Source organism: Protomyctophum parallelum, assembly GCF_964188405.1.
Source record: "Protomyctophum parallelum genome assembly, chromosome: 14".
NCBI classification, from domain to species: Eukaryota; Metazoa; Chordata; class Actinopteri; order Myctophiformes; family Myctophidae; genus Protomyctophum; species Protomyctophum parallelum.
The window spans coordinates 15,778,633-15,838,262 of NC_139709.1; the positions used below are offsets into that span (position 1 = coordinate 15,778,633).

The following is a 59,630-nucleotide window of genomic DNA, read 5'->3' on the forward strand; positions in this document are numbered from 1 at the left end:
TGGCTGACTGCAAGGGCTGATATGCTCTGGCTTGGCAGCCTGACTTTCTACACTGGCTGACTGGCGGAGCTGACTGGCTGCGTTGGCTGACTGGGCAGGCTTGCTGGCTAGCTGGCTTGCTGTGCTCCCTGAGGGAAGCTTTGGGATGGATCTCTAGGGGCATCGGCTAGTGTTGAGCCTTCCTATGGCGTCTACCTTGATCTCCGTCCTAAGAAAGAAAGACAGAAAAAGAAAGACACACAAACCCAACTATGCAGCTTCCACCTGAGGAACCGAGACGCGAGAAAAGAACTGAGCGTCACTTGGGATGGTCACAAACTCTCCAACCATACCCACCCCATGTATCTTGGAGTTACACTGGACAGGACACTCTTCTTCAAAAAAACACCTGGAGAACACAAAAGCCACGGTCAACACCCACAATAACATCCTGTGAAAACTAGTGAACTCCCAAGTGGGGCGCAGACCCACAAACAATCCGTGCAACTGCCATGGCCCTGTCTTTCTCTACAGCAGAGTATGCCTGCTCAAGCTGGAGCCGATCACGTCACACCAAATTGGTCGACACAGCCCTAAATGACACCTGTCGCATCATCACGGGATGGGTCAAGACAACACCTGTCCCGTCCGTGCCTTTATGCGCTAGCCGGCACCTCCCCCCGCACATCAGACGACTGTGTAACGCTCAAGATGAATGGAAAACACAGGAGATAGACAGTGAAGTCTGGAATGAAATAATAGAGAACATCTCACACACACAGTTTCCTTTCGTGGCCGTTTACATTCGAGGGTCGCCGGTCCTCTCGAACGGAACAGTTTAACGTCATGCCCAGGACGAAAAGATATAGAGAACACCATAATGACAAATAACAGCAGGAAGGCATGGGCCACAATCCACCGTCTTGGCAAAGACCACACCACCCATAATTCACAACGGTCACAGCAAACTCTGTTGCATCACAACTGGTGTAGGTATTGGATGGAGCCCGCACACCACAGGTATAAGAAAGACGTGATGCAGAGGAGGGAAATGGGTCGGTAGCTCTTCGGGGATAATGGGTCTTTGCCAGGTTTAGGGATTGCAACTACTCCAGCCTTTTTCCAAACAGAAGGGATGGTTTTCTGTGCTATGCATGTGTTCAGCATCCCCACAAGCCAGGTCCTTGCGATAGGTCCCAGGTGCTGTATCATTTCTGCCAGTATGCCATCAATCCCTGCTGCTTTTCCGGGTTTCAACTTTCCCATTGCAGTTTCACGTTCTTCTAAGTCGAAGGGTTTGGTTTGAGGGCTGGCTGATTGTGGTTGGTCTGATACCACTGTGCGATGGTATTCTATGTGGGTCGGTGGCGGTGTTGGTTACAACTGTTGGCCACCAGTTGTGACCAAGACCGCCACCGACCCACAGGAGAATACCATCGCACAGTGGTATCAGACCAACCACAATCAGCCAGCCCTCAAACCAAACCCTTCGACCTAGAAGAACTTGAAACTGCAATGGGAAAGTTGAAACCCGGAAAAGCAGCAGGGATTGATGACCTACTGGCAGAAATGTTACAGCACCTGGGACCCAACGCAAAGACCTGGCTTGTGGGGATGCTGAACACATGCATAGCACAGAAAACCATCCCTTCTGTCTGGGAAAAGGCCAAAGTGGTTGCAATCCCTAAACCTGGCAAAGACCCATTATCCACAAAGAGCTACCGACCCATTTCCCTCTGCATCACCTACAAGGCTATATGAGAAGCTGCTACTCCAACGCCTTGTTGCCACTCATAGATACCAAGCTGACTAAAGACCAAGCTGGTTTCCGTCCCAGCCGCTCCTGTGCTGGACAGAGCTCAACCTCACCCAACACATTGAGGATGGGTTTGAGGGGAAACAAATAACTGGAGCAGCATTCAGAGATCTCTCTGCTGCCTACGACACTGTCCAACACCGCACAATGGTCAGGAAAAGCCTCCTCAACAACAGGCGCTTCTATGTCCAGTTAAATGACCAGAGGAGTAAATGGAAAGCCCAAAAGAACGGCCTCCAACAAGGTAGCGTGCTCGCCCCCCTCCTTTTCAATATCTACACAAACGACCAGCCACTACCCAATGCCTAATGCCAGCGTTTCATCTACGCCGACAACCTCTGCATTACGACCCAACAAGCAGACTTCCAGAAGATTGAGTCTGTCCTTGAAAGTGCCCTCCAAGAAATGTCAAGCTACTACAATACAACCACCTGAAACCCAACCTATAGAGAACACCTCACACACACATAATTTCCTTTCGTGGCCGTTTACATTCGAGGGTCGCTGGTCCTCTCGAACGGAACAGTTTAACGTCATGCCCAGGACGAAAAGATATAGAGAACACCAACATGTCAAATAACAGCAGGAAGGCATGGGCCACAATCCACCGTCTTGGCAAAAACCACACCACCCATAATTCACAACGGTCACAGCAAACTCTGTTGCATCACAACTGGTGTAGGTATTGGATGGAGCCCGCACACCACAGGTATAAGAAAGACGTTCTTTGTTGAAATACTGACAGCGTTTCGATCCATTTGATCTTCATCAGGTCATGTGTACACAAAACATACACTTTTATACTAAGGGAGTGCCCCCATTAAACAATCAAAATACCACATTTTGGTGCCCCTCCCATCACTGCAGGTGTGACACGTCAACCCTGAGTGAGTAGGTGGGGACCCAGACATATTGATGTAAATATAGTCTGTTCAGAAATTGTAGTGCCTCTCATAGAGCTTGTAGGTGATGCAGAGGAGGGAAATGGGTCGGTAGCTCTTCGGGGATAATGGGTCTTTGCCAGGTTTAGGGATTGCAACTACTCCAGCCTTTTTCCAAACAGAAGGGATGGTTTTCTGTGCTATGCATGTGTTCAGCATCCCCACAAGCCAGGTCCTTGCGATAGGTCCCAGGTGCTGTATCATTTCTGCCAGTATGCCATCAATCCCTGCTGCTTTTCCGGGTTTCAACTTTCCCATTGCAGTTTCACGTTCTTCTAAGTCGAAGGGTTTGGTTTGAGGGCTGGCTGATTGTGGTTGGTCTGATACCACTGTGCGATGGTATTCTATGTGGGTCGGTGGCGGTGTTGGTTACAACTGTTGGCCACCAGTTGTGACCAAGACCGCCACCGACCCACAGGAGAATACCATCGCACAGTGGTATCAGACCAACCACAATCAGCCAGCCCTCAAACCAAACCCTTCGACCTAGAAGAACTTGAAACTGCAATGGGAAAGTTGAAACCCGGAAAAGCAGCAGGGATTGATGACCTACTGGCAGAAATGTTACAGCACCTGGGACCCAACGCAAAGACCTGGCTTGTGGGGATGCTGAACACATGCATAGCACAGAAAACCATCCCTTCTGTCTGGGAAAAGGCCAACGTGGTTGCAATCCCTAAACCTGGCATAGACCCATTATCCACAAAGAGCTACCGACCCATTTCCCTCTGCATCACCTACAAGGCTATATGAGAAGCTGCTACTCCAACGCCTTGTTGCCACTCATAGATACCAAGCTGACTAAAGACCAAGCTGGTTTCCGTCCCAGCCGCTCCTGTGCTGGACAGAGCTCAACCTCACCCAACACATTGAGGATGGGTTTGAGGGGAAACAAATAACTGGAGCAGCATTCAGAGATCTCTCTGCTGCCTACGACACTGTCCAACACCGCACAATGGTCAGGAAAAGCCTCCTCAACAACAGGCGCTTCTATGTTCAGTTAAATGACCAGAGGAGTAAATGGAAAGCCGAAAAGAACGGCCTCCCACAAGGTAGCGCGCTCGCCCCCCTCCTTTTCAATATCTAAACAAACGACCAGCCACTTGAAACCCAACCCATCAAAAACCCAACTATGCAGCTTCCACCTGAGGAACCGAGACGCAAAAAAAGAACTGAGCATCACAAACTCTCAAACCATACCCACCCCATGTAACTTGGAGTTACACTGGACAGTTTAACGTCATGCCCAGGACGAAAAGTTATAGAGAACACCAACATGACAAACCCTACACTTAAACCCTCTATATTTAATAAAAAACAATTCTGGACAGGAATCCTGTATTGCAGGGGTGCCCAAAAGGTACATCGTGATCTACCAGTAATCACAAAGGCTGTGCAGGTAGACCATATGGCATGCCCCTGTATATAATCTATCACTTGAATTAAGGTGACTTGACACCAGCTCAAATGTTGCACACAAACATCAGTAGCAAAAGTACAAAGTTATTGTGACAGTAATAATTGCTATAGTGTGTGTTCAGTAACAGGAATATTCCTGTCTCTCCAGCTCTTTAATAAATAGAAAAGGGTTTAACCAGGAGTTGTAGTAGCCACAGGATAATCTAAGCGGTGGATATTGCTCTTGTCTTCATGTCTTTATGTATGTAAATTGTCTTGTTGTTTGTGTCAAATGCGTGTATATGTGTTCTGCATATACTTGGCTGCTGTGTTGCAAGATAATGGGAGTTACTGATACTATGGGAGTGAATGGGAGTGAAAGGGAGGTACTGTTACTATGGGACTGATACTATGGGAGTGCATGGGAGTGGATGGGAGTGAATGGGAGGTATTGTTACTATGGGACTGATACTATTTGAGTGAATGGGAGTGAATGGGAGGTACTGTTACTATGGGACTGATACGATGAGAGTGAATGGGACTGAATGGGGTGTACTGTTACTATGTGACTGAATGGGAGTGAATAAAAGTGAATGGGAGTGAATGGGACTGAATGAGAGGTACCGTTACTATGGGACTGTCACTCTCATTCAGAGTGAAAGGGAGTGAATGGGAGGTACTGTTACTATGGGACTGTGTTTAACAAAAAACTGGAGAGACCGGGAGACCTCTGTTACTGAACAAACACTATAGCAATGATTTTGTCACAATATAGAGCTATTTAACACTGTTACTGAACACACACTATAGCAATGATTACTGTCACACTATAGAGCTATTTAACACTGTTACTGAACACACACTATAGCAATGATTACTGTCACACTATAGAGCTATTTAACACTGTTACTGAACACACACTATAGCAATGATTACTGTCAAACTATAGAGCTATTTAACACTGTTACTGAACACACACTATAGCAATGATTACTGTCACACTATAGAGCTATTTAACACTGTTACTGAACACACACTATAGCAATGATTACTGTCACACTATAGAGCTATTTAACACTGTTACTGAACACACACTCTATAGCAATGATTACTGTCACAATACAGAGCAATTTAATTTAGGTAACCAAATTGACCCCAATAGTAGATCTTTACACTCTCAATAGTTCAATTGTTGTTAAGCATCTGCTTAATTTCCAAAAAACTACACAATTAGAGAATGTAGAAGATTGCTACTTTTGATCCTTGGATTTTATAATGCTGATTGTAGCATAGCGATAGTGGTTAGTGACTGAGCTTTGTTAACATGAGTGCCCGGGATCGTTTCCCACCAATTTCAAAGAATGTTTGTTGCTTCGTGCCAATTTTCACAGAATGTTTGTCCTTTTACCTACCAGACAATACTCTTCTCACCTCTAGTCGATTATTTATTCAGCGTTTGAGCCACGGACCAACATTTGAGGCCATCTAGTCTCTCAGACCCATTTGAGCCACTGACCACCATTGTGAGAGTCTATTAATGTGAAATGGTGGTCCGTGGCTCAAACATGTTATCACTTTTGAAGTTACTTGTTGTGTTTAGATATGTAAATACTACTCTTTAAAGCCGTGTTTCGGTAGTCGAGTGGGTACTGTCGACGGTTAGTAAACATTGAGGCCGGGCATAGTTGTTTATAAACCTTCGACACTAACCATTCGGCTACTGAAACACTGTTTTACAGTTTCGTACAAACATCATATATAAACATCATAACAAGTAACTTCAAGTGATAGACGTTTGAACACATAAACAACAACAGCGTTAAGTATTAAATAACATTTATCACTTACTTGCTCCGAAGACCGATGGTGACGTGGCACTTCCAAACAAACACTGACCAAACCTACCTCCACGCGTCTCTTCCGTATTTGAGGGCGGCGGCACTTCCTTCCGGTGTGAGGCCACGCCCGCGAGATTTAACCGCGAATCTATTGTAGTCAAATTGTAGTCATATTGCCCCTACGTTACATCCGGGTCCCTTGGTCCCATCCGCTTCTAATGCAAAATAGCTACATATGAACGCGTGAATCTTTTTTTTTTTTTTTACAATAACGTTATTTGTTAGAAAGGAAGCCATTGAGGGTTAAAATGGGTCTTAATGCTTCCAACTCATATAACTGTCACCAACAACACTTTTAATGATATTACATGAAGCAGACAGCCCTGTGATGAAACCTTTAGCATTACACTGTGGTTAATACGTTTTTATTCACAATGGAATGTTATTGTACTCTTAATATATCATGGTGTAGCACAGCACAGTAGATTCATATTTCAATCGATCTGGGATGTTAAAATTGTGCAAAACTCTGTTCAATGAATGGCCTCTTCTGCTACATTAAAATTACTAAACATTAAACGTTACTTATAGGCCTACCTGTTATTGAGACTCCTATAGAGCATGTTGACATGGATAGCTTGGTTAGTAGTATCTCTGTTAGTTAATGCAGTTTGATTGATTCAATTAATAGCCTATTTTATTAGACAAAAATGTAGAACAGTAGTGTCAGAGTGGAAAATGCCATTTGGTTTAATGTCACAGAATGCAGTGCCACGTAGAGCAGCATGATAAATGGTTAACTTTATAGTGTGTTCAAAAATGGCAGATCTGCAAGTTCAGTGTCTTGAATGAGATGTGCTGTGAGTTTGCATATCTGCTATTGTCCAGCATAGGACCGTTGCACAGTGAAGTATAGACAAGGCTTTAGGATTTATAAGTCGTTTTTAGAATATAATAGAATATTCACTCCAGTGAATAGCATTTATCCATTTAGATAACTTTTTGATGTTATTTAATTACTTATTTTTACACAGAAACATAATGTGTGTCTTTACAATAACTGTAATGTAATAATAATACTAATAATGTAATGTAATAATTATTAATTAAATAACCTTATTTTATTCTGAAGGCAACCGGATGTCTTAAATTAGCTAGCTCTCAGACAGGAAGTTCTAAATTAGCTCAAAAGACGGAGCCCTGTTCCGAGCACACTTTGTTTACTTCCGGGTTCGTTCAAAAACTTTCAAAATAAAGCAACTTCCTTCTTGTGAAAATAAAGTCTAAACTAATACTAATAATAATGATCATTATTTTATTTAAACAACAAAAGGGGCGTTTGTTTGGAACATTAGTTTTTGGCTGCAAAGAAAGAAATATACTAAATATAGAAATGTAGAAAAATCACATTCTGTACAAGTGGTCCTCTATCACCCTCTGGTGGCGAGCATAAACCAGTTAATTTACAGTCAATGGCACATCAGAAAAAGGCCTGGCTTCAATATAAATCCTTTTATTGCGTTGCCTTTTTATTGCTCTTCTTTTTCTTCTCTTGAGGTTTACTTTCATCCTCCATGACGACTTCTTCAGCGGCAATCCTGACCCTTTTTGTCTTTGGAAGCTGCTGCAAAAGTTCTGTGAACGGATATAGATAATGATCGAGTGTGTTAGTGTTACACAAAATATCAGCTCTTGAGATTCCAGATGTATGTCTATTTAGGATAAACAGTTAATGTGCATCTCAACGTCTTTCACAATCTATGAATAAACATAATCTTTACATATACGCTGAGTTTACACAGATCAGAACCAACCATGAGGTACACACTTGAAACCACCGAATCCCAATATACTTTGTTGTACGGTGTATAGTGAAAGTGGGCCATCTAAATGGTTCCATTTGTACACTCGTTGAGTTAAGGGGGTCCTAAAACATTTGAGAACCACTAGTACTAGTTGGACTCATAATATGCCATAATGTCATAGTAAATCAGTGTCATACATAGTCTGAAGAAAACCTGGAGACTTGACATTCAGTAATTGGGTCTTATGATCAAAAGCAAAAAAACAGGAGGCCAAGTCTTTGCCACGGACACATTTCTTGTCCGTGCATGGACAGACACAATGATGACCCCTGCCCCAAAGACATGAACTGCCGCTATATTTTGGTACCTTGAGAAGTCGTTGCCTCTGCTGTTATCTCCGGTGTCGTCTGCGGTGCTGAGGGCTTCCTGACAGCCAGGCAGGTCAGTCTGGCGGTTGTGTTCAACTCCCCGAGCAGAGTGGGTGGCTCCAGCTCCTGAATATCAACACAGAACATGCATTAAACTTTAGCTGTTCAAAAAAAGCAGATATACAAGCTCTTTTAGATCTGCTATTTTTGAAAAATCTTGAAAACGTGTGCAGGGCAGAATCGTAGAAGCAGTAGAAGGCTATGGACCAGAGCTAGTTTTACCCTAGGATCGCAGGCTGCCAAAACGTTTCTTTTTTTATGCTTTATTTCTTAGGACAGGGGTTTTCAACAGTAGAGACCACTGGTGGCCCGTGAAGGTATTGCATGTGGTCCCTAACGTCGCATTTAGTAATGTAGGATTTGTTGTTTTCTTTTTCTCTATTTTTTTCCACTAGTTGAGAAACCGTATAGTGAATGACCTGGTGATCTATGATGACCATCCATGTAGTCATTTAATGAAAAGTTGGAGGGAAAGAAATTCAACAGAAAAAGGGAGTTAGAATCTCAAGAGAGGGAAGTGCACCAGATTGTCATTTATTATTATTAGAAAATTATGGTAATTGGACCATTGATTGAGAAACAGTGGGATGGGATGGGATGCATAGCAAGTGTTACAAAAGCACTAATCTTAGCCCAAATCCCCCACCCAATACAACAGTGGTCCCCAGGTTGATTCTAAGTCAGGGTGGTGGTCCCTCGTTCACAATCAGTTGAAAACAGAAACATGCTATAAACTAGACTGGGAGTTGGAACTTGGGTCCTTGCCGCTCACAAGCCAATGGTCTGTGAGCTAACTGAGCCACCAGTTAACCCAGGAATAATGTGTAGCATTTGTATTCATTTGTTTGCAGTTTACAACTTTAAAAGCACTGAGCAAGTTAATTTCATTAACCTTGATGTGCTACAACTTACAAGCAACTACAATATTGGGGGAAGAAAATGACGTAGAACCTACTAGGACAGTGCAAAACAGCACTCAATTGAAAGAATCACATACATGTGTACACATGTGTAACAAAAGCACGAGAAGGAGACATGCCTCTTTTAGATGGAGCTTCCACATCTTGATAAATCCATCGTTTGATGCCGTGACTAGAACACAATAGTCCTCCACAGTAACAGTCTCAAGCGCTTTCACTCTGGAATGAACACAGATGCAATTCACACATGGGCAAATATGGCTTGATTTCTGTTGTTTGCCGGTGTCGCGTGCCGAAAATAGCAGATTTACAAGCACACAACGCATCGCAGCATGACACATTGTGAGCTTGTAGATCAACTATTTTTGTTGTGCAACATCAGCGTGTATAAATGAAGTATAAATGAGGCGTAAGCATTATCATGCAATGGGTAATGGCAGAATAAATGCACCTGGTTTCATGAGCCTTGAAATCACCCAGCCATTTCATCGTGTCAATATCGCACAAACGAACCATTTCATCGTCTCCTGCAACGGCCAACTTGGAGTTCTGAAAGGTAAACATACGTTTTCTGTAAAACTTGTTTAGTTTAGTTTATTAGTTTTCTTTTCTTAATTCATCACAATACTTCAGTCTGGAAAAAAGGTATAGACTGAAGCCTGTAAAAGAATATGTACATGTAACCTTTTTCATGTTTTCAGTTCATGTATCTTCTCATTTCTACTCAACAATGAAATATTCAAATAAAAAGTTTTAATAAAAGTGCTTGAATGATTTTTCTTTCTTTCTTTTCTAAAAAACAATGTGCTAATAATAGCAACAGTAATAACATTTAAACATTTCAACTGTAGGGTGAAATGCGCTGCCTTGTTTTAAAAAAAATAAAAAAGGAAAGGTGCATCTTTGAAATACTCCAAGGCACTCAATCTCCAAAATGTAAAATTTTAAAAGCCTTCGTTATTTTGGCTGCACCATATTGGCAATTTATTTTGCCAATAAGGTACAGACAAAATAATACAGGCTTTTTAAAATTGGGAATTGAGATTGTTTTGTGGTATTTTCTCACTCTCTTAGGAAACAATTATTCTTTGCGATTGACCTGTTCAATAAAAGTTGATGAAATATATTAATCTGACTGGATTTAGGCCACCACAAGTCTTTGATAATAGAATAAACAAATATGGAGAGCTATCTGTGGGCTGACAGGACTGTTCAAATGCCTAGTTAACCTAGTACTTACAAATAACGGTTACAAATAATAGTTAAAACAATTCAAACTAGACATCCTATGTGAAACATCCCACCCATCTGGAATCTGTATTACTAGACTTGTGGTTTTCAACCTTTTTTCTAAATAATATTTTGTTGTTGTTGGATAATACATGCTGTATTGATGTGGTACCATAGGAGAGATAACAGGCAAACGTTGATAAAAATAACAATTCTTCTACATTTCTTTAATTGTGTAGACTTCTTGTAAATTAAGTGATGCAAATGTTTAACAATAATGTAACTCTTGAGAGAGTAAAATTAAACCAAATGAACCCATAAGGGTCCATTTAGACTCTAAATAGTTAAAATATCTAATAAGGGTCCATTTGGTAACCATTACCAACCCTCCATCATTTAGCTGGGGACCGCTGGTTGAAAGACAAAACAAACGGCAACACATATTTCCGACAGTACTTGACACAGGTGTGACTGCAGAGCACAGAACTCACTCACTGTTAAGAACTTAATAGATGAGATCCTCTTGGGGTTTGTGACAGTTCCTGTCACCGAGGCCGTTTCCATGCTGTAGATGTCCATTTTGTCATTGATTACCACCACATATTTATCTCCATCTGGGGACCATCGCACAATGTGTGCATCTGATAGAAGTGAAGGAAAAGTTTAACCTCTTAGAAAAGCAGTAAAAATAGATTACATGCTGTGTGCATGTAGATATGGTATTTGTTTTATATTATTTTTGTATTTACAGTAGCCAATTCTTTTTCACGCCCTTTTTTATGTCTCTCCACACATATTTCATCCCTACATTTGCAACTTACTCTGTTTGATGTTTTTGATGAATGCTGATCTTCCGTCAATGAGGTTCCAAGTCCTGGAGCAACAGAAAGTGCACAGGTCAATTTTGACTTGACATTTATGTACCAAAACACCTCTCTCTCATTAAACTAATTCATACCTCAGTGTCTTGTCTGTCCCGACTGACAGTGCGAGTTTCCCAGAGGGATGGACAGACAGTGATGTCACATGACCTCTGCGGACACAAGATTAAGCATAATTAGTTTGGCATTTCATATCATTCCATTCCATTTTCAACCACTGACCCAAAGTCGGGTCATGGAGGCAGCAGTTCCGCCCTTTCCCTGGTCACATTAACCAGGCTCTGACTCTAGGATCCTGAGGTCAGTGTTCCAAGTCCGCCATGGACCCCTCCACTTGTTGCTCAGCCTGCCCCATGACCTCCTCTCGGCTGGATGTCCCTAGAAAACCTCCCTGGGGAAGCGAACTAAAGGCATCCTGGGGGGCACGTTTTAGTCCGGTTAAGACTCACCCGTGGCTTCCGCGTGCGGATATGGTTAGGGTCTGGGGGGGCTCTATGATCGGAATATTGGTTAGTTGGATTTATGGGTGTCAGATTATTGGACTTCGGACTAGCGCTACACACCCTTACTATATGCTGCCCGAACCACCTTGACTGGCTCCTTCCTATGCAAAGGAGCAGCGGCTCTTGTCCATGTTTCGGGTCACCCTGACCTTCCCAATGGGAAAACCCATTTTCCCTGCTTGTTATCTGTAATGAGGCAGCTGTACTTGGCTTGTGTGCCTTTATTGGGTGAGTCAGTGCCTGCCTAAAATCAGACCAGTCTGAAGGAGTGGTGCAACAGCACCCCCTATTGGTAGGCTACTCTAAACATCGGGACATCGGTTAGGTCAAGGGACATTGCTGTTCCTTGGAGTGGTTGCACCACTAAAAAAGAAAAGCCCAGTTGGATGGATTAAAGTAGTATGTATGAGTGGGTACTAGGTCAACGTAGTTATCGAGAGGGCATTTTCCATCAGAGGTGTTTCGTCCACCCATCAGTAGCGTCAACACAACACAGTGATATCATGCGTTACTGTGTCGAAGATTTTATGGGTTTAAGTTCTGCTTACTGGTGAGCTTTGATGGTCTTCAGGCACTCCCACTTCTTGGTTCTCCACACGCATATGAGACCGTCCTCTCCTCCACTCAGTAGGTGAGCGTTGCCATAGAACTCCAGACATGTGATGGTGCCTGTGTGTGGATACAAGGGCGTCAGCAACAGTTGTACAGGACAAGCCTGTGGCATGCATTATTCGCCATTTATAAACCTTCTAAATAGTATTTTAAGCTTATTACATGGCTTGGTTGATTGCTTGATTCTTCAAGGTTCTTTACTGCTGTTTCAAACATGACAGCCATGTATGTAACACACACAATGTCAGTCAGTAACAGCTAAACATTGCTCTCAAAATTGTTTTTGAAAACATTTGAGTGCTGCAGCTGGGCAGATGCCGACACTTATGGAATACTTTCATTAACGCAAGCAAGGAAATATCTTGTTTTGTTGTGGGTCAATTTATTAATGTATGTATTAAGTAGTGTAATAAGTGGGATAATATCTGCCTAGGTGGTCATTGACAGGATATGATTCACCTTCAGCGTGATTACCCCGTTTGTGAATTATCTCCCAACAATGACCACCTAGGCAGATATTATCCCTTACACCCGTTGTGACCTCCCAGTCCCAGGGTGGACACGGACTTTACGAAAAAAAAGGGGAAAGAAAAGTTAAAATATGGACTATGGCGATAAGTCCATATTAAGGACTTGAAAAGCAGGTTGTTACCGTCATGATGCAGCAACGCCCCGTGTTCAACCCTCTTCCTCATGTCATAGACCTGGACGGTCTCGTCTTTGCTTCCAGTGACTATGAACCTGTCGCTGCACGCCACCACCGATATGGACGCTGTATGAGCATGGTGGGTGAAGTCCGCCTTCGCTGTCCACTCCTCCTGCCAATCAACATCATCAATCACCAAATTATTCTGCTATTCATGATCAGCCTGCCCTGCTGTCTATGATCAATCACTTCAGATTAAAAGGTAGTGTAAATGATTTTATTTTTTTGTTTAATATTCTCAAAGTAATCATTCTTAACATAGGATTTGTCCAGTGAAAGCTAGGGGTCTCCATCTCTCCTGCTCTTTAATAAACATACGAGTGGTTTGGCAATTTCAGCCAGTTAGAAAAGAGTACCCCTTATAATTTTATAACTTCACTGCTTTGCGTCATCATCACTTCCAATCACTTGTTATCCTGTAGTATCCAGAGTTCTCTCTCCTGATTGGATAAAAATTGGTGTCCCGAGACCGACCTGAAAATGCATTTTCTATTTTAAAGGGCTGGAGTCTGGTCAGTGTTACTGAACATGAACAAGCACTGTGAATGAGCGTAGGGACAGAAGGAACATATTGGGGCTGTAGCAATCACCTACTAATAATAAAGCTATCCTATCAAAACAGTAACACTTTTACTGCATCTTTAAAGAGTGTGTAAGTCTTGTCAATGAGTTTACTAACCTTTTCATCAGCGGACACTTTGTAACCAAATACAATCTGCTCATAGCTCCCAGCGACCAGTTCCAATAATGGTATGGGTCCCATGTTTGGTTTCAGTACAGGGCCAACCTACTGTAGTTAGGCTACTTTGCTTCAGTATGCTTGCTATTCCCGTATTCCCTTTTGAATAACGGATGTTACGGCTCACGCACGTACTAATGCAACCCGTGACAGAATCAATTTAAACGGTAAACAACTATATAACTAAACAATCGGACACAATGTTGCAACTATAATAGAATATCAAAGGAGAACGGACACGTTCTACAGCAAGAACACACGCACTAACACAACGTGAGAAGTTTGCGCATGCGCCTTTCGCCAAACACGCTCTTTCCTCCTCCGCTTCCTCCTAGCTAGGACATTTTTGGACTTCAAAATAAAAGGGTACCTCAGCGATGCGCCTCACATTCAAAGATGGGTACACTGTAGGCTACAGACCATATAGGCTACTATGGTACAGACAGACTGGGTATATTACTCTAGACTAGAGTCTCTATGTGACAGACAGGCGAGAGCAGACAGCTCCTATTCTAGCCAGTTGTTTAGTTTAGTGCGTGATTTGGCTTAGAATTTTAATGTAAAAAAATAAAAATATGAAATGAAAATAAATTATCAAGCAAGCATCAACTTCAAGGGGCGGATCGGGTATCTTCACATATATAATTCACAATCAAAACTTGTTATAATTATAAATGTATAATTATTCATTGGTTAGTATTATTATCATCGTTTTTATTGAGTCTATAGGCTATAGGTTTCAAGTGATCAATCATCTTACATGTGGAACTAGCTCTGATCCATAGCTTTAAATAAATGCGTTGCGCATTAGAGCTATGGACCAGAGCTAATGGACCAGAGCTAATTCCTAACGGAAAGATAAGGAGGGACTTGGAAGCAAAAGGAATGCCCATAGCAGATGTACCCATATAGGGATGGATGCAGTGGAATTAGGAGTCCTGGCGGAGACCAATATTGGAAAATGGTCACAGGAAAAATGGAGAGACTGAATGAAGGACTATAGTTGCACTGGAAAGTGTATTTGGATGGCTGGTGCAAGGAGAAGTCACCACGCTAAATATCATAACTGAAGTTGTGGACATTGAAGTGATGCACATCAGTGTCGGAGAGGAACAACAGGCACTGTCAGATCAGTTACGCAACTTTTGGGAAATCGAATCCCTTGGAATCCACATGAAAGAAATGCATTCTGAGAAGGAAGGCATGGCAGTGTAGGCTATCCCAGCCGTGCATATCAGCCTCATGGTGGCGCAACAGGCCTCTCACTCACTCACACACACACACACACACACACACACACACACACACACACACACACACACACACACACACACACACACACACACACACACACACACACACACACACACACACACACACAACATGTTTAAATTACTCCTAAACATTTTGCCAAACATCACACTCTCCTATCCTCCTGCAGAGATCTGTTCCCAGAAGGGCACTTTTTTTAGTTAATTTCTGCATCTCTTAGGGGCGGGCCCATTTAACCATAGGCCTATAATGCATTTGGATGGCAAAAATGACAGATCTGCAAGTTCAGTGTCTTGAATGAGATGTGCTGTGAGTTTGCATATCTGCTATTTTCCAGCATATAGGACCGTTGCACAGTGAAGTATAAACAAGGCTTTAGGATTTATAAGTTGTTTTTAGAATCCTCCTCCTCAGGAGCATATCCACGGACATCCCAAGCCGTGCATATCCATGGCTTACCAAACGTGCATATCCACGGCTTCCCAAGCCGTGCATGCAGAGTGCGTTCAGTGTGCCTTATTTACGAACGACCACAGCTGTGACGCATTCACACGAATCACACCAGACAACGGGCGCGTTCGGAAATGCGCCCTGAACGCACTGGTGGGCACTGGTGGGCACCAGTGCGTTCAGGGCGCATTTCCGAACGCACAGAGAACAGCTGATATACAAGCTCACGTTGCATCGCGGATGCGACTGTTTGTTGTGAGCGTAGAGGTCTGCGTGCGCGACACCATCGCGGCACGAAGCATCAATTATACTTGATGGGCTGCAGGTGCGCGTGCAGCCATGGACAACCGGCTCTGCTGCCGTGATCATGAGCTCACCTCCCGTTCTTATGACAGCGACTGGAGGTGTGGTCGCTGTTTTGAATTGCTATTATTGTTCACACACAACAGAAACCAATGGATTATATATTTCAAGGGCGAGAGATCACAATAAAAATCCTAATCATTCTTCCTCCACACCGGGATAAAAACAGCATCTGAAAGTTGATGGGGCATTTTTTACACGTGAGTGCAGTTAAAACTTTTCCATTGCATCTTATGAGAGGTGGTGTTCTTCTGCTGCCGTTATGTGCGCGCATGCTGTTGCTTATCAGTGTGACGTCGTCTGTTTAGTGGGTAGGTCCTGGCAGGGAGGTAGGTCTCTCTCTGTGTCTTGTCATTGGCTTTGCCTTTATGACTGACGTCTAACATAACTGTTCTACTCACAAGTCACATCCACCACCACACATCGTAGAGTTTTTGACTTAACTGTTGTTTCACTGAACTTGAACGGAGACATGGCTAGAGGGTAAGAACTCAATGTTCATGTGCAGAGATTTACGATAGGACTGCAGCCTAGCTGCTTATTATTTTTATTGCCTCCAGTAGTCCATGGTATGCTGTGGACATCACTTTCCGTCATTTTAAGAAAACAAAAAGTGCTATAATACTTAGTAGGCCTAGTTGTTGTTGCTTCATCAACATTTTAAGGCATGAATCTGAATCTGAAACTGCGTGTAGTATATGGAAAATGATTGTGGTACAATGTAACAATGATACGGTATGCTTTTCCTGCTTTGTTGCTGAAGAAATTGTGCCAAGTTTTGTTTTTTGTAAACACATTTGTCCAAACAGCTGCAGCTTCTGTAGACAAGTATGGCCATGTTCCAAAAAGTATGGAATTTTCAAAAGTACGTTCTTCAAAGGGTTGAACATTGAACAGAGCTTTTTTCAGTAGAGCTGCAGCTGCATGTGTGTGGGATGTGCAGATCTGGTGCGCATTAACTGCTCTAACTACAAAATGGAACAAACAGGATGCTGCCTGCAGAAAGTCAGACATTCAGCAGCATGATATGCTCACTGGGACCCTTTGTGATATTCATACATGCACTGGCAGCTGTTTTAAGAACGTTGTGATTTTATTTCATCAGATGCCTTTTCCTGTCACTTGATGTTGCATAATAGTTTGCAGTTGCCATGATCCATCTACACTCAGCATCTGGTGATACAGACTCAAGGGTGTGGTTGGCTAGAAAGATCAGTGGTTTTCATACATCCTTTTCATATCAAGGCTCATTAGCATTATTTATTCAACATTTGAGCCACGGACCACCATTTGATGAGATTTAGACTCTCAGACCCAAAACTAAAGAATATTTTGTTATCGTTTGATAACATTTGTCCATCTTGTAAATGATGTAATGTCGATGTTTAACAATAATTATCTCTTGAGAGCATGAGCACTAGATTTTAATGTAGGATAACAGAGAACAAAACACTGTGACATTAAACAGGTGATATAAGCAAACACATATCTGTAAGTACATACTCACACAACCATTATATACAGTGACAACAGGACCTCACATAGAAACTCTCACTCAACAGCAAACAAAACAAGATACAGTATAAGTGTATACAGGGTATATTTGCACATTTCTAAAGTGGCAATTGAATTACCTTTTAAGAACTTTTAAATACCAAATTGGCCAAATTTTCAAATGTTATTTAATTAAGAAAGAGGCAAACATTGTGAAAATAGAAGCTCTACAAGCTCACAACGCCTCGCAGTGTGATGTGTTGTGAGCTTATAGTTTGGTTATTTTCAAAATATGAATCTCTGGAACCAGTCAAACTAAAGTGCTTGTCAGGGTGGGGTGTTCCGGGTTGTTCCCAGTTCAAATATGATCATTTTCAGGGGTTGTCCTGTGGCCTGAAATGTTTGGGAACCCTTCAAGTAGACAACAGAATATCTGCATCGCCATACATGGCTGTGATTTTGGTGGGAACTGCATATTTTTGGGCCACTTAGAGAGTGGCCTGAACTGAAAGCTTATATGATCATTGATTTGTCTTGGAAGTTGTAATGACCCAGGCTGGAAATTCTCCAGGTCAAAATATAACAATGGTAACTGGATTATACAGGGGGAGTTCCTCATAATGGGGTCACCAGATCTCTGTGGCATTGTGTTGTTGAACATGACACCAGGCAAAACTGTGTCCCTGAGAACCAAATAAGTGTTAACTTTCTTTGAATACACTTTGAATTGGAACCAAAGTACTTCGTTTGAAATATTTAGTTTTTATTTGTTATTGGTAGCAGCAGTTATTCTGTCCTTGGGATTACTGACTCATGCTTGACTCTTAACACACTTGCACATTAACTACTGGGATGTACACACGCTAAGGATAACTGCTGTGAGACTCAGCTGCACATACTCACTCATGCATTCACTGTTTTCTGACAGACTGTACATATTATTATCCAGATATCCACTGTTTTAGGCCCGGCTGTATCAGTCTCTTTGAGCTTACCCTACAAACCCTCCCGCGCACTCAGATCAGCCAACGCAGGGAAACTGGAAGTACCCTCACTAAAAACGCCGGGCCAACGCTCCACACGTCCCAAACTCTTCTCCCTTCTGGCTCCAAAACTGTGGAATGCACTTCCCATTGCAGTCAGAACTGCAGCATCACTCCCAATCTTCCGCCGTAGCCTGAAAACCCACCTTTTCAGACTCCATCATGGCCCATAGCACTTACCCTAACCCCTTAGATAGCATTTCTGTTGGCTTAGATAGCATTTGACACAGACTTATAGCATGTTATGTAGACAGCACTATAATTGTATTGTATATAGTTATAGCACGCCATAGTACATATGTATAGCATAGTAGTAAATATGTATAGTTTATATGTATAGTGTATGTATAGTTTCATTATATAGATATTCCACTGTTACTTTCTTAGCTTACACATGTTTCATGATATTGATAAATGCTTTTATGTGATGTATTTCCATGCTTTTGTTCTTGCTTAAATGTAAATCGCTCTGGATTAAGAGCGTCTGCTAAATGCCTAAATTGTAAATTGTAAATTGTAGCTTGTACAGTAGGTCAGCCATTTCGACATGCAAAATCTTCATGTGGCAGATCATTAATGAGCTATTATGATCTACATTTACATTTTACATCTACATTTGCTTATGTTTCTACAGTGGAGACGTAAACCAGGAACTCTCTGAGTTGCTGAACGAGCTCTGGAGGTCGGATGTCAACCGTCTCAAGCCAGGGACTGACTACACCATCAATCTCCAGGTGACTTTAAACTTAATTTAAAGTTTAGGATGCAACGACTAAATTGTTTTCATATAAATACAAATTAATTCTGACAGTTTTCTTGCTCCGTGTCAGGTATGTTGAATCATCTTTTTGCATTGTTTTTTTAGGGGAGGGCAGGCTACGTGGCCCGGGGCAGTAACTATGCCAGAGATAAGGCCAGAGAATCGCTGTTCTCCTACGTCAATGAAGACAAACTCAAAAGTATTGAGACTTATGCCCGTAAGTTCTATCCGTTCTATTACCGTGACACGTCTGACCCGATGCCAGACAGTGCACTTGCTTCTCTATCTATTCTAAATGGTTCTTATATGAATTTCCAAAGTGGGCTAATTATACGGGTAGCTGGCAGGATGCGTCTGAGCACGAAAACAGCATGGTTGTTTTTCACCACCTGTGCTCAACCTAACACACACGCACATATTAACTGTAGATATGATGATTTAGGGTACAGTGATAGTACAGTAGACTAGAGGGACCCCCACACGGTAACTCTGTCATTTCTCAACCGTTTCGGACGCGGGGCGGCTCACCGGAACCGGGCCGGCACCCTGGGTGCGTTCCTGTGGGTCTGGAACCCCCCCCTCCACACACACGAAGTTGTTGTCCTGCCTTATGACTGTTTGCATTTGACTTATTTGAAGTTGTTTCTGTTATGTGATTGTTTGTTATGTTTTATGTTGTGCACATTGCAACTTTATCCTTCTGCCCCTGCTCCCCTGAACATCAGTTCTCGCCCTGATGAAGACCTTAACTTGACTTCCTCTCTTTCACATTTTTTGAGTGTTCGAATCTCCTCTTTCTTTTTATTGCTGCTGTTATTGTTTAATGATCTCCCACAGGCAGCTACAATTTGTACTGTAGTTTGTTCTCCTCTTTCCTTATCATTACCACTTCTTTTTTGTGTACCCCAGCCCATAGCGATGATTTGATTGGCTGAGCAAAGTACAAATTGAGGATAAAAAGTGAGCACAGAAAAGTGAGGACACCCCAAGTGATTAGCCTTGAGGATAAAAGGACGGAAATTGTGATTGACCGGAATGTATGTGATTGACCGGAATGTATGATGACAAGAGCGCCCCTCATTTCACATGGGTGTGATTTTTGTGTAACTTCCCCTCTTGACACCTCAGACTTCCTGATGGCTGCAATGTAACTTTCCTCCCTCGTGCAGATTTCATCAGCTTGCTGGACAACTATGAGACATCTACAGGTGTCTCGGAGACTGTTACCTCGGAGGAAATGAGAGAGAATCATCTCTTCCTGGACGCCATCCTGGAGACTGACGTCATGAAGGTACAGTTGGTGTTGTAAATATAGCAGGATGTTAGGCTATTGCAACTTCTCCTTTCCATGGGAAACACTAGGATGGTACATGTGTTTATTTATAATATGCAACTGTATAAAGGCACGAAGGCATTCATTGTATTAACTCATTCATTCTCCTCAAGCATCCCCTGGCTCTCTATTTGTGTTATCCTTCTGTGATGCCTTTTATTTGACAATCTCCTTACTCACTCTCAAGTGTGCTCACAAGTATCTGGTCAGCAAGGGACAGTCGCCATCAGACCCCATGCAGTTCAAGAGACAGCTATATGACATCTGGTTCCGTCTCTACCACAGGGAACGAGGTGGAGGGTAAGTGATTTTACAATAAGGGTTTCTGCGCTGTAGTACTGTACACCGGAGACGTACTGTATGCTGACCAGTGGCAGTATGTAGTGTAGTATTTGTATTTGAGATATTGCCATGATTGTGTGTGTGTCAGATGTCAGTGCTCTATGTCTCCCATCCAATATCTACCTGTGAGTGGGGTGTGTTGGCTGATGAATGAATATCAACATCCTAATCCTAATACATCCTGATACAGCCTGTCAAAATATGCCCCCCCCCCCCATTGATTGTTTCGCCTCTATGTCAACGTCATTGTTGCAGTATGTACTGCTATGAATCAAAGGAGATTCACCTCTATCGGGGATTAATCTGGGAATTAGAAGGTCCATGGTTTGCCCCGCAACCCTGGTCCTGGAGCAAGACACTTACACCCTAACTACTACTAAGTTTGAGGAGCATAAACAATATGATATTAAAAACAAATTTTAAATGCATGTTATAGCTTCTAATGAAACAATATGGTACAGTATGGTAGAGTTTGTTAGAATAGTTTATGGCCTGCTTGTCTGGTGAGACACGTTTACATCCGGGTAGGACACCTACTGGTTAGCAAGAGGTATTGCCTGAAGCTCAGAGCGTAATATCTTCCCCTGCCCAAATGGGCGTTCATTTCCATCGTAGCTCTGCTCAGCAGTATAAATGTCTGCGCTTGCAACATGTCTCTCCCGGATGAGACATAGATCTTCCTGATTGCAGCTTTAACTTTCTGGCGCTCGGATGTATCATGTACTTACTTGTATTGTTCAACATAACGTGTTATTATAAGCATTGCTTCTTTTTTTATACTTCCCCTTCCTTTTGTTACAGTGAGGATTCTTGTGGTTTTGAACACGTGTTTGTCGGGGAGACCAAATATGGCAGAGAGGTCATGGGTCTTCACAACTGGGTCCAGTTCTACCTGCAGGAGAAGCATGACCACATTGACTACAAAGGATACAAAGCAAGAGCAAACAAAGACACGGTATGAAAATAATCAGTGGTTTTGGTGTTCTCTAACACAGTGGTTCACAACCTGTGGGTCGGTACCGCCCGGGGGGGGGGGGGGGGGGGGGGGTCCCTGCTGTAAAGTGTCAATTTAAGGACCTTTTAAGAACGTGTTAAATGGTAAATGGTGCATTTATATAGCGCCTTTATCCAAGGCGCTTTACATAGATTGTGCATTACTTTCACCCATTCACCCACACATTCATACACCGATTGCGGCATGCCATACAAGGTACCAACCAGCACATCGGGAGCAATTTGGGGTTCAGTGTCTTGCCCAAGGACACTTCGACATGTAGACAGGATGAGCTGGGATTCGAACCGCCGACCCATGGATCATTGGACGACCTGCTCTACCTCTTGAGCCACAGTCGCCCTGTTACTACCTAGAAATAAATAAATCGAATGAAGTAAAAAAGACCTACTGCATCAAATGTATAGAACAAATAAAAACTGGTCATATTGTGGCAAATATATTTTGAATATAACGGATCTACAAGCTCAGTTATCGCCTCACAACCCCCATGTAATGCTTCAACTCCTACAATTCCAAGTGCTTGTCAGGGTGGAGGGGGGCCTGAGTACGATTGAAAACCACTGCTCTAACATATATGATTTTCTACAGAGGAGTGGTAATATATATGGTATTGAAAACTGCAGCTTTGCAAGAACATTCTTCAAAAATACACATACCTGGTTATTTAGCTCTGGCTCCTCCAGAGCAGTCTTGAGCTCTGCAGTGTTGATCCAGGCTAGTTGAGCTAACAGCACTGCAGAGCTCATGAGCCATGCTACACAGGAGGGTGTGGAGGACAGAGATTCAGTAGGCCCTAGTTGGTGTTTGTTACTAGTCTGCAAGCCTGTATTATAAACTATGACCGAGACAAATAAAACTACGGTAACTAATTAAAAGGTCTGTACTGTTGCATCGCAGTTTCAAATAAGGTTTAATTTCTGCATCACCAGCATTATATCCTTTTAAGAGCAGCCAGTTTACTTGAATGCTCTGAACTGAATTGTTGCTGGGATCTGTTTTCACCCACCATTCACACCTCATTGAACCTTGTCAGCTAGATGGAAGCCTGATGATCCACTGACAGAATTGGATGAAAATGCATCTTCCAGTGTTGTCCCATGTTTCAACACCATCCTGCAATATCTTCAACCCCTTTCAGGCTGTAGAATTCTATTTCTTCACCTGTATGGTGCCATAAGAATTCTGATCTCATATAATGCTCGCTATAATATTCAAAAAAAAAGAAAACATGAGCAGCCTAAAAATAATAATAAAACAAAATACAATAAATAAATAATATGCATATACTGTATAAAAAAACAACACTGTTTCCACCATTGTCATTTTCCTCTCCCATTCTTGGTTCTTATCCTTTTACAAGCAAGTTTCCTGAAGTCTTCTTCCATAACGGTCTTCTTTCCCCTAAGCATCTCTTTGTTTTTACTGTACATTTTTTCATTTTCAATTTCAAGATCCTCTGGAGCACGCTGCCAGCGAGTAAGTAGTACACTGATGCTTTTTCTTCTGTTGCTGAGGTTGTTCATTGCTCACAATTCCCACCCTTACCTGTAAGGCTGGGAATTCTTCCTCTTCTCTTCTTCATATTTATTCTACATATTCTTAGACTTGCTGTTTTGTTTGTCATCATGGGTTCCAGTTCCAATCTGAATCTTGACTGCTCCAGATCAAATCCTAGCCTTCAGAAATTCAGACACCGATCTAAGTCTAAGATATACAGGTCTTCATCAAAGAGGATGATACGATCTCCCACCATGCAGCAGCACATCCAAGAATTCTGTGATGGGAATTTCCCCTTGGGCTCAACCTTCTTCCAGGAAAAGGTCTCTGGATTGAATTTCCACAGATCACTGATGCTCGTGTCCTGATGAAAGCCACCAAATATGTACAGCTCTCCATTGTAGGCAAAGGCTGAATGACCCTTGCGTCCTTCTGGAAGAAGCTGTGCAGAAGGTGTGCTCAGCCAGTGGTTGGTCTCTAAGTGAAACACACTGATGTTGTTGCTATAGTCGTCCCCGTTGTCATCCTCCTCCCTTTCTCCCCCAAATACAAACATCTTTGTTCCAATGATGGTGGCAGAGTGACCTAATGAAGCAGGTGCCGGGGTACCTCTGGCTGTAATTAAAGACCAGACCATTGTGGTGGTGTCCAACTTGTAGATGTCATTAGTGTTTCCAGTGAGCCGGACGTATCCCCCATAGATATACATGATCTGCCCCAAGACACAGGCCGAGTGGCCACCCCTTGCCTCCGGAACAGTCCCAGAAATATTGGGCATGAACCATCTGTGGGTGTTAACATTAAAAGCATAAATTATGTTGCAGTAAGGAATCCCTCCCCAGATGTAGACGTTATCATCTATGGGTGCAGCTGTATGGAAGATACGCTTGGAGGGAAGCTCAAGGGATTCTCCTCTTTCATTGGTCACTTGGGGCAACTTCTTCCAGCATAAGGACACTGTGTTTAAGAAGTGGACCTCCATCTGGCCTTTGTCTTTGTGCGACCCTCCAAAGTAATAGACCTTGTTCCCCAAAGTTGCAGCAGCACCAGTGGGAGACCCCTTGGGTGCTCCTTTCGAATGCACTATCCAGCACATCTTTTCACATAACAGCACCATTGTGGATCAGTATGGATGACTATTTTCAGGCTCTGTAGAAGAATAGAGTGCCTTTGTGGCCGTTACCACTTATAACTTGTAAGGTGGCACAAACCTTCAGCAAAGCTTGGCCAATCCGTGAAGTCCATGGGTTAGGTTCACCAATCAGTGAAGCCGATGCTTGTTTATCTCCCTATTAGCCTATATTATGGCAAATTGAACGCTTTAGCAAAATAGCAACCCCACCCTAGGCAGGCTCTGAAAATGACCCACAATGCACAGCAGACTATTTGGGGTTGAGCTGTCTGACTCTTTACGATCATACATAATCTAAAAGTCTTGCCTCCAAGGAGTCAAAGCCGATGTGCCTTTTTTACACATTGACCATCTGAATGGACTGTCTGTGGTGGGGTTTGTTAGAGTTAAATTGGCAACTCCACTTTAACTATTCTTCCTGGATCAGTGAGAAACCTCCATCAACCAAGACCACCCAAAAGTATTCAACCAAAAGTATTTCTCTCTGGTGAAACCAGAGAGGAAGAGACTCTGAAAGAATTTGACACAGGAAACCGTGTAAGCAATCAGATCTTTAGTAAAGTCTTTGGTTCAAGCGTTTGTTACAAGAAATGTCAAGGCAGTAGGAGAGAGATTCTCCGTACTGTAAGTGTTCAGAACCCCGTTACATCATTTTGCACATACATATATACTGACAATCATGTCATAGATACAGAATTCAGTTGTCACATTGCAATAGGTCGATAGGTGGTAATCAGAGTACAGTGTCATGAGCGTCCGATTGTCTGAATCTGAATCCTCTTTTTGACTTTTAATCACGTCCGTGATTAGGATTCTGTTGTTTGACTCTTTATCTCAGGGGGTGAGAGGGTGTTTATATCCTCATCTTTAGAGCAAAGTTGTTTGTCAGGTCATGCGTCACATTTTTCCATCTGGAGTGGATGACAACTGATAATAGGATTAATACCATGCAAATATGGATATAACATCACTGGGTGACAGGGCAGTCCTGTACACCAAATACAAGGTCATTTTTAACATAGTAATAAGATGTGAACAAATACCAAAGAAAATATCCAACAGGGTTGTCAGTGGGGTCATCTTACAGAAAATATGTTTTATATTTTCTCTGCTGACCACAGAGAGCAAGCAGAGGAAGTTAAAGAAAGAAGAATGTTGTGTGGAGTTCAGGAAGACGTTAAGACAGACACTGGGTGGCAGTGAGAGTTGCTGAATGGATGACTGTGTAACTACTGCAGAAGTGGTATGGGAGACAGCTAAGAAATGTTCACAAAATAGCTGAAATAGTTGATCTACAAGCTTGTCTTGTAAGCTTATAGATCTGCTATTTTTGGAACATGCAAACGATTGACGATTATGCAAAAATAATTGCCATTAGGCCATTATGTAATAATTGTGACATGCCTAGGCTGAATGAAGGAAAATAAGTTTCTTTCTATTGTTTTAAATGTTTAAAAAGATTGTGCCCATAATGACATGACCAAAATAATTATTACAGAAAGTGATTCATGGATTTCCTGCTTGTTTATCTCCCAGCCAGACGAAGATGACCATGTCCTGAACCTTCAGTTCAGTTGGAAGGGGCTGGTGAAGCCAATAGGGGGTTCCTTCATCGGCGTGAGCCCCGAGTTCGAGGTGGCCGTCTTCACCATCATCTTCCTCGTGTCCACAGAAAAGATGACATCTGTGGAGGTGAAGGTGGACGAGTATATGCTCGAGTTGGTTGTCTATCGACACGGCCGCGCCATCGGCACTTCCTTCCCGAAGCTGATTAGCAGCAACAACAGAGACCTGTAAACAATTCAAAGTTTGGCAGACGTTTTTTATCCACAGTGACTAAGTGACTAAGATGTCATGAATCCTAGTCAATAAAGGACAGGGTAGATGCTATAGTCAACAAAAGACAGCTCACATCTATATTCAACATTATTAATATTTGCAATCAAGCAAACAGTTTGTCTAAATAACATATCATGATTCATTTGAACAAGTAACCAACATACACCTTTAGTATAACCAACATACAGTAGTATGACCAAACCATCATGACAACACAAGATGAACAACACCTCTGGGTGCATACAGGCTTCTCTTCTTCTTTCAGTTCCTGGTATGAAGTAAGATTTTATAGCGGGTTGGCCATGTTTATAACCTACATGATATGACACGGACCACAGTCACATGTGTGTGGAAGACATGATGTTAGACTTCAAAGCAGTAGAACTGAGGAAAGCTAGTCCAATACTGTACATACAGCATTGGGTTTTACAGCAACAAGCCACATGATTTTGACATCATTACCAATGTTTTGTTTTGCCTATCTTGTTGTAGGCCTGCGGAACATCCACCTGGAAATACATCCTTTGTTTGTGTGCAAGCTTCCCTTAATAGCCTTGCAAACTACTGTGAAGCAATTGAGTACCTATAGCCTACTGTACATAATAACAGCACAAATGATATACTTTATTTGTATAGCACCTTTCAAAAGTTTCATACTAAACATGTAACTCAGCGGATTTTACATTTTTAGATAAAATAAAAATGGGTAATGGAAAAAGGAATCAAAGAAGAACAAAGTAGGCTACGTTGCATTAAAAGAACTATTCAGCACATGGACAATCGATTAAATGAAACAAATGAAACGATGAGATAAAATAGAGATACATTTTATTAAGGCTAGGTGAACTGCATCTCTAATCTCTTTAGGACCTAAAACATGTAGGTAAAGTGTTCCATTATTTGGAATCATAATTGAATAAAGTGTGTGCCTACAGTTCTCTTTTGGGTAAGGGTATATTATCTAGCAAGCCTGCACTAGATGATCTGGGCTCATAATAATAATAATAATAAATCTTTGTAGCTTATTTTTAACCTTAAACTTGCTGAACTGCATGGATAAAGACACGTTTGCTGTATTTCTATTGTTTGTGCATTTTACATTTCAAAATGTATGTCTTGTATGCATTGATGTTGATGAAAAATAAAGCCCTTGTTTACAATCATGACTTTCAGTCGTTGGAGAAAGTTCACCTCACTAGTAGAAGACTGCATTATATCAGTTATAGTGGCAGGGGCTTGGTTTATATTATTATTTAACGAGTGTCATCCGGACCAGATCCCGCCTACTGTGTCCTGTAATGTGCGCCCACACATACATGCAAGCACAGTGCACACATACCGTTTCCGTATCCGCTCTGGAACAAATCTGCAACCCGCAAAGCTAATTGATCCCATGCAATCTAAATATTGACAAGCTGCTGTAATTAAAGAGAGAACATACTCTCAATAGTGGATAGACTGAATGATTAACTACCCCAAAAATATAGTTTACATTTTACCACTACTATTAACTTAAAACAGAATTCTTAATATTGTAAGCATAATGATATTGTCGCATTGTGATATTTGGCCATAACTCCCTCCTCTGAGGGAGCTACCTTTGGGGAAGACAGGGGCCAGACTGGTGAGGGTCATGGGTTCATGTAGCATGTCAAAGTTTGTGCTATTGCCATTGAGAATGCATTGGGCGTTTAAGTTAAATAACTCAGAAACTACAAAACATTTCAAAGTAAAACGTTCCAGCATGTGTCTCCACAGTAAGCTGAATTTTACAAAGTGTGAATGGAGTTTCTAGGTGAAAGTGATTTTTTGAAGTGCCACTATCTGCCTATAAATGTCTCAAATTTTAAAGCACTATATTTCTAAAACTATGAAACATTTCAAAGATTCCTTTTCAGGCACCGTAGGATGAACCTAGTAGCTCACAAGCTGTCATGATGTTGTGCAGCCTATATATTTTGGTTATTTGATTTTATATAGTGCTTAAATTAGTCCTTTAATGCAGACCGATACAAATAAGGCAACATAAACCCATAATAATTGAATAAATCTGGTAAACATCATTGGTTTGTGATCAGTTTGACTGCTTAATGAACAGTAAAGACATCAGGATTAGGTTAAACCTGGCTGTTAGCCTGGTCCGGAGCAGGCTAAATCCAAAGCATGGTAACTAATGTAGCATCACTTTCATGAAACCGAATCAAGCCTCAACATATCCAGGTTAACTGGTTAAATTAATCTGGCAAGATCAACCAGCTTTCATGAAACCGGTTAATCACTGATCCAGGATATATTAAACCAGGATATGTGTTAAAACCCGGCTTCTTGGTTAGAGTGGGTGACAATATTATCACACGAAAAGATCAAATTACCTACCTAGGTTCCATCCTGGAGGCCAATCTTTCCGGTGATAAAATGGCCACCAACGTAATCAAAAAAGTCAATCAAAGAACAAGATTTCTTTACAGGATCTCCACTGGTCAGCAAAAACACCTTGAAGACCTTAACAGGAGCCCTTGTACAAGGTTTCTTTGACTATGCATCCACCTCTTGGTACCACAGCACCTCACAGGCCCTTAAAACAAGGCTCCAGACCTCCCAAAACAAACTGGTCAGGCTCCTACTTGGCCTCACCCCCCGAACCCACCTCACCCCTGCCCACTTTGACAGGCTGGGATGGCTTAGGGTCGACGACAGAGTACAGCATCTTGCAATGGATTTGGTCCACAAGATTCGATACACCACCAAGATACCCATGTACCTGTCTAAATACTTCCTTAATGTAAACAAAGTCCACACCCACAACACCAGAGGGAGTGCAACAAACCATGTACAACCCAGATTTGGCACAAACAAGGGACTAAATTATTTTTGCTCCTATGCCACCAAAATGTGGAACGCCCTACCAACAGTCATTAAGACATGTGAATCCCTTGACTCCCTTGAACCGCTCTCAAAGGGCACCTACGGATGGCTGCAATTCGAAACTGGCCTCTGTAAAATCTGAATCCCCCCCCCCCCTTTTCCCCTCACTGTATATGTATCTTTTCCCTTTTTGCTTCCTATATGATGAATTCCTGTTCTGTACTTTAGCTACATAGAAATGTCTATTTGTATGTCTCTAAATGTTTTGATGAATTGAACAATGTGGGCCCTGTTGTAAACAAGTGCAATGCTTAATTGGGTCGTCCACTCACAGTTAACAGTCTTTGTATTGAGTTTGTGCTTGAAATGTACTGTAAATTCTGCAAACTGTTAATAAATATTTCAATCAATCAATCAATCAATCAATCTCTAATCCAAGTTTCGTGGAACGGGCCCCTGGAACGCCCCCACATGCAGTAGTGTACGCATGCGCACTGAGCCGAGGCATGTAAAAAACGAAACCAATGAAGCAACACAACTGACTGTTCCTCTGCAGAGTGGACTAAAAACAACAACTATTAAACCAACTAGTGTGGTAATAAATGAGCAGGTAAACAAACGTTTAATTTGTGACGTTAAGACCAGAACCATCGATGCACACACGTCTAATTCAAGCCAGCCGATTAGTTATTTCTAAATAAACTTTTTTGTGGAAACATCATCACTAAGGTAATGTTAGCTAAGCTAACAACAGCCCATTAACGGTAGAGGAAGCTAGCAGCCTCCGAGTGTTTGTTTATCCATTTGTACACTCAGTGTGTACAAAATAAAACCAAATGGACCCTGCCGAGTCCATTTGGTTCCATTTTGTACACTCTCAGAGAGTTAAATGAACACCCATGCCATGGGGGTTTGACAGGTCGTGTTGTTGTTGTTGGATGAGGTGATAGGCATCACCTGACGACCACTGCTGCTCACATGACTATAGTTTGTTTACAATGAGAGATGAAAGCAGCTGCTTGGCCGTTCTAAGGTGTACATGCTTTTACTTCATATAGGTTAATCTGCGACCGCTGACTTTACAGTTTCGGGGCTTGCTGTCTTGAAAAGAACCAAGCCGCGAGAAAGAAGAGAACATGTTTGCTAAAAAGAAGAGGGCACCGATGCCCAAGGGTCAGGGTGCTGCTGCAGCCAAACAGGTGAGGAGGAGAATGACACCGTCTGGCACACTGGCAGTGGCACTGCTATTTTTAATGGAAAACACTGGCACTGCTAATTTTAATGGAAAACACTGGCACTGCTATTTTTAATGGAAAACACTGGTACTGTGTTGTTGTGTGAGTGTGGAAATACTGGCCATGTGCTACAGCTACTGTATTAATGGCAAACACTGACTGGTGACTGGCATGGTGTTGTTTTGATAGGAAACACTGACTGATGCACTGCGTTGTTTCTTGTTGGCAACTAAACTGCCACTTTGTTGTTTTATTGGAAATATTGTCACTGTGCTGTTTTGAATAGCGAACACTGGGCACTGTACTGTTTTAATATAGGGTAACAGGTACGGTCGCCCCTTTTCCATCTCGCCCCATGACTACTCTACCTAGCTGTAAATAACAAACATAATTCATGTTGGTGATTATATAAAAGGTATTATCATATTAATTTATCATTAAGTTCACTCTGTATATCCATGGGCATAATAGCTTGATGATGCCAAACCAAAACGGTGACAGACCCCCAAAACATGAGCTACATGGAAGAAATGTGTTTAATAAAACGAAATTAACTGCTAGAACTTCCTAAATTAACTTAATTTAGCAGTCACCGTCTCTGTGTCATGTTATTCTTTCTTAATTTGACAGAATATAGAGATCGACTACTATACAATCAAATAAATCTGTATACAAGATAATTTCAGATTTCATAGAGGGAGGGAAATACTAAATTAACTACAAATTCACGGGGGCGAGTTGGTAAAGGGGCGAGTCGTTTGGTATTCTAATAGCACACTGCTATTGTTTTACTGGAAGTGGAAGACACTGCGGCACATAGTGTTTCTTTAATAGAATACACCTGCACAATGTTACTTTAAAGAATTGATAGGAGATTCCACCTGGTTACACAAGCAACAGGCGGCCTGTGGGCCAGAGCTGCCCACAAACAGTAATATTTGGTCCCTGGCATATTAGTTAGTAAATAATCTACATTAATATCTGACTGACAGTCCGACACATAGGCTCGAATAAATGGAGAGACTACTGCTACTAGAGGAATCCTTACTAAACTTTTATCCATGTTGAGAGTAAATGATAGTCACATGAATTGTTCTGCGGTGTGACCCCCCCCCCCCCCCCCCCCCAATAGTGCGTGTGGTCCGTAGCCAAATTGTATTTGGACCCACATCTCAAAATACTTTGTCCCCCAGAAGCAAAGATTAGAGTTAAAAATGTCATTACATTTTTTTTGGTTTTCTTTTGGTTAAAGTGGTTAAAATCTAGACAGAAATGCTTTTCTGGTTTTAATGCGTAAAACATTTCTCATACCGTTTTTCTCTCCAAATAGACTGAACAATCAAAGAGCTGCTGTTCTATGAAAGAGCTCTTGTTTATCTCTGTTCGGAAAGGAGTATGACTGTCTAACCTTTTAATTAACTCACACATTCAAGGATGGGGCCAGCATGAAGTGATTACACTGTCATTCCTTCTCACACGCACTTTTATCAGTCAGGCTTTGTGACAAGTTCTTAAATTATACATTAATTATGTTCTGGGATGACCCCACGATCCAATGGATTCACCAAAGATCGGCCCACGGTCAGACTTACTTGCCGACCCCTGCTTTAAAGAAAACATTGGCACCAACTGTTATATTAATGGAGGATCCCAATTAGTATTTAGACTAGAGCATTAACATTAGCATTTAAACCATGTAGAGGTGTAAATAGTCTCTTCAGACAGGAGCAGAGAGCTTCGTATGACTTTGACTTTGACTCAGAGCAGCAGTCGTACCCAGACAGCAGCAGAGAGCTTTAGGACTCTGAGCAGCAGTCGTACCAGCAGTGGTGAGCGCACCTCATGGCGTGCTCTGCTTGCGCACAAGTAGGCCATGTGTGCATGGCACAAGTTGGCATCTCGAGAGAGTGCATTTCTAGTTATTATTATTGTTGTTATTGTTCTGACTTCCTCGTTCCAGATGGGTCTGTTTTTAGACTTCAACCCAGAGGAGATGGCGATGGCTATGGAGGAGAACCTTGATGACCCTGACCTTGAGGCTGAACTGGCAGCTATCACAGGGAGCACGGCTTCTGCCGGGGGGAGAGCCAAGCCCAAGGGCAGGAGTGAGTCATTTCATTTGGTTAACTCAGTGGGAGATATATTCCTTAACCTTGCATCAAGATCAAAGCGTAGGCCAATGAAAGAAGAACAGCTGACTTTATTTAGGCTGTAGCATACTGTACATACTCCAAATGAAGACAAACGTGTTTCTGCAGTTCTTCAGTTGCATCTCCAAAATTTCCATACCAGCTGAACATTGCGGCAGAGACACAAAGTGAACATGGTGTGCTATTGACAAAAAGGAAAAAGACCAAACGGCACTCTTGTTGCAATATGTAAAATACTTTATAAAATTAGCTAATGCATGACAAGATAATAATAAAATGCACCTACGTGTTTTGACACATAGCCATTGTTAGGCTGTTAAAACATGAGTCAAGGCTTATAGGAAATGGCACCATAGACTCATTAACTTACAACATTGAGCGGGTGACCTGATAATGAGGCAACAATAACAACCCACACACATATTAGACACAGTGAATGCTATAAAATAGCCAATATAAAAAACACCATGAATAGACAAACTAACCTTATTCCACATGCAAGTTAAAATAAACCATATTTGAGGCCCCTAACCCGAGGCTCATAACAGGTGGCTAGAAATGGAGATATTTACGCCCTCATCAGAAACAAATTTCACCAACAATAAGTGAATCACAATTATTGAAAAAGCACAGCGTTCAACACATACAAAATCAAAGCATTACTTGTGAAAACATGGACTCAAAACAGCTGAAATCTACCCCTTGGTAGAAAGAAAGGGAAAAATAGATTTTTCATTTCATTTCAACCTTTATTTAGTTCTCGGATAACACACTGAGGGCTGGGACCCTCTTTTTCAGTGGTGCCGAGATTACAACACATCAACAATGTACAGTTACAATGTAACATAACATAAAACAAGAAAACAACAAGATCCCAAACCTTTTCCCGTTGTAAGAGGCATGAGGGACCACCTCAAAAACCAGACAGCTAAGCATTCAAGAATGCAAAGTAGTATTATATAGTTAAGTGAGTATTACATAGGCTAGGCTATTATATCACTGTCCAGATATTTGACTTCTCGCTGAAACCCTATACAGTAATGGCTAGCTACTGTACCATGAAATATGAACTTTTCAAGATGTTAAATGGTGTCCTGAGATTAGATGCCCCAGAGTGATGCAATTACATTTTCAAATGTGCAAAATGTTCTCCCGGGGGAGTATACCCACTGACCACTGGGCTGTGGGCCCCCCAACAAACCACAAGTCCCCCCTTAGTCTAAAATAAATCCTGCGGGATACACTGTAGGATATTGTTTCATTTCTGAAATTTGCCAGCACCGTACAGTACCATGGACAGTTTTCAAGAAAGGTTGTCTTTAGGAGGTTAGGAGGTACAATCCTTAGAGTATATATTATGAATAGAGAAGGCACCCAGAGGAAACCCTGAGGCGAAATGGACATAGTGGCCGAACTTGTCATTGCAGCTCGAGCCAGCGCTGCTCCGTTGACTATCATTGCGCACGTTCATGTGATTGAGGCCATGACACGTGAACGAATGTTTCATACGTGAACGCGCACAAACGGCACAATAATAGTCAACGGCAGCGCGTTCATGTGTTTGAGGCAAATCCATCCCAGAATGCACTCTGTTCCTACCAGGAAGGAGGAGTGAAATCGCCTCATGCGCTTTTGAGCAACTTAATGCAAGTGGATGGAAGGAGAACTCGGGTGTCTTCTCTATTCATATATACTCTATGGTACAATCCTCTATAATCCCCCTCTGAGGGATTACAAACACAACCAGATGGAAATAAATTAATTGAGAGAGACGGCACACACTTTGTCCACTGTGTCTGTTGCCAGAAACGATGAAATCTCAGAGACAAATTATATTTAAAGCACGTCAGAGGTTGATGTAAACAAGTGGTGGAGATCCGTGGTGAAATCACAGTTCCACCACTGTGTATACAGTGGGGCGGGGTCTAACATTCAGGACTCTGAGCGAAGCCACAGCGAGACCATCATAAAACATCTTTATCCCCGGAGGATTTGTTAGTTTCAGCGAGTCCTGCTGTGAAGCAGAAAAAAGTCCAGTTCGTTTGGAGTATGCTTGCTGCAGCCTTAACTCATTTTCTATCCTGATGTTCCCGGCTACTGATGATGGGTGATTTGAATTAGCTGCATCATTTCTTATTAAAAAATGATTACTCTTGTTGAGTATGATGATGATGAGGACTAAACCTTCTGATAATAAAAATAGGATTATGATGCTACTTGTGATATAAATCTTACAATCTATATTATTATAGGTTATTATTATTATTATATAATAAGAGGAATAGCCAGGGGAGGGTTTACTGAGCCTTTAGTTCTCATTTTCAGCAAAGCCGTGCTAAGCATTCCACCGGTTTGTGTTCCGTCTGCGCTGTCTTGCTTGAGGGCACCTTGTTGTTGTTGAGACAGAAGAAGAGTGATATTAGTTTACATCTCAAGGATCAGATGCATCCAGTCTGTGGACTTCAACTGGCTCCCTTCCTGACACATGCCTCCTACGGATGGCCTGATATTTAACGCTAACTTCAAGTCTTCGCAAAGAGCAGGCTTAATTGCAGCTGGTCCTAATCATAACCGTATACAGATCTTTTTACGTGTATGTATTTATGTCAATAAAAAGCTCAAACAATCAATCATTAAATGCTATGTTTGTGTTTTAGCCCCCTTGCCAATGGAAGATATTGCAAGAATGGCCGACGAGTGCATGAGAGACTTTGATGATGAGGAGGAAGATGAAAACTTGGAAGACGATGAAGATTTACTGGTTAGTACCAAACATCTAAATGTCTGAAATGCATGTAGGCTGTGTCCACCAGGGCATTCCTTCCCAAGCTGAAAATGCAAGGCTCTTCATTAAAACTTCCAGCGGGAGTGCTTGAGGTCGCTTTAGAGGTGGAGCGACTTTTCACCTGAGAGACTGGTTGTCAGGCTAACCGAACCAACCGTCTCATAGCAGAAGTAAACATGTTGCCGTTGTACTTGCTCTGGATGGAGAGAAGCCTTGTACAGAGAGGACCTGCCGCTCTAGCCTTGTTTTTCTCCCTTTGTTGCACGTTCAGTCCCCTACCAAGGAGCACGTTCACTACACCTTTTTCTTCCAAGCACCTAGCCCCTTTTACCTTCTTTTCTAAAATGTGACGGTGATGAGCACACATTTCTACCCAAAGTCTGTTTAATGCTGTTGCCATTTGCAGCAGTTTAGAAAATGACAAAATTAAAGCAGCCCCTTAAAGAATATGAGTAGTTGTTTTGGCTGACATGGGCGCTTGGTGGTTGAGTAGCAGTGTTTTCTCTTTCAGGCGGAGCTCCAGGAAGTAGTGGGTGATGAAGAAGCCCAGGATGCTCCAGCAGAAGATGCTACTCCTGTAACAGAAACGCTTGAATCCCCAGCAGCACCACAGCAGGTATGTCTCCAACAGAAAGGCTTGAATCCCACCCAGCACCACAGCAGGTATGTCTCCAACAGAAAGGCTTGAATCCCACCCAGCACCACAGCAGGTATGTCTCCAACAGAAACGCTTGAATCCCACCCAGCACCACAGCAGGTATGTCTCCAATAGAAACGCTTGAATCCCACCCAGAGCTCCGCAGGTGAATCTGGCGGCAACTCCTGTTACGTGTATAGTTTGTTGTTATTAGGAATGTAAACGAAGACACGCCACCGGAAGAGGAGGGCTGAACGAGAGTGAAAGGGGCCGATATTTGGTCTACACAGGGACAGGGAATTGGGCCCAGAGGCTAATTCAAAGGGGGAAAAAATATTTATTCAGCCTTTTTTGCCGATGGGTTCCCAGATTTGTCTGGCACTAGTCGCTAGGGTTGTGTACTGGCAAGAAACTGGTGTTACGATACAAATCAAGGTAACAAGGGTTACAACGGTTGCGATACTGTAATCAGAGTGTATATATACCGGTGTATATATATACTGTATGTGTGTGTGTGTGTGTGTGTGTGTATATATATATCTATATATAATGGTATAAAGAACACACCACCATAGGCCTAAAATCAGAGTAAATTACCGTATTTTTCACTCTTAAAGGGACACTTCACCCTTTTTGCAAAAAAATATATGTTAATGACGTTTAGAAGCTTTAGAACACTTTTCTGGGGGGCTTTATGTATGTAATATGTGGTTTTAGATATTTTAGATTGTAGCAGTGAGCCTGTTGTCTCTGATGTCATGGACACTGGGCTCACTTCCTTCCTGGACTACATGTTGTCTCAGTAAGACAGCTCTCCCCCTATACGCAAGGAGGAGCAGTGCACCAAAGAATTATGGAAATTGTAGTCCAGGAAGGTAGTGAGACCAGTGTCCATGACATCAGAGACAACAGGCTCACTGCTACAATCTAAAATAACTAAAACCACATATTACACACATAAATACCCCCAGGAAAGTGATCTAAAGCTTCTAAATGTCATTAACATATATTTTTTTGCAAAAAGGGTGAAGTGTCCCTTTAAGCAATCAGAGCATTTGTATTCATCACAGTCCATGATATAACATCTAACATCACAGTAATACCTTTTGTGCAATCAAAGCAAAGGAATTCACTTTTGCCCATTATCAGAAAAAATAAGTTTTACGAAGTTCTTGAGAAGCAATACAGTATCACTGTATTTTTTAGATTTTAGATTGTGATTAAATCGTGATGCAAACAGCACATTAACACACAGAGGGCACATTAAAAAATAAAGGATCTTTGTAAAGAATTGATATTTTTTTTTGTTATTAGTTATTTGCTACTGTATTGAATAGAGCATAAGAGAAAGAAAATACTGGATTTGTGTAAGAAAAATAATTTGGTAATTTGTCTGATTCGAATCCTTTCGTGAGTTGATGCCTAAGTATCACAAAACATATTGTGATACATTTGTACAGTATGTATCTTTTCTTGCAACTCTTAGTCGCTTACAGTGGCACATACTGTAGGTACATTGCTCTGTTCAATACCGTTACTCTATCAATATTGTTACTGCTAAATCACAATCTTAGCCTTTTCAAAAGCCTGCAAAGTAGGTCGTCGAGGCTAGGTCAAGTGCTTTGGCAAGTGCTAAGGTGGCTAAGGTGTAATTCATCTGAAAGCTTTTTGAATAAAGATGTTGGTACTTCCTGACATATTGCTGTTGTCTCTCCAGTCGTCCTCCACACCAGGCAGTCTGCAGCACACCCTGGAGGAGAGGATAGGCATGTACAAGGCTGCCATGCAGAGCGCCAAGGCCTCCGGAGAGGCCTCTAAAGCCAGGAGATACGACCGAGGCCTGAAGGTAGGTGGCTGGCAGTAATAATAAACAATTATTGGATGGATAGATGACACGCATTACCTTTAACCCATTTAGGCCTGACGTCGAAATAAGAAAAACTTTCGCTCCGAAATAATAGATACCTATTCAAAGATTTGTCGCATTTTTACGATTTCTAAATAGCTTAAGTATAACAGAATGCTTGAAACACCAAAAGGGGTTCCCGCCCAAAATGGGTTAATCGGATTATTGCAATTGGATTACAGTAATCTGATTGCTGAAGTAACAATATAACTATGCTTCTACAGTAATTATAATCCAGTAGTGACTGGATGAAATGGTATTATTGGATAAAGTAAGCACTCTGATTACGATTTCCGTTAGGTTTGCTGCTTATTACTGTACATGTGCAGTGCATGTTCTGAAAATATTTTTTATTATATATTTTGCCCGTTATTTAATTAGTGATTTATAAATGTAGATGATATAAATTATATAAAAGTATCTTGTCTCATCATGTGCTATATATTTTGTTGTCAAAAAAAATCTAAAAGTAATCAAAGTTACTGATTTATTTGTTGGACCAATCTAATGCAATTGATTGTTACTGGTTCACTGATAGACAGTATTATAAACTGGATTGAAAATGTCCCAAATCGAATCTCCACTAAGGTTGGAGCCACTTGGCAGCCATGACCCAATACAGACTGAAGACTAACTGACCGAGTTAGAATGACATCAGGATGCCCTGAACGCCATAAACGCCTACTCAAGCCCGACATCATAGACTCTATCTATGGGCATGACTGATATCGGGGGCTCAAGTAAGGATCAGAAGCGTTCCATCAGCGATACCCAGAGCGTTAACTACCTCTAAGACCCAAGGCATCAAGACAGATTCCACAGAGCAACATCAGCAATACTAGACTAGACATACGACCCCAGGTAGTAACTAGAAATGCACTCTGTCGAGGTGCCAACTTGAGCCTTGCACACAATTAGGCCATACATGGCTACTATTACTTTAGACCTGTTATTGACCTTATACCAACCAACGTACCTTAGTTACGTCACCATCAACGGCCAAAGGGACCACCATTTATTTCCTAGTTGCACACCACATCAGTGGATCCTTAAGTAATTTACACTGTGCAACCTCCTTTTGAGGGGCGCTATCCCCTCCAACGTCTGGCTTTCAGAAATGACGTCATGTGGCAGCCAAGTCTATGGACTTTTAATGTTTGACTTTAAGCATGCTCTCTAAAAAACAGGACCCCACTCGTGACGTCATGTGGCAGTCATGTCTAGAGACTTTTAATGTTTGCTTTTAGCAGTGACGTCATGTGGCAACCCCTCACTTCATTTTTTTCCTTCTACACAAAAATATCTATATAGAAAATAGCGAATCTACAAGTGAAATATTGTGCCGAATCCCCCCCCCCCCCAAGAATAGGGACACTAGGGTTCATGTGGTTAATGCATTATGACTCTCTGTCTCCCCTCAGACTCTAGAAACCATGTTAACCGCAGCAAAGAAAGGGAGAAGCGTGAACGAGGCAGAGATTCCACCACCGGTCGCCACCGGAGCACCCAGCGCTCCCTCTCGGCCCGCTGTCCCCCCGCGGCCCGCTCCCCCGTTGCCCACTGAAGCCACATCTGACCCAGAGCCTCCAGAGCAACAGGAGGCGCCGGTGGAGACAGAGACTACAGATGACGTACCAGAGATAGTCGAACCGAACAGTGAAGAGGAGCAGACGTCCTCTGCATCCCAGCTTCCTGTCAGCAGCCTTCCATCTCCTGTGGAACAGGAAGAGGAACCTATGAGCCAGTCCCACAACAGCCAGGCGGAGGAGGGTCAGTTTGAGCTGGGAACAGCCTAGGAAATCCACTTTGCCGTTAACTCATGGTCACTCACAATTTAGGCTTTTAGCAGATAATGATAATAATTTCATCACACTTTTCTAGATACTCAATGATGCTTTTCAAAAACAAACAACTTTATTAAAATAAACTAAAACGGGGAAAAACAAAAAAAACATATATGACTAAAACTGTTAAAAGTATGATGGTAAAAATCTATTATACGATATAACTGTGCATTAACGCATAACAGGCTCTTATTGTCTGCATCTGATATTCTAATATAAATTTTGTTTCCTTGTTTTTGTTTTTTTCAACATACGGATGTGGATATGCACCCACAAAAGAATGAGTTCTTTCTTGTGGTGCTTGTTTAAGAAGGCCTCCTTTTTAACCACGTTCAACTTGGTGTCCGTGTTATGGGCATGTCATTATAGGCGACAGTTAGCCTGTAAACCAGACAAATCTGCCAGAGCGAAATCATTAACTCTTAGTGATTAGTCTGGCCATGCCAGGCTAGGCGAAAATAGATTATCTACAAGCTCACAAAATGTTGCATCGTGACGCATTGTGAGCTTGTATCCCGGCAAGCTCACCGCGCAACACTATCGTACGTCCTAGTATAAAATTGGACTTAAGTGGTTAATGAGTGTCATTCCGGATATGCAGTGAAGCCAGGCTCTCAATGCTGTTGCTTGTTTGTCCGGTGAATCCACACAGTGGGCGAGAGGACTAGGGCAATGCTCCTGGAGAGGCAGAGAGAATACAAGATGGCAGCTCTGAGTGCCAAGAAGCAAGGAGAGGCGGAGAAAGCCAAGCTTTATTTAAGGACTAGTAAGGTAAGAGGATCACTCATAAGGGGGTTTCAGGGTTGAACCAAATGGACCCTTAGGGCAGTGTTTCCCAACCTTTTTTGTCCCAGGGTTCACTTTTCATAGCCTAAGAATCTCGGGGCACACCTAGATATACGGTGTGTATATAATATATATATATATATATATATATATATATATATATATATATATATTCTTTTTAAATATTGTGAGTTTGTAGAACTGTTCACAGTGTTGCCACGTCTAGTCATTATAAGCTACTTGTTTATCTGTAAGTTTCTTAAAATATTGGTGGTCCTTGACATGAAAATGTTTGAGAACCACTGCTCTAAAACAACATTGGACAATGATGTTTGACAGTCAGCATTATAGTTGCTTATTGTCTCCACCAGGCCGAAGGCATGTGGGGAGAGTATGTTTTGCACTCCGTCCGTCCGCGTGTCCGTCCGTCCGTTTGTGTGTCCGTGTGTGTGTCCGTGTGTGTGTCCGTGAACAGCTAATCTCGGCCACCGTTAACCCGGTCGATGCCATATTTTGCACACACACTCCCTGGATGCCAACGATGAACCTCTGCCCCAAACTTTCCAGAACGGCCTGTTATAGCGCCACCAGGAGGCCGCTTTGTGCAAAACAAGTTTTTGCACAGTACACCTACAGATTTTGTCCAAACATCACGCAAATTGGTACACAGTCTCTCTAGAGCCATTCAACGAAACGGGTCTTTCAGATTTATCAGACTCCATCCTGATTGGTTAAGATTGGCTTCCAAAGTTCACAGGAGTGCTCAGTTTCAAACAAAATGCTGCAAATCATGAACACATCGCGTGATTTCCGTGAAATTGTGCACCCACATTCCCACTAGGCCGAGGACGAAATGCCACATGAACAATTTCAACTCAGCCTCAAGGTGGCGCTATAACTGGCCGAAAAGTGTTTTTACCTCTAACTGCACGGATCTGTGGATAACCTGGTGGAGACCTGTGCCCGGAAGGGCACTTTTTCTAGTTCTAGATTTATTTTCTGACTTTTTCGGATTTTCTGACTTGATCTGGCCCGTTAACATTTTCATAGACCTGGTTGCTTGTTTCCCTCTCAGTCACGAAATGTAGCAACCCTGGTCAAAGCGGCGTTGTGGTTCCGTGGTTGTGATGCATGTATGATAATTTAGCTTAGCACACAACAGCTAGGATGTTTAACAGTATTTTGCGCAATTTATGTCCCAGAATGTATGGATATGGACTTATGGTTCCATCGCTGCCTCTTTCTTTAGTAGAAGTAGAAATTGAACGTGTTGCTGACTGTTTACCGTCCCTCTCACAGACTACACAGAGTGCACTGTTTCCGTGCAGTCGCAGTGCTCCGCATGGACCGCCTCCTCTCTCTCTCTCACACACACACACACACGATAAGAGTCTCGCGTTAACGCAGCACATTAACGCCGATAACGGCCCAGCATTAATATACACACCGTATACGATATATCTAGGTGTGCCCCGAGACTTTTAGGCTATGAAAAGTGTTTATTTCGGTCAAATCAGGCGGCACACCTGGACATATCAAACGGCACACTAAAGTCCCGCGGAGCACAGGTTGGAAAACACTGCCTTAGGGGGTCTGTAACTCAGAGAGTATACAAATGGAACCAAATGGACCCTTAGGAGGTCTGTAACTCAGAGAGTATACAAATGGAACCAAATGGACCCTTAGGGGGTCTGTAACTCAGAGAGTATACAAATGGAACCAAATGGGCCCTTATTGTTCATTTGGTTCCACTTGTACATTCTCTGAGAGTGTAGAATGAAGAATCAGTAACTGTAGGAGACTATAATTAAGCGTAGAACACCAGCGGGAGGTGCAGTGTATAACATTGACAATGAATACAATTATGATCTATTCTTCCTGTGCCACAATTGTTTAATATGTCTCTTATTTCATATTGTGACTTAATTAAGATATGCATTTTGATTGATTTTGAAGAGTTGGGTGGCCGCATGGTCTAAAGATGTAAAACACCACAGAGGCCAGTGTTCGGTGCCTTCGCTCGAACAATCACAATTGTAGGTAAGAAGTCAGCGAGGTATCAGTGGGTCCATGTTGTTTACTAGCGTCCCTAAGACTACTGGATGATCTTTTCAGTGGAGATGGGAACTGGGGATGATAGTGTGAAGTGAACCACCTCCTCACTATAGATGAAAAGAATCATGTGCCTGGATTCAAGTTCTCAGTTGCCATGATTGACTTCAGTCATTAGGATTCCATATGATCTAATCCAGCATGTCTTTTATGACAGCAATGTCTCAACACCGAGAATAGCCGATCTTCAGAACACATCGCAGCATGACGTGTTGTGTTATTAGTTATTTTAAGATTAAAGCGTATTTGAAGTGGTCAAACTAGCATGTTCAGAAGCATCTTCCATAAAACATGAATGACCTCAGAAATATCATGAAAGAAAGAAAAAATCTAACTGATTGGCTGTATGTAGAACAGCAGCAACTTTGGTTTGGAATGATATTACCCAAACATTATTGTTACATTTCCAGTCATTAGCTTCATTCCATATCAGGGGCGGCATGTGGTTCTCTCTATTGTGCATACTCCCCTGGACACCCCGTAAGAATTTGCAGCGACAGGGACCACAGAATTGGCAATAATAATAATAAAAATAATAAAGCTTTATTTGTATAGCAACTTTTAAGAACCAGTCACAAAGTGCTTTAACAGAAAAACATATATATAGACATAGCAAGGAGGCAATGATTCCATTTGACTGAAAATAATAGTTTAACAGCAGTAACATTATATTATTTGATTAAATACAGTATTGCTAAGTATAAGCTATGTGTGTCCTATTATGTCATAGTACTTCACAATTCACAACTACCGGTATATAATACTAATATAGTAGTTATGATTTTATGCTATATTGATTTATTTAATACATAGGACCACAATGGAAACCAGTTCCCAGGACAAGGTTCAAGGTTATTTATTAGTGTCCCCGAAGGGCAATTGTTTTTACAGCAGGTCATAAGGCTTGAAACACATATAACATACATCAATCAAACCAAACGTATTGCTGCTGGTCGCAAGCATGTGCTGCGCCCGGCCTACTTGCATCTTCAGAAGAAAAATAAAGAGGTGGGGGGGTGAGGGGGGGGAAGAAGACATCACATCACATTACAATTATCATTGTATAGTGCAGGCACGGAATGTACAGCCAGGGAGGGAGAGAGAAAAATAATGCGACCGCAAGCAGAGCCTGTTTTGTGTTAGCCTTTTAGCCTTAATGTCTGACTGTACCACATGCTGTTTACATACTAATAATCAATATAATAATCAATCAAAAACTATAATCTTAAATTGTATCAAAAGACAAAGAAGTACAAATGACTTAATTCCATAAAGTTACATTGATTAGGCTAGACTCATACAAGCTAAATGTATAGAGAATGAAGCTTAATTTTCTACTGTAAGTGGAAGCAGACTTTGTATCTGTCTCTGAGTAGGGCAAATATGTGACTTGTCTCAGGAATGCAACATCAGACAACCTGATGTTTGAGTCAGTGTCACTGTCTCTCGGTGAAACCCTCTTGACTGCTGCACTATTCTCCCAACTCTTCAAAACATTCCGTCAATGTAGGCAGACGACAAAGACCAGTATTATGCATGGCATTCTGTCTGTTCCCTGTCACAGAGGTTTGACGCAGTCATCCAGGCATTGGAACAGGGACAGCGGATCGACTTGAGCGGCCTGCCTCCCTCCCCGACACTGGGTAAGAATGAAAGCGCACTAATGTTTGGTTTACTATCACTCTAACGCACAGGAGTAAACAAAGAGATGACAGGAGGACACATTGCAGAAGACCAATGAAACCATGTCGGCACGAGTTGTAGATAGATACCTATATTATCCTGCAGGGATAATAAAGTTATCTATCTACAACTCATTGTGAAAATACAAAGGAGGTAATTCTTGGCCATAATGCTAGATTAGGCTATATCCAGTACATGTGTGCTATTCCCACGGTGAAACCCCCAAAACCACTGCCCGTTAGGGTCACGTTGTTATAACCTATTGCACCATCCACCACGACTTGCCACCTTGAATGGTGTGCTCATCGACGTGTGAGGCCTGCTTGTGATTTTTAAAAGTTGAGTGAATCAAAACGAGAGCTCTTTACTTCCAAAAGAAGTGGAGTCCGTACACAGTAAAATCAAGAGTGATAATTATGAGTATTTTTACACATTTAACACTTCAGATTTTGAGCCATGTTAGCTTTTGCTGTGATACAAAAATAAATACACACATTTCACTGTCTATTGTAATTCTAGTTTTCTCTTATGCTACCTTTAAGTCTCTAAATTCTGTTCTTAATTATTGGAACATATATTTCTATAGACAAATCCAGGAACGGGTCTCATGGTCGCAGCTTACGTAATTATATATTTAAATTTTATTTCCTTTAGAGGATAGCCCCTTGAGATGTATCATCTCGTTTTGGAGGGGGTCCTCGGGCACAACACAATGAATACAGTACATAGACAAAACAATACATTAAACATGTCGACACAGAACAATACACTTACAACATCACCAAAACATAGATGCTCTCCGAACCACTCAAACACTACATCAAGACCAGAAGCAACTGCACTTAAACACCTAACAAAATACTAATAGTGATAATAATGAAAAAATAAAGATGAAGATAAAGCTAAAAATAATAATCAAGCATTAAAGTACACACCTCTCTCCAAAAATCTAAAACAAGTACAAATGGGTTTCAGGTCTACAAGCAAAGAAGCCTTGAAAATATTAAATGATGTAATTGATCTCAAAGAGACAGACAAGTTGTTCCAGTCTGATGAAGCTTTAAAATGAAAAGCATATTTCCTGTAGGCGGACTCGATGTAGCTGCGACTGATGTTAGTCTGCCTCAAACATTACTCTTTTACCTGCTTTTTACTAACACTAAGAACCAGAACCTGTGTAGTTTATGGCTGCTCCAACAGTAGTGGCAAAAAAGAAAGAAACGGTATGTCAAAATATCCACCGCGGTGGCTGAGACCAGAGCCATAGAGTAAGAGACAAAGCAATGAAAGATACATAACGTCAGTCTTACCCAATACCCAATCTTTCTGTTTCATGAACACAAGGCTGCTGTACTATACCTCATACTTTAAATGCTTAGTATGAGGTATAAAATACAGCAGCCTTGTGTTCTGTTGTAGATTAAATAATCTTCCAAAGATGAAGGAATGACGAAGTTCTTCAGGGTGAAGTATTGAGAACTTATTAAGAAGATTCAGCAGAGAAATAATATACAGAGAGTGAGGAACAGGCCTCCTTGCCTGTTCCAGCAGCCCCTCCGGGCGCAAGCCTCCTCAACCCCATTCTCAGACAGTCCTTATAGTCATGTAATGTCCAAAATTCCCATTACAGTTCATAAAACAGAAAGATTGGGTATTGGGTAAGACTGACGTTATGTATCTTTCAGGACCTTTGACTGCATCGTCTCAACCATTACTCAATGGCTCTGGTCTCAGCCACCGCGGTGGATATTTTGACATTCCGTTTTTTTATTTTTTTATGATGCCACTACTGTTGGAGCAGCCATAAACTACACAGGTTCATCTCGATGTTCTGGGCATCTTTGTAATGTTAGTGTTAGTAAAAAGCAGGTAAAAGAGTAACGTTTGAGGCAGACTAACATCAGTCACTCTGCCGTTCACTATAGTAGAAGAGGTGCGCCTGGTGAGGGTTTAAACCCCGCAGCTACGTCGAGTCCGCCTACAGGAAATACGTAAGCTGCGACCATGAGACCCGTTCCTGGATTCGTCTATAATATGAAACAACAAAGTTGACTACATGTCATACTGTGCTATGTTCTTCTGCCCTCTAGGGGACACACAGAGTTCTGCCTCGGTGATGGAACCTGCTGCAACACAGCCAGGTGACTACAAAATACTACAGTAGTGTGGATACGTACAGTATATCATGTTTGTGTGGGTTTAAATCTTTTTTTGGTTGGTTAACCTGGAATTGACCTCCGCTATGGGTTCCTCTTGCAGAGTAAGACATTGCTAGTTTATGGCATTTACACATTTTGGTCAAGAAGATAATCACCACAAATCAATTCCAATATTTATATATATATATATATATATATATATATATATTTTTTTTTTTTTCTTTAATGAATTTTGACTCACAGACACAGTAATTATGAATAATGTCTTAAATTCACGGTTGAGATATTAACCAGGGGTAATAGATGTTGAGGAACAAAATATGAAACTCTCAGAGGCTTGTGTTAATTACAGACATTATTTTCTGCATAAATTGAAAATCCATCAGGCAGAAAGGCTGATTGTAAATCTGGGAGAGGACCACTGCATTATTACTCACTTCCAGCTTTTAGTTGTAACACTATTAATATGTTTACATAATATATTTCCAGATATACAGCATAGTGGAGATGTAATGGTGTGTATTTGTATACTGTAATGTTTCTACGTCTCTCAGTCCCTTCTCTACCCGCTGCTACATCGGTCCCTGCTCCTCCCAGCGATGTTCTGGAGGCCCTTGAACAGAGGAGAGCTAAGTATGTGGAGGCGTCTGCCCAGGCCAAGGCCAGTGGAGATGAGCGCAAGGCCCGCATGCATGACCGTATTGCCAAGGTAAAGCCTTATTTATCATACCCACATTAACCTTGACATCCCTATTTTGGACAAATGTTCTTATTTATTTTCTTATTATAAATAAAGTGTTTGAAAATAGCTTTTAGATTTTAGATACGCTATTTATTTTATCCGTCATAGGACAAAGTTATTTAGAGCTTACGTAAGTGGTTATCTTCTTCATTATGTGGCATTGAAAACATTGTTCTGTAATTAAATAAACGATGTAAGCTTCTAACATTGTATCTCTGGCCTGGTATTATTTGTTAATCATATACATACATAATAAGTAGCAGTGGTAGAGTAACCTTTCCTTCTCGCTTTATGACAGCAATACCAGAGTGCTATCCGATCCCACAAAGCAGGGAAATCGGTCAACTTCACAGATCTCCCTGTCCCTCCAGGTAAGATTCTCTAGTGTTGTGTCTGTGTACATACAACGAACCAGCATATATTTTCAGTAACATTTTTCATGATGTAAGCTATGTTGTGCACATGTATGTGAATTGGTTGATTGACTGAAAACTTTATTATTCAGAAATGTAAACGGCATGTGGTACAGTAAGACATTAAAGCTAAAAGGATAACACAAATATATCCATGGTGGTCCTATGTATTAAATTAATCAACATAGTATACAAAATGAACACCATAATGCATGCATGTCTGTGTTCTACAAGGCTTTCCACCAATCCCGGGCCAGGAGGAGGCGGGAGCGGAGCAGGGATTCGCCGCTGTGCTAGAGGCAGCCAATCAGCTTGCCAACACCGACGCTACAGAGGTTGGAGATGAGGACGAAGAAGAGGAGAAAGAAGAGGAGGTGAGCTTCTGTTTTCAACTGTATAAACCAGCGCCTCACAATCCAAGGCTCTGAGCCATGCATACGATTCTATGGCTTAACAACGTTTGGGTTAGCCTTAGCCAACATGCACAGCCTAATTTGTCCAGCCATAGCTGAATGGGTAAAGAGGCCGCCTGGGAAACAGAAGGTCCCAAGTTCCCTATGTGTCGAGGAGGTGTCCATGAGCAATGTACTTAATGAGCAGCCATCAGTTGAGTGAAGCAGTAACTGAGGATGAATATGGTCTACAAAGCCATGTTGTTGTAGCTGTCCAGTCATGTAGTTGAGACAGTACAGTAACCCGCTGGAGGGGTAATAATGACCAGATGAATAACACATCTCCTGATTACACAATTCCCAGGCAATGGCTGTAACTATGGGAAACAAGACAAGGTTCTTCTTTCAAAATGACCACTCAATGAAAATAATGTTACATCGCCCTATATGTGTGGCAATCACTTACAAATAGGAACCATGCTTAAAGTGTTAAAAAGGCCTTCTGCCTTGTCCTCTTGTAGTCTAAGCCTCCTGTTCCAGACAAGCCAAAGAAGCCCATGTTAGCAGTGCCTCCCACAACAAGCGTCCAGAAGAGGACCACCTCTCCTTCCCCCGACAGAACCAGGGAGGGACTGTCACCCACAGGTCAGTCCCCAGTGCAAGCTTGGAAAACTGCCATTGCAACCAGCCTGGCGGTAGCCCAAGAAAAAAAACATTGTGGCAATTGTACGTTCTGCAAACCACAGATACGTTCAATGTTGAAGTTTTTGAACCAAATATGTGCTGTATATCAAAGCACTATGTGAAATAGATTACCATATAACTGATTCCCATGCTATCGATAAGCTAATGGGACGCCACTAAGTCATCAGCGTGGCCATTACTCAAGCCCACCTGCTGACACTGCACCTGCCTTGTGACATTGAGAGTGGTTTGATTCTTCGTTTGCAGAAACGTACGATCAATGCCAAACGTTTTTCTATGGTGATTATGGTTGTTAAATGAAAAAAATAAAATAACGGTTTCCTAAATGTACTTGTGTCTTGGGGGACATGTTTTCGTGTGTTATGACACAACAGGTCCATTTTTCACCCCGTTAACCCCTTCCATCCCTACAGCCATTCAGCAGGTAGAGTTCCTGGAGGGCCGTAGGAAGCAGTACATGAAGGCCGCCCTGCAGGCCAAACAGAAGAACGACATGGACCAAGCCAAGCAGTTCCTCCGCACGGCCAAGGGCTTCGAACCCATGATAGAAGCAGCACGCAGCGGTAAAGCAGTCGACATCAGTAAGGTGAGAAGAACACCCCTGTAGTAGGTATTTTTCAGTGCCAACTCCTTAATCATTTTTTATTTAGCTGATTATTATTGAATTGTTTTCTGCTGCTTATTATGTTTTGCTGATGACTATTGAAATGTTTCCTGTTGCTTCTTATCCTGTTGTTCGTAGTCTGTATGTCATGATGTTTAAAGCACTTTGTAATAAAAAGTTTTTATTTTTATTATTATTATTATAAAGGATACAGAAAACGTAACATTTTAAACTAAGTATTTCACTGAGCATTTTTATAATTCACAAGCTTAAAAACGGAAACTTAGGGGTTAAAATACAAGGAGACAACAATAGTAAACACTAAACGGTAAGGTAAAATACAAGATCAAGGAAAGCATGAAAGCGATGTCTTTGCTTTCAAACCATGCAACAGTTACGATGAGCCACATGAATTGCAACCCCTTCTTAACGCTGATTTGCATCGTAGGTGCCGTCTCCCCCTGGTGATGAAGATGAAGAGTTTGTGTTGGTGCACCACAGTGAAGTGCAGCTCTCTGAGAAGTCAGAGGAGGTCTACACTCAATTGACCGAGATACTCAAAGAGCAGCAGGAGGTAAACCCACCGTGAGGACTTAGAGCTGACCACCAACTCCGGGAGCAGTAGATGAATGCAGTGTCATAATAAAAGATGTCCTTTTTTTTCATGTCTGTCTTTTAGAAATGTTTGACTATCTCCAAGCAATTCACACACCTGGGTAACATCGCAGAAACAACAAAGTAAGACCCTCAAACCTTCCGTTTGTAATATTACATATTTCATAATATTAACAATATCCGGTATGTTATGTACTGTAAATAATAACGTAATGACCCAAGACGATGATAGTATGCAGCTGAATGATATCTTAATGAAGACATTTCGTGTGTGTGTGTGTGTGTGTGTGTGTGTGTGTGTGTGTGTGTGTGTGTGTGTGTGTGTGTGTGTGTGTGTGTGTGTGTGTGTGTGTGTGTGTGTGTGTGTGTGTGTGTGTGTGTGTGTGTGTGTGTGTGTGTGTGTGTGTGTGTGTGTGTGTGTGTGTGTGTGCGTGCGTGCGTGCGTGCGTGCGTGCGTGCGTGCGTGCGTGCGTGCGTGTCAGGTTTGAAAAGCTGGCAGAGCGCTGTAAGAAAAGCATAGATATTCTCAGACTGTCCCAAGCCAGAGGTCTGGATCCGCCTACACACCACTTTGAGGAGAGGACGTATAACACTGTCAGGTTGGTTCTTGTCCGCCTTAACTCACAACCCACCAAGGACGTGTTTTTTTTTTCTTTTTCTATTCATTCAGAAAGAGATCGCTCTATACCAGTGGTTCCCAAACTTTTTCATGTCAAGGACCCCCAAAATGATACTCATTATTTGAAATGATATGCCAGGGACCCCCATAACTTCCATAAGAGAAGATTTTTACGGCTCTAGCAGTGATCAACCTGCTACGGAGCCCCATTCAATGGCATTTCTATCTCTGGGACCCCCAATTTAGATTGTAAAATCAATGTTAATGTAACTCTGAGAGTGTACAAACGGGTCCATTTGGTTCCATTTGTGCACTCTCAGAGTTACAGACCCATAAGGGTCCATTTGGTTCCTAACTATCATTTAGCTGGGGACCCCTGGAACTCCCTCAAAGACCCCTGAGGGTCCCCAGACCCCACTTTGGGAACCTCTGCTCTATACTACCGGCCAACAGCGTCTCCGTTGGTAGAAGATCAACCGGAAATGGTCGGTCCGTCATTGAAAGCGTTCCCCTTCGTCCACTTGCATGTTGACTGAAATCTTAAAGGTTTTATGACATTCATTTTCATTTATTTTTCTTTTTCTTTTTTCTTTTAGGTTTTATGACCTCAATTACACCCAAAAAACCTGAACTTTGAACATTCAGTGGATTTTCTGTGGTCTGAAGTTTTCTTTGGGGTTTGGAAGCCTTTTAGCTACAATGAAAACAGGCAACACAGTGAAAACAGTGACATCTGCTGGCAAATCCCATTGACATAATGATTTGCGGGGTCTTACATCACTTACTGCCGGCAAATCAGAGCACCTGTTTGAGCCAGAAAACCCCAGATCACAGAAAATCTACTGAATGTTAAAAGTTCATGTTTTTTGGGTGCAATTGAGATTAGAAAACCTAAAAAAAATAAGAACAATTCCAAAACCTTTTTTTTAATGTCACAATCCCTTTAAAACCCTTATATCTCAGATTCATTTCCCAGATTGCGTTTCTGATCAAAACGTCACGGCTCATATGAAAACCGACGCTGGTCGCGATTACGAAACTCATGCCTCGGGTGGTCCATTAGTCCATGAGAGAATCCTTTAATTAACTTGTAGATCTGCTATTTTCAAAAGCTTTTTTATACATCTTTATATGTCTGACTGTCTTACTTTTTTTGTCCCCCAGAATCTTCCCAGACCTGAGCAGCACTGAGATGGTGGTGATGATAGTGAGAGGGATGAATCTACCTGCTCCCAGTGGTAATGCACACGTTCTGATCTGTGTAATGCCTGAGTTATGCTCCGTTGCGCACCATGTTGTGCACCATAGATCAGTTGCTCTCAAACCTTTTTATTTATTGATATACCTGTGCGAAATAAGTAAGTATAACTCTGGCTTTACTCTGTCTGTACCCAGGTATCCAACCAAATGACCTGGATGCATACGTCAAGTTTGAGTTCCCCTACCCCAGTACGGTGAGTGAGTCAACACAAGTGGTTCATTCCAGAAAGCCTTTATAAAAGCCAAAAAAGATGTTTAACCGATTATTTTCAACTCTTATTTTGTGTCTATAAACCACCAGGAGCAATCACAGAAGCATAAAACAGCTGTTATCAAGAACACCAACTCGCCAGGTAACATAGGGCACTTTCTTGATGTTTGTCTTCATGCATTGTGGGATTTTATTTATTATTTCCCCCCCAGAAAGGTACATTAGGGTTGCAAAACTTGCAACTACTGATTTTTTAAATATATATAATTGTTTGAATTGAGTAGAGAGAAGCCTATATCAGTGAACATATGGGGGAAACATTTGGAGAATGGTGTTTGTATACATGTCATGCTGTAAAATGACTGCATTTAGCATTATGTGCCATTTACTTTTTTCCATGTTATCATTAGTCAGGCAGGAAATTGACTGGTGGTGATAAAAGCATGAAATTTGGCACAGACGATCTTCATCAACCTTGTGCCACACAGAATTCCAAAATACAACTATCGTATTAAAAACTAGTGCTGTCGAATCCCACAGCTTCTTATTGCTGTTTTTCTCTGAACTAGAATACAACCAGAGCTTCAGCTTGTCTATCAACCGCAACCACCGAGGCTTCAGGAGAGTGGTGCAGAACAAAGGCCTCAAACTGGAGGTGCTGCATAAAGGGTGAGTAATGAGCCCTTCCTTCACACTGAACACGCTGTGCACTGTGCTCCCCACCACTGCACTGCGCTGGCAGGCACTTTACCTTTGTGCCACCCGAGCGGCCATGAAATATGAAGTATGAAAATTATACCTTTGTACCTCATCATTAATTTAATTAAGAAACATCAATTTGTCTGTTAAGCTATTGATGGAACCATTATGGTTCCATCAATAGCTTAACAGACAAATTTAATGGTTCAACCATATAACAAACCATATAACAAACATACGCTACACATATTGGGCCTCATTCATGAAATCCTTCTTACATTTCTGCTGCAGTCTATGTACGTAATATGATGCTGGAATGCAGGACAATGGAACTCTTTCTTTCCGCTATGCATTTTGGGTCAGAAGTTTATTAATCACCATGGGGAAAATGCATCCTTTACATTAACATATCCTAACTATTCTATCTGCTGTCCTCCATTGGGAATGGACACAGTTATCAAGGCTGCATCTTCATCAGATGGTAAGACTATGAATTGTCTTTGTGTGGCGTTCATGTGATCACCAATTGGCATAAATGCTATTAGAGATTAATAGCATAACTACCACAGCCACGGGTGGATATTGTGGCTGCAGTCTGCTGCTGTCCTGCAAAATGAAGAAATATTGTAACAATTTGCCAAACTACGGCTACTCTGGCAAACACGCTGAGACGTAATTATGTTCAGGTCGGAATGCTTCAATAAGTCAAAATCATTTTGAATTTGCATCATGTCTATAAGTTATGCATCGTTTACAAAAAAAGAGCAATAGATTGTTGAGCATGCCTTTTCTTTATATTTTTGAGGCGTGCTAGCCCCTCCTATGGCCAGCTTTCTGGGTTTGTGTAAACACAAACATTGGCTTGTGATTGCAGGGCTTAAAGTTCTCTGGACTGATTTCAGTCTGATTTCAGTCCTGAGGATTTCATAGGGGTCATTTAATGAGATCACTGCAGATTTGCACAAAATCATTTTCAGTCTTGGGATTTTTTGGGGCTTTAAGCCCTGTGATTGGCTGATCACCCCATTTGATTGGCTGAGCAAAGTACATATTTAATAAAAGGGAGAGCGGAAAAGTGAGGACACAAATTATGATTGGCCAGAATGTGATGTATGATAAGAGCGTCCCTCACTTCACACAGGTGTGATTTCTGTTATTTATTTGACAATGTTTGAGTTAGTCACAGAAACATTTAGTTTGAGGTTTGCTTGATTTTGCATAAGGCATTCGAAACACCTTCACACATGTTTCCTCCAGACATAGCTGCGTGTCTCTGAGCAGAGGTTTTTGGGTTACCAAGTTCGAACAATTAAGCTAAGAAGAAGAATGATTAATCAGACTATGTTCGTGTAAATGCTCACAGAAGTGCTTTTAAATCAAATATGATGTTAAGCTCGTAAGAAAGTGCTCCAGTAGAACTAAAAGACAAGTCATTTTATGCTTTGTTGTGTGCAGGTGTCCAAGCAAATAGCCACGACACGTTGTGAGCTTGTAGATCTGATATTATCGGTACACTGAGTATAAATAGGGCATTTCAACGCCATCACGGCCTGCCAAAATCAACAGGTCCCAAGAGCTCTAAACTGGAGCTCTATTATTTAGTGAGACAGTGACTGTGTGACATACTGTACCAGTCTAGGGGTGTGGCGTGTGACAGTGACTGTGTGTGTGTGTGTGTGTGTGTGTGTGTGTGTGTGTGTGTGTGTGTGCACCAGGGGCTTCTTGCGGAGTGACAAGCCTGTGGGGACGGTCCACGTGAAGCTGGACAAACTGGAGACACAGAGCGAAGTCAGGGAGATCGTGGAGGTGAGTGGTACTTTTGTACTGTAATAATCCAACAAGGACTGTTTCTCTGAGAGTTTTATTGAAGAGTTGATAGGAAGAACTATTTAAGTCCATACTAATTATCCATAATTAGTAAATTATGGATAAGGGGTCAGGACAGATGGGACTTTTAGGGGAGGAGTCAGAATATATTATGGACTTGAATGATTCTTCGTTCGTTCAATTTTACAGTGTAAAGAATGGGGGGGTCTGTGGCTATGACTTGTTCCCCCTCCCAGGTAATGGATGGTCGCAAGGCCACGGGGGGTCGTGTTGAAGTTAGGGTCCGCCTCAGGGAGCCTCTGAGTGGACAGGACCTCCAGACCGTCACGGAGCGCTGGCTAGTGCTTGACCACTCCCAGGTAAGAAAGAAGACAATTACTAATTGCCATTTATGATTTAACTCAGTCCACGACAAAGATTCACAATGCCCCGACTTTCAACTACAAATTCTTAAAAAAGTGGGTTAGCAACTTGACAGACCACACCAAGCACAACGATTGCCGTCAATAATTCAATAATTAGCCCAGTATGTGATTAACAGCCAACGGGCTGCCCCTAAATTGGACAGTGACAGACACATCAAGTCTGGGAACAGAGATATTTTAGCATTAACAACCATGACACTTCAATCAGTTATATTGTATATGTATGTTGTATAAGAGTATGAAACAAACAACTGTCCGTACCTTTCCTTCCTCCCATTTGCTCGATCTATTTTTCTATAGATTTTTCTCACACTGTGTGGCAGGGTAAATCAATGTCAAATGATTCAGTTCCCTCGTTACTGGCTGCCTATTTGACCCTAAATGCACACTGTTTAAAATTGGCCCTCAGCCCATGTCGGCCTGCTATCCAACACAACGGCAAAGTAGTTACTAGCTATTGTTATTCAACAAATGGCAAATTAAAGCCTACCCTGGAAGCATTTCCTCCTGGCTTTTTGGGCTCTAAAATCAGTAATTATATACATCAAGACCAGTGTCTAGAAGGTCATTTTCAAGTGACATTAAAGTCAAATAGTTCCGTTTCTCCTGGTGCATTATATGGGTAATTCAGACTGCTGTAATTTTTCTCCTCGACATTAATTTTATTTTATTTTTCATATGACTGTGTAGTGTGTAAAAAACTGGAGTTAGGAGGTTTCCTCTCGACAGCAACGAAAATTATGTGTATGGATTTGGAAGCACATTTCTAAGTTCTTATTATGTTTTGTTATTCCAGGTTCTTCTTTAGATGCTGCTGCAAGTAGAAAAGTGAACATTTATAAACAGGTACAGAAGTGAAATAAAAATCTCTTCCCCACCCACCTCCCCACTTTGAAGGATTTTTTAAAAGAAGTGTTGAAATGTCAAACTACAAGTTTAATGGTCCAACCCTTTATATTCCAGATGAAAGGCGCTCAATGAAAAACCCTCAGAGGAGGACGACACTGGACGGAAGCAGGGATTCGAATGAAGAAACGTTCTGAGGTTAGGGATGTCTTAAAACCTTTGCACACTTTTTTTGAAAGACATCAGTCCACAAGGAGGCGACATGGAGCCATTCTACTGGAGGACCAACTGTGCTAGTGTGCCCAACAGAATTGCCCAAAACATTGCCCTGGTTGGTGTGTCACTATACCGTCACTGTTGGACAATGCTAGTGTGGCCTTCATGAGAAGGGCCTCTGTGTCAAGCTAGGCTGATCCTGCTGACTTGCTCAACATAGTTTATATCAAAGAATATATATATATATATCTCACCTGGGCATTCATTGTTGCCCGAGATGGATAATAGGGCAACAACGAATATGAGGGAGAGTAATTTGTTTATCACATACCCATAGCTTTATTTGTCCACAATCAAAGAGGAAAAAATAACATTTGATCAACACTTTTAATGAATACATTATCATTGCTGTCAGTGATGAACTCTCCTTGGCAAATATATTCCTGCTGGGATTCTCTGACAGTGTGGGGAGAGAGATGGCTCAGAACACAGATGTGCTGCTGGTGTCTTGCCTTTGTTGGTATGCAGCCATTCTGTGTACATTGAAGGTTGCTGTTAAACTCTAGTGTCTCCCTCTCAGTCATGCGTTCTACCAAACCTTCTGCAGCAACTGTGTTAGGCAGCCCGAAATCTATCCATGTTTGACATGGTATGTTCCTTCAGAAAGGAAATCCATCCATGTTTGACATGGTATGTTCCTTCAGAAAGGAAATCCATCCATGTTTGACATGGTAGGTTCCTTCAGAAAGGAGCTCGTTTGTTTTGACAGTTAAAACAGTGAGCATTAGGGGTGACAACCAAAATAGCATATCCACAAGCTCATAACACGTTGTGAACTTGTAGATCTGCTATTTTTTCCACTCAACACTGGCACACTTTTTGGCAAGGTGATTCTTCCATAACCCCTAAATAACTCCTAACTCTCTCCTTCACTCAAGGTAAATAAAGGCTGGGTATGTGATAAAATACGGCTCTGGATTCTAGATTTGCACCTATGCACTAATACCAAAGTAATCACTTTTGCTGTAATATCCTGCATATTTGAAATGCCTTTAGCTGCCGTACTTGTAACGGTTATAGTCATAATATATGGTTGAACGTGGGAGCTTCCAAATTGTTTTTCGACTTTGTTACTAGGTTTAACAACTTTATCTATTCCGAAAAGAAATCCACACAATGGATTTACTCGTCTTCAGTTGAAAAGAGAAGATGCTTTGGCAGACATGGCAATCCCAACAGTCTGTTTACACTGAGCTCTGGATAGCTATAAGCCAAGTTTTAATAATTGAAAAAAGGTACTTAATAAGATGTGTAATTGTATTCTAATTTAAGGTGTACCCCACTGTTTTGGCACCAAATCACTTTAATTAATTTTTCTTCTCACTCTTATGCTAAGCATCACCACTCATCAACGTTAGTGGTGACTTATCTTGTACATTATATCTTGTACATTGTTAAAACATATTAAATGACAGGTTTACACTGTATAGCCTATCAGAGTCACAAGACTATGAGCAGTTTGTTTGACCTTAGTTCACGTTGAAATATTTGTGGAAAATAAAACAATATAGAACGTTATGTTAAACATCTAAAAAAGTTCAATTTAAAGCCATAATTATGTTTTGAACCACTTAAGCCCTATTTAAAACCAATATACCTCCATGATGCAACATTGCTACTACAAGGTTGCTACTGTTACTTTAGGCTATTATTGTTTAGTTGTCACATTTTCGTGTTTTTCCCACGCTACTTTTCCGTTAACTTTCAAATAGTGGTTTGGAGAAAACGGTCCCCAAACCCAAAATCTAATGAGGTTTTATCCATCTACTGGTTTAAGTGCCAAACATACTGTAGCCCATGTTCTGATTTCCTGTGTTGATGGTTCGTTATACTTGTTTACAATGAGGAATGATGTCGGAGGGGAAATGACTCAGAATAAAATAAAATGCTACCATCAAAACAATTGCACCTCTTGGATAAAAGGACATTGCACGCCTCAAATAATGCCAAAGAACGTAACGGAAAACAGACTCTGAAACCTAAACTGTTCTTTGCCTTCATTATGTTACATTGTTATCACACAGTGGAGAGAGGACAGTGGGATGAGGAAACTCAACTCAGGTAGAGAACTTGATCACAGTAGTTAACCCACTGTTGCGAGTAAATGTCTCCTTTTTTCCATTTCCTACATTTAAAATATATATAATATTATCTCAAATGAAGTTTAAGTAGTAGTGAAAATGGCAGATCTATGCTTATAGATTGGCTATTTTCATTAGTTTGGGTCCCGGGCAAACATCTAATGTCTCTTTTGGATCTCGAGCTAAAACGTTTTGGACCACTGAGTTAACCCATAACCTGCTCTGACACTTAAACTCTGGTTTCATTTCATCAACAATTCAACACACATATCGCAGGGTTCCTACACATGTCCGAAAAAGTATAGTTTCCTACACATGTCTGAAAAAATATGGTGTGTTTGCGTGTGTGCTGTACAGTATGCTTGATTATTCAGGGCCTGAATGAAGGGAGTCAGAATGCTTGCACACTCCGGAACAGCAAAATAAAGAATAATCAGTTCTGATATACATTTGAGCGTATTTTATGTAATTGTAGAGCCTCTGTTAATTAATTTCACATATATGTTGTGGAGCTTGATTCATGGACATAGTTGAGTCATATTACTCTGGTGCAGTATGTTCGCATAAATCACAATGAACATGGATCGTCATCTGAGAAGTATGGATATTATACATAAAACGTAGAAAGTATAGGAACCCTGTAATCAGTTTCAGTAACATTTACCTCCAGAAGGTCCGTCTATTTCAGTTACTCGAGTTCCACTTGGGTAACTTTGCGTTGGCTCTTCTGCTGATATTCATGTGATTGTCTTGAATGATGCTGATTAATACAAGTGGAGAGATTCCTCCTCAGTTGTAATGACGTCTCATTCTCAAATAAAATGCTGGACTTTATATATTGTGCAATATCATTATTTAGGCTCTTTTGGACAATGATTAAGTTACAACTTACAATGAATACATGTAGGTATTGCTAAATATCACCACTCACTACTTGAGTGGTGATATTTTAACTGCACATTGTTAAACCATGTCACATATCCATCGGTAATCCGGATTACAACATTTATTTTTGGCCTCGTTAACGGCAGGTTGCCAAAGATGTCCATCTGTCCATCGTTTTAGACAAGCAAAAAAAAAATCACCATGGAGTACTGTATGTACTGTAACAGTGTGAATAATGCTTTATTTTCCCTAACCCTGTTTTTTATGCTGTTTTGCAGTGACTTATTGCCTAAATCAGTGGTTCTCAAAATGGGATCCAGGGACCCACCAGGGGTACTCAAGTGTATTCCCAGTCACTATTTCAGCAGTTGCAAGTGCTCTTGCTGGTGTGAAGGAGTTAATGATCTCACAATGTGTTTCGCTGTTTACCTATATTCACTATTTGTGAAAAATGTTTATTTTACATTTTTGGAACCTTTTGGCCTTTAATGACATGCCCAAAATAGGGATCAATCGATTATTTTATTAAATA

General features: G+C 41.5%; 3 protein-coding genes across 5 annotated transcripts; 2 read left to right on the forward strand and 1 right to left on the reverse strand.

The window, feature by feature from the left end:
- Positions 1–7,273: 7,273 nt before the first annotated feature.
- On the reverse strand, positions 7,274–14,084 carry pak1ip1 (PAK1 interacting protein 1). Its single transcript, XM_083781239.1, has 10 exons — positions 13,737–14,084; positions 13,004–13,169; positions 12,288–12,408; positions 11,314–11,388; positions 11,177–11,229; positions 10,851–10,996; positions 9,577–9,674; positions 9,245–9,344; positions 8,145–8,271; positions 7,274–7,607 (listed from the first exon to the last, which is right to left on the reverse strand). Exons 1-10 carry the CDS (start codon positions 13,818–13,820, stop codon positions 7,486–7,488), a joined length of 1,092 nt encoding a protein of 363 aa, XP_083637365.1. The 5' UTR covers positions 13,821–14,084; the 3' UTR covers positions 7,274–7,485.
- Positions 14,085–16,253: 2,169 nt separating this feature from the next.
- Positions 16,254–27,478, forward strand: LOC310870348 (uridylate-specific endoribonuclease C-like). Of its 2 annotated transcripts, XR_014570226.1 has the most exons (8): positions 16,254–16,364; positions 19,053–19,152; positions 19,284–19,395; positions 20,348–20,469; positions 20,699–20,811; positions 21,655–21,808; positions 26,034–26,419; positions 26,906–27,478. XR_014570226.1 is itself a non-coding variant. In XM_083781532.1 (7 exons), exons 1-7 carry the CDS (start codon positions 16,354–16,356, stop codon positions 26,292–26,294), a joined length of 873 nt encoding a protein of 290 aa, XP_083637658.1. In that variant the 5' UTR covers positions 16,254–16,353; the 3' UTR covers positions 26,295–27,478. The 2 variants fall into 2 exon arrangements, 1 of the variants encoding a protein (XP_083637658.1); XM_083781532.1 differs by having other exon boundaries at positions 26,034–27,478.
- Positions 27,479–29,723: 2,245 nt separating this feature from the next.
- On the forward strand, positions 29,724–58,897 carry cc2d1b (coiled-coil and C2 domain containing 1B). 2 transcript variants are annotated; one of them, XM_083782522.1, is made up of 26 exons: positions 29,724–29,811; positions 30,260–30,400; positions 32,397–32,541; positions 35,244–35,347; positions 35,883–35,987; positions 37,726–37,854; positions 39,336–39,684; positions 40,411–40,529; positions 44,221–44,299; positions 46,430–46,480; positions 47,053–47,207; positions 47,539–47,611; positions 47,888–48,027; positions 48,567–48,690; positions 49,164–49,336; positions 49,803–49,928; positions 50,034–50,092; positions 50,452–50,568; positions 51,753–51,826; positions 51,984–52,042; positions 52,150–52,201; positions 52,629–52,728; positions 54,474–54,564; positions 54,822–54,944; positions 55,807–55,856; positions 55,974–58,897. In XM_083782522.1, the coding sequence occupies exons 2-25, from the start codon at positions 30,338–30,340 to the stop codon at positions 55,816–55,818; spliced, it is 2,622 nt and encodes an 873-aa protein (XP_083638648.1). In that variant the 5' UTR covers positions 29,724–29,811; positions 30,260–30,337; the 3' UTR covers positions 55,819–55,856; positions 55,974–58,897. The 2 variants fall into 2 exon arrangements, with proteins under 2 accessions (XP_083638648.1, XP_083638649.1); XM_083782523.1 differs by having other exon boundaries at positions 30,287–30,400.
- The last annotated feature ends 733 nt before the right edge of the window (positions 58,898–59,630 follow it).

What these genes read in the sequence shown, in the direction of transcription:
- pak1ip1 (XM_083781239.1), bottom strand. Translation starts at nt 13,820, where the DNA reads ATGGGACCCATACCATTATTGGAACTGGTCGCTGGGAGCTATGAGCAG. An exon ending in AAGACCATCAAAGCTCACCA is followed by an intron (nt 11,389 to 12,287) that starts GTAAGCAGAACT and finishes TTGTGTCCGCAG; the next exon opens with AGGTCATGTGACATCACTGT. An exon ending in CATCAAAAACATCAAACAGA is followed by an intron (nt 10,997 to 11,176) that starts GTAAGTTGCAAA and finishes CACTTCTATCAG; the next exon opens with ATGCACACATTGTGCGATGG.
- cc2d1b (XM_083782522.1), top strand. Translation starts at nt 30,338, where the DNA reads ATGTTTGCTAAAAAGAAGAGGGCACCGATGCCCAAGGGTCAGGGTGCT. An exon ending in GGAGGGACTGTCACCCACAG is followed by an intron (nt 48,691 to 49,163) that starts GTCAGTCCCCAG and finishes CCATCCCTACAG; the next exon opens with CCATTCAGCAGGTAGAGTTC. An exon ending in AAGCAGTCGACATCAGTAAG is followed by an intron (nt 49,337 to 49,802) that starts GTGAGAAGAACA and finishes TTTGCATCGTAG; the next exon opens with GTGCCGTCTCCCCCTGGTGA.
- LOC310870348 (XM_083781532.1), top strand. An exon ending in ACTACACCATCAATCTCCAG is followed by an intron (nt 19,153 to 19,283) that starts GTGACTTTAAAC and finishes TTGTTTTTTTAG; the next exon opens with GGGAGGGCAGGCTACGTGGC. An exon ending in CAAGAGCAAACAAAGACACG is followed by an intron (nt 21,809 to 26,033) that starts GTATGAAAATAA and finishes TTTATCTCCCAG; the next exon opens with CCAGACGAAGATGACCATGT.